The sequence below is a fragment of the Haliotis cracherodii genome, unplaced genomic scaffold, assembly GCF_022045235.1.
Source record: "Haliotis cracherodii isolate W230 unplaced genomic scaffold, xgHalCrac1.p SCAF_10, whole genome shotgun sequence".
NCBI classification, from domain to species: Eukaryota; Metazoa; Mollusca; class Gastropoda; order Lepetellida; family Haliotidae; genus Haliotis; species Haliotis cracherodii.
The window spans coordinates 52,072,551-52,144,639 of NW_027266265.1; the positions used below are offsets into that span (position 1 = coordinate 52,072,551).

The 72,089-nt window shown below is 40.2% G+C and overlaps 1 protein-coding gene across 2 annotated transcripts; it reads left to right on the forward strand.

Moving 5' to 3' along the window:
* Positions 1–4,843: 4,843 nt before the first annotated feature.
* On the forward strand, positions 4,844–38,560 carry LOC139452312 (T-box transcription factor TBX20-like). Of its 2 annotated transcripts, none has more exons than XM_071233746.1 (7): positions 4,844–5,234; positions 9,316–9,517; positions 28,988–29,267; positions 30,203–30,370; positions 30,903–30,979; positions 32,829–32,959; positions 37,401–38,560. In XM_071233746.1, exons 1-7 carry the CDS (start codon positions 4,844–4,846, stop codon positions 37,775–37,777), a joined length of 1,626 nt encoding a protein of 541 aa, XP_071089847.1. In that variant the 3' UTR covers positions 37,778–38,560. The 2 variants fall into 2 exon arrangements, with proteins under 2 accessions (XP_071089847.1, XP_071089855.1); XM_071233754.1 differs by having other exon boundaries at positions 4,958–5,234; positions 28,988–29,261.
* Positions 38,561–72,089: the final 33,529 nt, after the last annotated feature.

Below are 72,089 nucleotides of genomic sequence, written 5' to 3' on the forward strand. Positions count from 1 at the left end.
GGCACAGCACACACATACACTTGACATGTTGACCGTTCCTTGATACTTGGTATATGATAACTCTGTTGTGAACATGGCAATGAGCCGAGGAGGAAAATAAACTACACCCCTCTGTTGATTTTACCATGTGTTTGATTCTCAATGAAAATATTTAAAGTTGACCATATTATGTCCAAACACTGAAGAGTACTGTCAATTAGTCGGCACTCAAAGAATACTGTGTGTTTTTATTTTTCAAAATAGAATTGTATTTAAAACTTTTAAAAACTAAAACCATGTTCCGCATCAGTTGTTCCCTTATGCCTATATAATGCTTTGCATAAGCCTAAAAGACAACAGACCGCATCCATGGTCTAGTGGTAAAGCGTCCTCCCGGAGAGCGGAAGGCACGGGGTTCGATCTCCGGCCGCATCATACCAAAAGACGTTAAAAGATGGTACTTGTTGTTACCCTGTCTGGCGCTCGACATTAAGGGGCTAAAACAAGGACTGGTCGGCTCGGAGTCATGTACTGTGTCTGAGTGGGGTATTCATGTTAAACTGCAGCATGGTATCTCAGTGAGCTAGCACTAGAAATCGGCATCAGTCCGGACTAGTACAAGCAGACACACACACGTGCATGCACGTCGCTATATAAGTGCAATAATCTTGGACGCGACGTTAAACACAATTTCACCTCACCTAAATACACAACTCTGATGGGTAAAGTAGGCATTTTATCTTTGATAGGCAATAAATTTGAATTTTTAGGCTTAAAGTTTCTACATTGCAGACCCTGTAGGGGTGATGGGGTTGTTGATTCATCTCTTACCCCAGTCATAATTGAAACAGATGATTTTTACACTAAACTAACCAGCCACAGATGACGTTTTACCAACGCGAGTGATGATTAAACATACATAAACAAAGTTAACAACAGTTCTTTCAATTTTCAATTACACAAAAACTCGGTAAATTTTGTTTTGTCCATCAGTTTAGTAATGACATGTTAATAATTAGGATAATATTTTATACATTTATCATCATATATACACACGGCTTTATTGAATCAGCTGTGCAATTTTTGCTCCTAAATTACGTGCACGTTTGTTAGGAAAATAACATTGCTGGTTTAATGAACATAAACACAACCGATCAATTCTGACATTATAGGTGCAATAGTATTGCAGAATATATCTAATAATTCATACAGTAATTTACACTTCTCATTGTGAATATATCGACCGTGTAGAAATGCTTTATAACATGGCGGATGTATATTACATACATTCAGAGTATGCCTATAATTGCCTTGAATGTATGGCTAATACATTATATGATCATATTACGTCCTTTCCGGATAAGAAACAAAGCGCTACTGAGGGTTATGCTTTCAGCACTATTGCAGCAATATCAGGGCAGGGGACACAAGAAATGGGATTCACACATTGTAAGAATGTGGGGTATTGAACCCGGCTCTTCGGCGAACGCTTTAACCACAAGGCTACCCCACCGCCCCATTGGTAGAAACTGTTTGATTTGTAATTAGTATTAGACAATATTAAAAGGACATTATGACATGTTGGTTAGGCTTAGAGTGTACACTAATATAAATATCTGCCGCGTGTATGATCACACATACATATATTACTTCAAGGATAGATAATAACCAGTCTCGCTTATTCACCGAAACAAATTCCATTGGGCGTAAAAAGCAAACATAGCGGTAAAAAGTATATGAGATAAAAAATGCTAAATGTATCGTAGAAAGTTAAACATAAGCAGGATTATAGGATATAATATTAGAAAATGTTTAATTATTTACGACACGTATAACAATATATGGAAAATATAGCATATCAGAAAATATATATATATATTCATAATTGTATATGCCTGGACATCATAAACTCTTTATATCTGAAAACCCTGTGACTCAAAATCGGCGATTTATATGACTTACATGATAATTGTTAAAATTTGAATTGACGCAGCTGCCAAATTTAAAATGTTTCAGAACATATATCAGCTGACACAGAGTATGTCGAATTATTGCCACACTCAAACCACAAATTTAGCTCAAATTTGAAAGAAGAAACTTTTTGAAACCATATGAGAAATATTGATCATACAACTGTGACCTTGTATAATTGAGATAGTACAATATTTCACCATATATGGTAATGTACTATCAAATGTTGAAAGATACAAATTAGAAGAACGTCAGAATTATTTTTTTCAATTTGAAAATATGTTGGAACATTGTTTTTTATACACACTACGACGTACGTCTGAATATAGAGCTGCATAAAATCCTGCAAAATAATACATGCTGCTGTTTTTAGCATGAGCGGTCTCACGAGTAGTATAAATAGTTTTTAATTTTTTATATATAGTGTACTGTATTCATTAAATTGGCCTGTGTTTGATGTATCAGGATTAAGTCAGTGTGTCAGTGTGTTAGTGTCTACGTAATTGTCCGGCTAATAATTAAAGTTCACGTTTGATTACTACAATTACACAAGGGTTGTTTGTCACGCTGACACTAAGCTGTCATTACATAGGTATATTGGTACATGTAACGGCGTGTCGTTTAAATGTGCATGAGCGGAGATATTTTCAGATTCATGGATTTCAGACCTTATTATTAGATTTAACTTTATATATTCAAGATCCTGATAAATAAAGCACATGGCATATGCGATAATAAGGACCATTGTAAACTGGATGCTGATATATGAAGAGTGGACATGTGCCCCGTGTGTGACGATGGTTGGATGAATTTTGAAAGTTTTATGATAGACATAAGGACATTTCCAAATCCGACGCATCAGTGACAAAAATGATGTCCGTTTCGATTCCATGTTTAGACTTCTTTCCATATGTTCCCGTGTTTTTTCAGGTGACAACTGACTTGCCTTTGCATGTGTTTGTGACGGGTGCCATCGGTGAGGCAGGATACGCTCACCTTTTCGAGAACACTTATCATCACTTTTTGATAGTGATTCATAAACACATGCTCACACACTCGGAATCGAACAATCGGCTCTGCGTTTGGCAGAGATTTCTTGTGACTATATGGAGAGCGTTTTGTCGCTGTTATTGTACAATTGTACTTTTATTGAACAATTTTGTTGTCACCATTGTGAGGGTAACATTTTCATAATATTCTATATCCTAAGTTAGATCACATTAATATCCTGTTTGAAATATTTTCTCACTGAAACTATATGTGCGAGTTATTATTAAATGCATTTTTTATACATAAAAGTTAAACCACAGTTCTTCAGAACATTGTTGTATCGAATATTCAAGATAAAAACTTAGTTTTGTAATTATTAAATTGAGGCAACTCCGATCAATGGGCGCATCTGCTTTTTAATCAATAACCTGTGACAATGACGGAAACACGTTGTATGTATCATTGTATTTCAACATTTGTGATCGTGTAAATGGAGACTGAAATATATATAACCTTCTGTTCCTGCTTAGCAATTCGCTACATTCGCAAACATGTAGGGGTAAGCGTAGATGGAAATATATTTCCGCGTTGGTAATTACTCATGTCGAGGTTAGTCATTTAGCTACCGTCATGGACAGTTTTGTGGTGCAGGAGTGTGACAATGATATACTTCATCGTTAATCATTACCTTAGTACAAGATTAGATACCTCTGACAAATATTGATTTGACCTATGTATCAATTTTATCACCTTGATCAGTATCCGTATTTCGAGGCTATCAATAATGAAACAATATATCCGTACAGACATACGGGTAATTAAAAAATGGTTTCTGTTGTTTCATATTGCAAACTATTGTAACCGACGCAAATAAGATAATCTTTGTTAATAGCATTTACCTCTCTCTAATTACATCAAGATGCAATGCATCTTCATTGTGTATGGATCGGATCACGTTACACAAAGGTTGATTTTTATAATGGTATATACCTCAGGGAATGCGAATGGAAGTTGAAAAGGGGTATGGATAAATCTTTAATTGATTCTGAAATGTGTCTCCTCGTTGAAAAATGGCAGGTTTTAGACGCAGAAACTGTCCTGATTATTTGTATCGTCTCGGCAGTATGTCACGTGACGTATTTAACGCGGGGTAGATGTACTATTACAAGATTGCAAGCAACAGTGCATGATTGTGTTAATTAAGAAACAAAGGTTTAATCACAATGTGAATATGTAACAATGATATACTGGGGGTCGGGGAACCCTTACTGGACCGTTTACACTGGAAAAATAAATGGCTGTGATTTATACAGTATTAGCGATTCAATATGTGAAATTGACAGATAAAATGAATTTATAGCTAAAATAAAAATTGTATAAAGGACAATAACTAATGATTTTACATTGAAGAAAATTCCTGGAACAAAACTAACCGTTTTTAGAAAATTACATCGAGATGATTGTATTACAATAGCTTTTGTTTGATGATCAATTTGTCTTGATTTCGACGCTCAGCGCGGCCGGGGTTAAGGGAGGGTATTGAATTTTCGCGAACAGATGGAGGGTGGTTTCTGACTAGTGTTGGGAGATCTCACTGATCTGTTTCAAATCAAACAGCCAGTTTTAAAGACCACAAACCTCCCCCTTCTCCTCCCCGGGGTTGCCTGGGGTAGTTACTGCTACACTAAGTGTTGAAAATCTTGCTGTTCTCTCTGCCAATTAATAGCTACCCAATACAACTGTTTGCTTTCAGACCCTCCCTCAAGTGCTTTATGGTTGGCGAAGGGTTCGGCCGGACGGGCCAATCACAACAAGGCTTACTTCGGCTGTCGGTGCCATACTTGATAGGGATAACAGTAGGAGATATACATGGTTCGATTTTACAGTTCCGAGTGTATTCCGAATGCCATTGGGAGTGCAAATTTTGGCACCTTCATTACGACCGTTGGACGAATTGTCAGTGTCTTGTCTAAAAGACGATCCTCGCGACCGAACAGCTTGCCTCTTGCGTTGTCAGACACAAGTGTCGTCTGCTAGTCGAAACCCGACTCCTCATGCGACGCAGTCTGATTGTAAAAAGCACGCCTGTTTGAGAATGAGTGTCTCAGAAAATCCACGGACACCTGAAAGTATGGACAGACAGAAAGATGCACTGCCGCATTCTCCCCCAAGTGTTAAACCACAGCTTTCGTCTAAAGCCACGGCGTTTTCTATAGCTGCTCTCATCGGCTCCCAGGAAGCAGACGACACTGATAAAGTTATTCCTGAAAGCAAGGTTCAAATTTCACCATTAGGTACGTTTATTAATTTCACTTTCCGTTCTCTTAAATGATGCGTTACACTCCCTCACAATATTACTACTGTATGCATGCATTAAAACAAACACCAAGAAATGAATTTAACGTGTATATAAAAATAGCGAGTGCTCCGATCATCAGTGTGATGCGATCTAGATATATATACATTTGATCCGGCAATGTTTATACTTGCATGGGAGGCGTTAAAGAAGTCATGCATAAATGCAAGAAACTATAATTACAACCATAATATTTATAGCCATAATTCATATATATATAGCTTTGAGACTATATACCAAATAAATGATAGTTCGTGTTTCCTCATTTCGTCAAGAAAATTCATCCCCAAAATATATTCAAATAAAAGTATTGTTTGTTTTCTCAGATGTGGATGTTTTCTAGTATTCTGTTATATGAAGACAACGATCTTTTGTTTCCATTTCATGCAATTAATGCATATCTGTGTGCAGCCCTGTAGAATATTAAAAAATACAACACAAACAAAACAACCACTGTGCATACGATTCATTATATCGTCACAATATATATAATTCATGCCAACACTGAATACGCCAAGAATAAATATCAATACAAAATATTAAATATATATTATGTACAGTCCTTTTTTATCCGCTTCATTTTCCAACACAATCCCAACTATTAGTCTACATTTACACAAGGCAATGATTCTCCGAGCACTAGGAATTAGTGTAAAATGAAACGCATTTCCTTGAAGGAAAATATTATGATTGTCTCACTTGCAAAACTTGTCATACGTTGAGTCTGATGATACAGGAGACGGTTTGTTAACCCACCAAAACTGCCAAGCTCCTGTTTCAATTTTGCTGCGATTTTTTTGTCTGTTTTTTGCCTCCGTTTTTCTCTCCTTATCGTATCCTCTGTTATTTACCGAAGTGTATCGGTCGTAATGGTTGTTTGGCGAGTCGTTTGGTATGTTTTTAAAGAAAGCTATGTAATGATATTATCTTTTGAAAATAAAAAAAATAATAGAGCACGAAAAAGGAGATACTTTTAAGTTAAGTAATAATTGTAGAAAGAACAACCGGTAGGTCACGACATGCATACTTTTTTCGCCTGGTCTAATCCCTAATTTCGGTGATCCATCCATATAATTTTCACCGCTATTTTGCCTTTTACCCACAATGGAATTTGTTTCGGCAGATAATCGAGACTGGTTATCTTCTGGCGTTGACATTTTATATTTCATTTAATATGCTACATATTCGAAACATGTTTCTAGCAAAATAGAGAAAGAGGATGTATGTGTATAAATTGAAATATGTATGCTCGTGATAAAATGCATACCGAAGCAGTGTTAAGAAATGCATGCGTTATGCCTGACTGATAATGAATTGAGAGGCAATATCAGTGGTTCTGATTCTCTGTTTCATCTAATTCTTTCTAATTAAAAACATATGCATTATACACCATCAGCCTGTCTCCTGTTGTAATACACGCTGCTAGAATGACTACATACTCTTACTATATTCGGATAAGACATCCTAAAGAGAACATATCCGCTTATGAGACAATTATTTTCTAATTTCTGATTAAATGAAAATCTACAAATATTCTGGCCAATTGTGCTTCAGCATTTATATCAGTGTCTTCAGTAGATATAGATTATTATTGTAAAAACTTATCTCCTCCACTATGACATGTGTACATATAATGTGTGATAATAATACTTCATTGACAATGTTACAAACATTTAAAGCAATATGCTTAACTAGTATTTCCTCTAATACTAATGTGAATGCGGAAGGGTTGGGATTAAGCTTCCTTAAGTCCAGACTGATGTGAGATAAAGTATTTACTAATGGAACCTATTTTAATATTATGAGATCGGTTGTAAACGTGAATAATTTCAAATAATTCTTTTTTATGAAAGTTATAACATGATTTATTCAACTTACTAATCAGTTCTGTACAGTACACCATGCTGTTACCTTCTTGGGTGGTTATAATATTCCCACAAAAGCAATAACATGATCACAATAACATTTATTATAAATAATCTTTTTCAAATAATCCATTGAAACGTTCTTAAACATTCTTCACTAATGCAAATATTTTGTCACAATGTGAATATGTAATCATTTGTGTCAGCATCTTAAGATGTCTGCTTTGGATATTCCCTGTCTTCCCAGCCCTCCTCCACCCAAGTACTCCACATCAACTACAGGAATATAATGTTGAAACAATGTTCACTGTTTCAACTCCAGTGATGCATTGATTAATACCCACTGTTAACAAATTAACAAGAGATAAAATAGTCTAACACTGCACCATGACCGGAGTATATGTATCTTATGAAACCTAAGCCTGTCTAGATTACAAAGCAAGTCTCGCCTCATATGAAATCATCATCAGGAAATTTATTTTAGAGGAGAGAATTGTATTGTGTAATAAAAGGTTTCATGGACTTCATGATGGTCTGCAAGGAATCGTTCACCCCGGGATGGAGATGCTTGGCTAACATGTCTGTGACAAAGACACATATGATACTAGATGAGTCACTCACACATACGGATGAACTTTCAATTGTTCAGAGAGCCATGGATTGGTATTATTCAAAACGAGTTAAAAATGTCTTGATAGACTGTGTAGAATAAAGTGTAAAGTTATTTGCAAACAGTAACGTTTAAGCATACTTGTGTACATGAGTGTGTATGTGTGTATGCTTGTTTCTGTGTACATGTCTGTGTGTCTGTGTTTACAAATGTATGTGTCAACTGGATTATGCGTGTCTATATGTATGAACATTTGTGTGTTTGTGCATACGATTGTGCGTGTCTCTCCTTGTATACGATCGTGTGTATGTGTATATGATTGTATATGTCTCTCTGTGTCTATGTATATGATTGTGTGCATGTCTCTGATAAAGTCACTGTGTTGTCTGTATGTACGTGTGTGTGTGTGTGTGTGTTTGCATATGCATGTATTGTGTGTTTGTGTGTGTTTGTTTGTTTGTGTCTAAGTGTGTCTGTATATACATGTGTGTTTGTGTGTGTCTGTATGTGCGTGTGTGCGTTTGTGTGTCCGTTTGTCTCTATGCAAATGATTGTCTGTGTGTATCTGTGTTTACAGTATGTATCTGTGAACACACCCACATATATCTGCGTATATGCTTGTCTCTGTGTATGATTGTGAATGTGTCTTTGTGTAAATGACTGCGTATGTGTCTGTGTATGATTGAATGAGTACGATCGTGTGTATGTGTATATTATTGTATATGTCTCTCTCTCTCTATGTGTATGATTGTGTGCATGTCTCTGATAAAGTCACTGTGTTGTCTGTATGTACGTGTGTGTGTGTTTGCATGTGTATGTAGTGTGTGTTTGTGTGTGTACGTGTGTGTGTTTGTGTCTGTGTGTTTATATGTGTCTGTATATACGTGTGTGTTTGTGTGTGTGTCTGTATGTACGTGTGTGTTTGTGTGTGTATGGACGTGTGTGTGTTTGTGTGTCCGTTTGTCTCTATGTAAATGATTGTCTGTGTGTATCTGTGTATCGACATGTATCTGTGAACACATCCACACATATCTGCGTATATGCTTGTCTCTGTGTATGATTGTGAATGTGTCTTTGTGTATATGACTGCGTATGTGCCTCTGTATGATTGAGCAGTGAATATGCATGTGATTGTGTATATTTCTCTGTGCAGATGATTGTGTATGTTTCTCTGTGCAGATGATTGTGTATGTTTCTCTGTGTATGATTGTGAATATATCTCTGTCTATATGATCGAGTATGTGTCTATGTGTATAATTGTGAATGTGTGTGTATGTGTGACTGTGTATGTGTCTGCGCTTACATGATTGTGTATGTGTCTCTGTGTACGATTGTGTATGTGTCTCTGTATGATTGTGAATGTGTCTCTGTGATTGCATATGTGTTTATGCATATATGATTGTCTCTGTGTTTCAGTTTATATTATGTATATTTGCATCTGTGCATATATGATTGTGCATGGGTTTCTTTGTACGTGAGAGTGTATACGTCTCTGTATACATGGTATTCTCTATGTATATAACCACATATATCTCTGTGTCCAGAGCGTCTGGTCGAGTCCAGCGATGGTCCGGCATCTCCTCAGCCAGACATCAAGGTCATCAAAAAGGAGAAGGTTGAGAAGACTACAGTGACCTCTAGCGGTAGCAAGGAACTGGAGAACGTCAACTGTAGGCTCGAGACCAAGGAACTATGGGACAAGTTCCACGAACTCGGCACCGAGATGATAATAACAAAGAGTGGAAGGTAGGCACGAAATAAACATTTTGTCTCTGAATGGTCTGACAGACGAGAGGCACTAGACTAACATCTTGTCTCTGAATGGTATGACAGACGAGGTAGGCACTAGACTAACATCTTGTCTCTGAATGGTATGACAGACGAGGTAGGCACTAGACTAACATCTTGTCTCTGAATGGTATGACAGACGAGGTAGGCACTAAATAAACATTTTGTCTCTGAATGGTCTGACAGACGAGAGGCACTAGACTAACATCTTGTCTCTGAATGGTATGACAGACGAGGTAGGCACTAGACTAACATCTTGTCTCTGAATGGTATGACAGACGAGGTAGGCACTAGACTAACATCTTGTCTCTGAATGGTATGACAAACGAGGTAGGCACTAGACTAACATCTTGTCTCTGAATGGTATGACAGACGAGGTAGGCACTAGACTAACATCTTGTCTCTGAATGGTATGACAGACGAGGTAGGCACTAGACTCACATCTTGTCTCTGAATGGTATGACAGACGAGAGGCACTAGACTAACATCTTGTCTCTGAATGGTATGACAGACGAGATGCACTAGACTAACATCTTGTATCTGAATGGTATGACAGACGAGGTAGGCACTAGACTAACATCTTGTCTCTGAATGGTATGACAGACGAGGTAGGCACTAGACTCACATCTTGTCTCTGAATGGTATGACAGACGAGAGGCACTAGACTAACATCTTGTATCTGAATGGTATGACAGACGAGGTAGACACTAGACTCACATCTTGTCTCTGAATGGTATGACAGACGAGGTAGGCACTAGACTAACATTTTGTCTCTGAATGGTATGACAGACGAGGTAGACACTAGACTCACATTTTGTCTCTGAATGGTATGACAGACGAGGTAGGCACTAGACTAACATTTTGTCTCTGAATGGTATGACAGACGAGGTAGACACTAGACTCACATCTTGTCTCTGAATGGTATGACAGACGAGGTAGGCACTAGACTAACATCTTGTCTCTGAATGGTATGACAGACGAGGTAGGCACTAGACTAACATCTTGTCTCTGAATGGTATGACAGACGAGGTAGGCACTAGAATAACATCTTGTCTCTGAATGGTATGACAGACGAGAGGCACTAGACTCACATCTTGTCTCTGAATGGTATGACAGACGAGGTAGGCAGTAGACTAACATCTTGTCTCTGAATGGTATGACAGACGAGGTAGGCAGTAGACTAACATCTTGTCTCTGAATGGTATGACAGACGAGGTAGGCAGTAGACTAACATCTTGTCTCTGAATGGTATGACAGACGAGGTAGGCAGTAGACTAACATCTTGTCTCTGAATGGTATGACAGACGAGGTAGGCAGTAGACTAACATCTTGTCTCTGAATGGTATGACAGACGAGGTAGGCAGTAGACTAACATCTTGTCTCTGAATGGTATGACAGACGAGGTAGGCAGTAGACTAACATCTTGTCTCTGAATGGTATGACAGACGAGGTAGGCACTAGACTAACATCTTGTCTCTGAATGGTATGACAGACGAGGTAGGCAGTAGACTAACATCTTGTCTCTGAATGGTATGACAGACGAGGTAGGCAGTAGACTAACATCTTGTCTCTGAATGGTATGACAGACGAGGTAGGTACTAGACTCACATCTTGTCTCTGAATGGTATGACAGACGAGGTAGGCAGTAGACTAACATCTTGTCTCTGAATGGTATGACAGACGAGGTAGGCACTAGACTAACATCTTGTCTCTGAATGGTATGACAGACGAGGTAGGCAGTAGACTAACATCTTGTCTCTGAATGGTATGACAGACGAGGTAGGTACTAGACTCACATCTTGTCTCTGAATGGTATGACAGACGAGGTAGGCAGTAGACTAACATCTTGTCTCTGAATGGTATGACAGACGAGGTAGGTACTAGACTCACATCTTGTCTCTGAATGGTATGACAGACGAGGTAGGCAGTAGACTAACATCTTGTCTCTGAATGGTATGACAGACGAGGTAGGCACTAGACTCACATCTTGTCTCTGAATGGTATGACAGACGAGGTAGGCAGTAGACTAACATCTTGTCTCTGAATTGTATGACAGACGAGGTAGGCACTAGACTCACATCTTGTCTCTGAATGGTATGACAGACGAGGTAGGCAGTAGACTAACATCTTGTCTCTGAATGGTATGACAGACGAGGTAGGCACTAGACTAACATCTTGTCTCTGAATGGTATGACAGACGAGGTAGGCAGTAGACTAACATATTGTCTCTGAATGGTATGACAGACGAGGTAGGCACTAGACTCACATCTTGTCTCTGAATGGTATGACAGACGAGGTAGGCACTAGACTAACATCTTGTCTCTGAATGGTATGACAGACGAGGTAGGCACTAGACTAACATCTTGTCTCTGAATGGTATGACAGACGAGGTAGGCACTAGACTCACATCTTGTCTCTGAATGGTATGACAGACGAGGTAGGCACTAGACTAACATCTTGTCTCTGAATGGTATGACAGACGAGGTAGGCACTAGACTCACATCTTGTCTCTAAATGGTATGACAGACGAGGTAGGCACTAGAATAACATCTTGTCTCTGAATGGTATGACAGACGAGGTAGGCACTAGAATAACATCTTGTCTCTGAATGGTATGACAGACGAGGTAGGCACTAGACTAACATCTTGTCTCTGAATGGTATGACAGACGAGGTAGGCACGAAATAAACATTTTGTCTCTGAATGGTATGACAGACGAGGTAGGCACTAGACTAACATCTTGTCTCTGAATGGTATGACAGACGAGGTAGGCACTAGACTAACATCTTGTCTCTGAATGGTATGACAGACGAGGTAGGCACTAGACTCACATCTTGTCTCTGAATGGTATGACAGACGAGGTAGGCACTAGACTAACATCTTGTCTCTGAATGGTATGACAGACGAGGTAGGCACTAGACTCACATCTTGTCTCTAAATGGTATGACAGACGAGGTAGGCACTAGAATAACATCTTGTCTCTGAATGGTATGACAGACGAGGTAGGCACTAGAATAACATCTTGTCTCTGAATGGTATGACAGACGAGGTAGGCACTAGACTAACATCTTGTCTCTGAATGGTATGACAGACGAGGTAGGCACGAAATAAACATTTTGTCTCTGAATGGTATGACAGACGAGGTAGGCACGAAATAAACATTTTGTCTCTGAATGGTATGACAGACGAGGTAGGCACTAGACTAACATCTTGTCTCTGAATGGTATGACAGACGAGGTAGGCACTAGACTAACATCTTGTCTCTGAATGGTATGACAGACGAGGTAGGTACTAGACTAACATCTTGTCTCTGAATGGTATGACAGACGAGGTAGGCACTAGACTAACATCTTGTCTCTGAATGGTATGACAGACGAGGTAGGCACTAGACTAACATCTTGTCTCTGAATGGTATGACAGACGAGGTAGGCACTAGAATAACATCTTGTCTCTGAATGGTATGACAGACGAGAGGCACTAGACTCACATCTTGTCTCTGAATGGTATGACAGACGAGGTAGGCACTAGAATAACATCTTGTCTCTGAATGGTATGACAGACGAGGTAGGCACTAGACTAACATCTTGTCTCTGAATGGTATGACAGACTAGGTAGGCACTAGACTAACATCTTGTATCTGAATGGTATGACAGACGAGGTAGGCACTAGACTAACATCTTGTCTCTGAATGGTATGACAGACGAGGTAGGCACTAGACTAACATCTTGTCTCTGAATGGTATGACAGACGAGGTAGGCACTAGACTAACATCTTGTCTCTGAATGGTATGACAGACGAGGTAGGCACTAGACTAACATTTGGTCTCTGAATGGTATGACAGACGAGGTAGGCACTAGACTAACATCTTGTCTCTGAATGGTATGACAGACGAGGTAGGCACTAGACTAACATCTTGTCTCTGAATGGTATGACAGACGAGGTAGGCACTAGACTAACATTTGGTCTCTGAATGGTATGACAGACGAGGTAGGCACTAGACTAACATTTTGTCTTTGAATGGTATGACAGACGAGGTAGGCACTAGAATAACATCTTGTCTCTGAATGGTATGACAGACGAGGTAGGTACTAGACTAACATCTTGTCTCTGAATGGTATGACAGACGAGGTAGGCACTAGACTAACATCTTGTCTCTGAATGGTATGACAGACGAGGTAGGCACTAGACTAACATTTTGTCCCTGAATGGTATGACAGACGAGGTAGGCAGTAGACTAACATCTTGTCTCTGAATGGTATGACAGACGAGGTAGGCACTAGACTAACATCTTGTCTCTGAATGGTATGACAGACGGGGTAGGCACTAGACTAACATCTTGTCTTTGAATGGTATGACAGACGAGGTAGGCACTAGACTAACATTTTGTCTCTGAATGGTATGACAGACGAGGTAGGCACTAGACTAACATCTTGTCTCTGAATGGTATGACAGACGAGGTAGGCACTAGACTCACATCTTGTCTTTGAATGGTATGACAGACGAGGTAGGCACTAGACTAACATCTTGTCTCTGAATGGTATGACAGACGGGGTAGGCACTAGACTAACATCTTGTCTCTGAATGGTATGACAGACGAGGTAGGCACTAAACTACCATCTTGTCTCTGAAATGGTATGACAGACTAAGGTGGCACGTGCGCAAACTGCAGTCGCTAATCATGAGTAGTCAACTACACATGCATACAAACACGAGCAGATACTTTATAGTCATAATGAGACTGCTGTTTGCTTAAACCATTTTTAAAGAAAGAGTGAGTGAGTGAGTTGGGGTTCATATTGCATCCATACCACGGTGGACACAAAGACGCATCAGCAGAAAGAAACCAATTTAAAGATATTTTGAAAATCGATATTCAGTGTTGCATATATTCAGGAGTATGAAACGTAAATATATTACGACTATGAGTTCACAAAATAGACAATTCAAAGAAATATATTTATGGAGATACAATTTCGGATAAAAGCGACAAAACTCTGTATATATCCAAGAAAATGCATTTCATATTGTTTTTCAAACAATGAGAATGAAAGAAAATCCTTTGTCGTAGACAATATCTAACATTAACGTTCAAAGGATAATATTTTTTTCATTTTACTTCAATACGTACTCTACCGATAGTAAAAGTCACCTGTATTCCGAGCACTGGTTCATTGTTGACTATGGGGGACACCTCAATCCTCATGCCTCGCAGAAGGCCTCACAGTGTCAGTGAGTGAATGGCATATAAATCTCCTTCGAACAAGATCACAGTTGCAAACGGAGAAAATATGATCATTAAATGAGATATTTAGTTAACAAGACACCGACTGTCACACGTCAAGATGCCTCCTTACTGTTAAGTGACGTAAAACTCACACATAACCTCTCAATGACTTTGTGTCAGTTATATCTTCGCTGGATAATACCCAACAACACGAACAATATGTAAACCATGTCTATCCCGACTGTAAACCCAAGCATCAACGACACCGTGAAAGCGGTAATCCCACGAGACAATAGCGAAGGCGTTGTCACGGTATTGTTTCCTCCAAGTGTGGGTTAACAGAACGTTTAGCCCTCTCTGAATGTATCCTGTGTTTGAATCCTCACATTAAACTCTCGGATGACCAATAAATTATGGCGGTGCTTGAGGTGATCTGGTGCATTTATACAGACAAGATATTTCCTCTGAATCCTGATAAAGGGATGAGATTTTGGAGAATTTGGCATCGCCAATTTGCGCCATTCTAAGTTTCACAGAGCTTGGGTTAACTGGCGGTGGGACATTTACACTGGTGTCTGACTTTAAGGGTGAAACATCATAGTTTAATTGACCATTTTATTGTGAAGTGTTTACTGAAGAACAGTCGAGTATCCTTGAACAGGGCACATCATCGCCTTTTGTGTTAAACAGAAATCCGAACTTTTTCACCCTCGTAATCTCTCTACGACATCTTTTATTTAATGCTGACAGATTATGGGATAGTTAAATTGGGAAATACAATATGGCGTGTTTATCTTAGGAAGTGTACTTGTTACCGATGAATGGTCACCGAGACGTATGTGATGGCCTGTTTGAGGCGCTGGTCATTTAATGCCCTGGCAGTAAATCAGCTGACCACCGCTCTTCAAGAAGTAGCCATCTTTATTTGGGTGATTTTGGATTAATCCCTTATGGCCCTCCCAGAGAGTCTTCAGTCAGCAGTATATGCGAGTGTCGATATGTTAGCCTTTTTAGAGGGTTTACAGAGAAAGGGAATGGTAAACAATAAGTAGGGTGGTCTTGAGGAGTGAGGGAAGGAAATACTTGGGGTGGATATGGAGGGAAAGAAGGAGAAATAATTCAGGCGAGAAACGAAGTTGGGAAAAAAGGTAGAACACGGTTAAAGGGTGCGGGGTGGAGAGTAGATGAAATGAAGAGGCAGACGTATGGAGAGAGAGAGAGAGAGAGAGAGAGAGAGAGAGAGAGAGAGAGAGAGAGAGAGAGAGAGAGAGAGAGAGAGAGTGTGTGTATGTGTGTGTGTGTGTCTGTTTGGGAAGATAGTTGAATTGAAACTGGCTTTGTCGTTTTCAAATGAATTATGTAGAATACATGACATGTATAGCAGAATATATAAATATATACTTACTGAGTGAGTAATTATTGCTTGACGCTGCATCAGCAAGAAAGATGCACGGGTCTGTGAGATGTTTAAGATTAAATTAATATTACAAATATATATAGTTGGTCACTTATGGGTATTTGCAATAATGAGATAGTGTATTGACTTATACACAGCATATTGAAAAGCGACGAGAGAAACAAAATCTCTCTCGGGAGATGAAAATCAGCATATTTATATCAGCTGTAGGAAACAGCAGCCCATTATGTTCCACTCCGTCTCAACTAACCAGTTGTGTGCCAATAAAAAAGTTTATTTTCCCTGACTTATATATAAACTCTCGTCTCGACACAGTAACAAAGACACAATGGTGCAGTAAACAGAAACGTTATGTACAGTCATATCAGCCAGGGAATATTTGACACGACGAGTACAGTGGATCCCTGTACAACCCTTCCACTTACAAGCAAAAACTTGCCTCTAGACAAATTGATGTCCTAATCTATATCGGCTTGATAATATTACGAGAAAGGCTGGCGACTTGTACGTCATTATGGACACCCTAACACGTCTTTCATGCCATGTTAGAATTTCCCCGCAATGTGGGTGCTATCAAATAGTGTGATATTACCGAAGCTAAATAAACACAGAATCTATGGAATTTTGATGACGAAATAATGCGGAATATTAACAGTTTAATTACGTTTGTAAACAAATTACCACGCGCAGCGTTTGTATATTTATTCGCACACCGCGTTATCGAATCGACCATCAAGTGGCTGGCCCACTGAGCATCTAACCAGGAAATGATAGCCCATGCACAATGCGAAGCAGGGTACCCTAGGGACAACACTTACTGACTTTCGATCTAATGACTGAATTAGCTCTTGAGCTGAACAAATTGAAACAATCGTCCACTTGACGAAGTCTGTTCAGCCGATGCCAGGCAAGGACTGTGCATGAAGACAATAAATGCCCCAAGCTGCTGGGGTCGGACATATTTAACCGGACTTTCCCTCCCGGCGATCTGGAGGGAGGGGAGCGTTTTGGGGTCGGGATTTTGTCCCCTGGGGTCATTGACAATAGGTTAAGGGGTGTCTGTCTAACTAGCCCCTGTTAACGACTATTTTCTCACTCTAACCCTTCTTTGTCCAGGATGACAGGTAATTTTCCTGATGGTCTGACTTGGTGGTGGGAGAGTGACACACATTGACGTGTGTTGGGTGCCACTGATGACGTGTGTTGGTCTAAGCTCCCAGCAGGGACGTCATTTGGATGTAAGCTTTCAAAACAAACACCAATTTTCACCCCGGTTACACGACAGAGCAAGCGACGGACGGTTTCACAGCGCGTTAGTATCTGAAACGTGTGAAGAGAAAACAAACTGAAAATGAAACCATTGAACAAATAGATAGCGTGTGCGACCCCATGCGTCGTCCAACGTCCCGAACCCTTTGTGGCAACGTCATCAACGGTAACAAATGAACGGAGTTAAAAAGGTAATTAACCCAAGCAATGGTCGGGGATTAGACAGTTGGCGAAAGACTGTTTAGGCTTGAACGAGGGTCGGAATCATGGGGTGTTGTATAATAGCAGTGGTGGTAACGCCAGCATCATCGTACTTGTGATAAATGCGCTTGCGAGATATCGGGCGTCTTAAGGACTTTTAACACGTGAAACATAAACAAATCTCTTAAGTTAATTCCAAGATGGTACATGTTGCCTAAAGCAAGACCGAGGCGAGGCCCATTAGTTTAGAAGTGTGATCGAGAAGGTATTGCAATAGACGTGTAATTTTCTTGAGATCTGGCGCGAAGAAGGCGCGGATTTGATAGCACTAACTATAGCTTTCACCAGCGCTGATTTAAAAATTGCGAGTTTCTGTTCATTTTAATCCATTAGTCGTCACGAGAATTGCGTTAAATGATATGTAAATTTCAGTGAATAACAGCCCTCGATAGTCATTAGGTTGTCGTGCAGGGGCAACGTCTGACTACAACAGGAACTCTGCCTTTCTCACATGTCCTTAAGTCTTTGACCATAATAATATTAATAACTGATGATAATACACCGCTTTTAATTAGAAATGAAACAATGGCTCGGTTAAAGCGTGGTCGGAAAATAGCCACTCGTGGAAGAGGTTAGTGAAGTGTGATATGGCATTACGTGCACTGAAAACAAGACGAACTACAATTAAAATTCATTTGAAAAAATAACACCCAATTTTGTCCTTTTCGATTTGAACAAAAAGTTTCAAGTTGATTACTCATTTCATCGATTGGAGAGGTTGATTTCAGCTTCGTTTTGCTCAATTACACCGTGTCTTTCCATTTTTTCCATTGTTTGAATTTTCTTAACGGACTTCGAGTTCGCACGTTTAATGCCTGTTAAAATGTTTAAAACCACAGTTAAACGACATGAGAAGTTTAAAGGGAGCATCTGGAGAGCAAGATTGTTTCCGGTAACTCAAAACTCTTTGTTAAATTCTTCACTGCATTTTATTTCCGCCCTCAAATAGTTATTAGGTTAAAATCATCTGAGAATTACGTGTAAAATACAATGAAACCCCGCTGTTCCGGATTCTGTTAATTCCGAAACTCCACTTTCTGTTTGGATTGTCTAAATATGTACAAAACACATTATTCAGTACCCGTAATTCGTTAAATAGAAAATTTGCAATGGGGATAGTTTCACGACGCTGTAGAGATTAACGGGTTTCATTGTCTGGATTAACGGATTTCATTGTCCGGATTAACGAGGTGTCACTGTGTAGGAAATAATCGGGATGAAAGTTACTAAAGTGTATGTATTTGTTAAACAACTACTTAAATATTAGAAAGTAAAGTTATTAATGTGAACTCACTCAACAATTGTCACCATGTTCTGTCGAACATCGTGCTTGACCGCTTCAGACCACTAACATATTCGTATTTATTAACAAATATATTAATTAACTAATATAGTCTATTAACTCTTTTGTTACACAATACGTTTTCTCCTCTAATTTGTTTCCCGATGCTGATGGAATAGAGCTGAATCCACTTGGTCTTTTTTATAATCTAGATCTGGTTTTGTTTTCATACAGTACATATATATTCCACAGTCATGGCGCAGGACATTTTGCAACGATGCTATGTAATCCACACGTTTTAATTTGTTCTTTTACCGGATCCTTTCACTCTGTTGTTTGATCGGAACATTATTGAAAAAGGAATAGTCATATTAAATCTTCAAAGGGTTAGTTAAGTTTTATATCTTGTTTGAAAGGCAATTATTTGCATCCTGAAATAAGAAGAAACTTTAACGAATGTCCGCATGTTAGCCTTTGTGCAAGTTCGTGATAGTAGGGTAGGCTATCCCGGCTTGGATGACAATTACCCTGTTTATCAAAAAGGATGCGGGGTAAAAGGAGCCAGGACAATCTTAATGTGAAGAGTCACACAACATTATCTCCAGCCCACGAGGAGACAACAGGGACATTATCATGTTTTCCTGAAGACTCGCTTCATTAGGTGACGAATCTATGTTTTCCCATAGACAATCAGTCGTAGGTTATCACTATCTGTATTTCTTTCAAACCCACGTCCGAGAGTAGTTAACAGCCTTCGTTAAATTCCCGTGAAGTCGTAAAGAGGCGTCATCCAGGAGAGCAGACGACAACTAGTCGCCATTTTGTCACCTAAGTGGAAGCACGCGCGTTTGAGCATGCGTGGCAAGGAATTAGCATGTGTAAACCAAACAGGCCTCGAAGATGACCTGCCCTGTCATTAATTAACAACCAAATCTTGGGTCGTTAACGAAGAAGAAGGGGTAGATCCTCGGCCATAATGCCTCAAGATGGCGCCATGGTTTGGACTTCAGAAGGGGTCATGAAGCCATAACTCACCCTCTGGGCAATGTGTTTGGGATGTGGGCTGGAGGTTCCCTAGGGGAGAAGAGGCAGGGAAAGGCCACCACCGGGTCCATTTAGCCCACCATTACAGCAAGACGTCTTTAATCTGAGGAGGATAGCAAGGAGTAATTGTTTGACGCCATTTAATTAAAAGGTATCAGAATTCAGAGAGTTGTGGGAAGAATCTTGGTATAGACTAGGGTATCTTAGGAGGAAAGGTTAAAACTGGGATGAGGGTTGAGTAGAGACTGGGGGCCATCCCAGATATACTTAATCTGCTGGAGGGACAATCTAACATAACGTATGTCTGTAGGTTCAGCTTACGTTCCTGTTCTACATAGATTGAGACAGTGCGACAATGGAGTTGGTTAAGAGTCGTTTGCAATATATGGTCTATATTAATCGACAAAAACACTTTGTGCCCTGATATATACACATTAACATACCCGTGTGACATGAACGCCTTTCTCCCTATTAAATCTGACACATTAACTGGTTCATCTGCGACAATATATTTTAACATTAATTATCTATCACTAAAAAAGGAACTAAACTTAGTCCATTTTTATAAAAATTAATTCAAAACCCACATTGACTTAAACTCAAATTATATTATGCATACTACTCAAAAGAAGTTCAAGAGCACGCGATTCTTTCATATTACTATAATTAATCTATCATGGCATCAGAGGTGAGGTGAAATGGGGTTTAACGTCGCGTCAAAGATTATTGCACTTATATAGCGACGTGCATGCACTTGTGTGTGTTTGTGTGGCTGCTTGTACTAGTCCGGACTGATGCCGATTTATAGTGCTAGCTCACTGAGATGTTTAACATGAATACCCCACTCAGACACAGTATACTGACTCCGAGCCGACCAGTCCTTGTTTTAGCCCCTTAATGCCGAGCGCCAGACAGGGTAACAACAAGTACCATCTTTTAACCGGAGATCGAACCCCGGACGCTCTACCACTAGACCACGGAGGCGGCCCGTGGCATCAGAGATAAACTATCGTAATATGAACGAATTTGTTGTTGTTTAACTTCTTTTGAGGATGTGAGATTAACTATAGTGATATGAACGAATTGGGTGTTCTTTAACTTCTTTTTAGTAGTATATATCAATCGGAGAGTTGATGATGACCCTTGCTACGGAGTCACTCAGTACAATATCAAGACCCATAGAGGATTTTTTCAACGGACGGACGTGAAATCTCTCAGTGACTCTAAGTAAAGATTCCTTTTTGTGTAGTGCTGTTGAAATACACATATCCAGTACAGTCATTAACTTTAGACTGTTGTGAAGTTTCCCTGGAGAGAGAGAAAGAGAGAGAGAGAGAGAGGGAGCGAGAGAGAGAGAGAGAGAGAGAGAGAGAGAGAGAGAGAGAGAGAGAGAGAGAGAGAGAGATACGGGCCGAGGCTAGGACCTTGCCGTACCCCTGATGGCGGGAGAGAGGTCCGACGCTATCTTATCTTCCAGGCTATACACTTTCACCACATGGTAACCCTAACGACATATCCTATGATTGTATACACAAGTGAAATGTTCCATGTCAGATCATCGTATTAAAGTGTCGACTGTGCAGCCTAACCCCACCCCAAGTCCCCCTCCCCTCTGTCTGACATCGACATGCATTAACCGCCTCGTTGCTATACTAATTTGATTGTCGTAGACACTAAACAGCACCTTGTCGAGTAAATATAGTTTCCATTTTCCTCGGTGAACGAGTGTAGGGAATATGGAGGCATGTTCATATTCATGGCTCTGAATGCTGTAGAACGATTGAAATTGAAACTGTTTATCGAAACTGGAACGGTTAAAAGGGAACAGATTAAATATCTGGAACCACGTGTATTGTTTTTTCGCCTCTATTAGAGGGATTACATTTTCCGGTAGTGTGCATCGTTGTATTTTGAACACTTTTCTGGGCTCAGTCTGAGGTAGTGCTTTGAACGGAATTCAGCTGCAGCACAACGTGTCAGCTTGGTGTGAGAGGAAAGCCCAAAGTTATGCATGTCTCTGACGTTTTCCACTTGGATTCGAACACACGATCGTACAATAACCCAAGGGACGTAACTGTGCACAGCGAATTGTTTCGCCTTAGACGACTGGGCAGCCCCTGTCACGGGAGACACACATCTTTGGGTTATGTGAAACTTTCTAGACAATACGATGATTTACGAATCCACCACTTGATTGCCCCCTCTAACACCACCACTTGATTCCACCCTCTAACACCACCACTTGATTCCACCCTCTAACACCACCACGTGATTCCACCCTCTAACACCACCACGTGATTCCACCCTCTAACACCACCACGTGATTCCATCCTCTAACACCACAACGTGATTCCACCCTCTAACACCACCACTTGATTCCACCCTCTAACACCACCACTTGATTCTACCCTCTAACACCACCACTTGATTCTACCCTATAACACCACCACATGATTCCACCCTCTAACACCACCACTTGATTCTACCCTATAACACCACCACATGATTCCACCCTCTAACACCACCACGTGATTCCACCCTCTAACACCACCACGTGATTCCACCCTCTAACACCACTACTTGATTCTACCCTCTAACACCACCACTTGATTCTACCCTCTAACACCACTACTTGATTCTACCCTCTAACACCACCACTTGATTCTACCCTCTAACACCACCACTTGATTCTACCCTCTAACACCACCACTTGATTCTACCCTCTAACACCACCACTTGATTCTACCCTATAACACCACCACGTGATTCCACCATCATGGTCGAACCTCACAACCACATTCGAACCTCCCCCCTCCAAACAACCGCACAGTGCCTTTCCCCAAACCTCCATAAAGGTCGGACCACACCCTCCTACAGCCTCACGATGCCCCCCACCCCACCCCACCCCCACCCCCTCCCCCCTCCCCCAACCTCCATCAAGGACGAACCTCACACAACGTCATCCGATCAACCTCATCCCAGTCCTGTGTGAACAAATCCCATGTCCAAACTGTCGCTCTAACCATCACCCATTCCTTTTCAGTTTACACATCGAGCACTTCTCCCCCACCCCTGGTTTCATCTCCTATCACGACTCATGTTTAGTGAGAGTGATATGCCGTGTATGTAATGACAGCATCGACTGAGTGTAGACAGGATGTTTGGCTGTCAGGCAGTTTGAGGTTATCTGTTTATGAAGAGCTCAATGTACCGATAAGGTTAACATCATTTAGACAGCTTTTTAACGATAGATATAAACATAAACAGACAACATTTAAGACGTACGATGACAACTTCTTGATTTCACAAGCGAAGAATGATTAGTCCAGAAAATGAGGGAATATGTCATGAATTTATTAGATTCTTTTTCAAATATACGACCACTAGTATGTTTATGCATACGTTAATATCTACATACCAAATCATGATCTTTTAACAGGCAGCCCGCTTGTACATTCTCGCATACTATTCAGCCAACGCGATAGCTGTGGTCGTTTTGTCTTCAACACACTGAATATTCGCATATGTAATTTGATAATCCAGGCGATGTTATCAAATTTTAATCTTCGACCTGCCAAACCATATACACATCCAAGATAACATTATTCCACGACGAGAGGGTGATAATAGTAGTGTAGCGTGTTTTCAATGAGCTGATACATAGTTTCAATTTCTAATTTAATTTTAAAGATACAGTATAAATTCACCAAGAGGAAAGATTTAGCGGGTGGGGTCCCAAGGGTCAGCGCCATGTTAGATGGATGATGTCGTTCTCGGGGTCTGGGGCGGGGGAAGGCGTTTATCAGAGACCTTATACCCCCCAGAACAGACAGCAGCCTGCCCAGGGACAGGTGAGGGGGAATTCGATCTACCCCCGGGCTTATGTGAACCATACCTCAGCGCTGGGGCCCGGTTTACCTGAGATTATCCAATGTGCGAACCCTGATCCTATGTCAAATCTTTTCCCTTATATTAACGGGTAGAGTCAAAGACGGCACTCGATGCTTGCAAACTGGCTGGCTTTGCGCGGTGTGTTATTATCAAATACGTGTTATTTAAGTGATATTAGACTCGAGCACAAGGTGAAATAAGCATACGCACCTCTTCTACCTGGTAAACTTGCATTTAACCCTGGCTGATAACATCGGTGACAATTAAGCACCAACCGTGGCTCTTGCACCTGTGAAGACCGGCCGGAAAATTGCTCAGTTTTGAAGTTGGTTGAAGGCTTAGATTGGGCAAATAATGATATGTTTCAACATCTACACCTTGAAATTCGACCTCCGACTAATTTTTACCCGTCGAAGCGGTGCAAAAAATACGAGCGTCATTAGACAGTGGTAGACCGTAAATCTTCAGGCTTGAAAGCCAGCCTACACGCAAGGCCAGTATACGATCCTTGTGAACGGACAGGGTTTCAAAAGCCACCCTTGCCTAACCCTACTTTCCACGGATGGGGCTGCGCGGAGTCGAGGCTATTAATCTTAGTTTATTACGCTTCTCGTTGACGACTTGCGACGAGCCAGCAGCGTGGTTGGGAGCGAGCCGAGCCAATGATTCCGCAATTAAAGTTTAATTTTCAGATGATTACAGTAAATAATTGGAAGACGCATATCTGCGGGTATTAGACGTATAGTATTACATCAGTGATTCCTGTAAAAATCGCGATAGTTCTACCGTTTCTTTTTATGTTTCCTGCTCAATTTTGTTTTCAATACGGGTAGGCTGCTGCACCGAAACAACCTCTGGTAATTTTCTATTGATCCTGGCCGAGTAAGTAGATCGACGGCTTTATTTTCTTCATGGTGAACATTAGCGAACTCTGAACGACGTGATTCCGCGAACTGTATAAAACAGGGGTCAAGTCTCGTCAATTTCAAATCGGGGAGTCGTAGTTATCACGTGACCGGGTACTTGATTGTAATAGGAGAGTGTCTATTAAAGCATCATCATTGATGTCAAGAAGAGGACTGATACAGGGTGACCAGATCTGCGTGCTGCTATTGTGAGACACGCACGTGAATAGTTGTAGAAGTCGTTATAGCAGAACAGGTTACATCACGGCTTACGATGTCGCATCTCAGTACTTGAATACGGGGACGAGTTTCCGCCAAGCTGATTCATGTGCGGTTAACATGCTTAAAGGGAATAAATCTACCATCGGCTTGTTCACCAGCTGCGTAGACAAAAAGGAAAAGAACTAATTTCAGACTATAACATTATATCATCTTTGGAATAATTGCAATAAACTGCGGGTAAAAGAAAATATAAACCCATGTTTAATGGTGGGTTAAAAAGGTTTTAAACAAGAAATGGATGTTCGATGGTGATGTATTTGACACGGGTGTCATTGTCATGTTTGAAGAGTTTCAGCGACTCTTGTCAGCCTAAAAACGTTTTGATAACATTTGATTGTTTTTGTCAAATCAAATTTTCAAGTGTATACTTTCATTTGCGATGCAGTTTATATATTTCATATTTAGAGAAATGCCGCTTTTGGTAATATTCCAGCTACAGTGTATATCACGGATGGGCACACGAACAATGGCCACATATTTACCTATGTGGGTAATTCAAACAGGTTTACAGGTGACTCGCCGCTAATATCCCCCCCCCCCCCCACCCCAAAACCCCTACTCCATCCCCTCTCTCCCACCCCCCATCCCCTCTCCCAGCCCCTTCAACGTGGCGACGAATATTCTTTGAGCATTTTTTCTATATAAATGTCCTTTTTACAATAAAGTACTCTGGAGAAATATTTTATGTTTAGTTTTTAGAAATATAATTTGGTTGTATAGAATCTTTAAAACGTTAATCTAAACAACAAAAAACCGACAGTTGATTAAAACGTGAAATAAGCAGATCTAACTAACGGAGTTTCCACTTTCTCACTGAGGCACAAGAGATAGTATAGTTTGCGATTATTGGGTTTTCCGGCACAGGAAGCTGATGGTATAAATCTCTCTGTCAGTTTTCGTCGAAATAGCATCGTACCTCATAGGCCGCATAGTCATAGGGTCGCATTTGGAAGTCGCTGGCAAACAAACCGATAATGGATGTATTATCCGGAGAATATAGAATTTTATCAGCAATCTTATATCAATTTGAGGGTCGCGTCTTTGTCGAGTGTAAAAATCAATATCAAAGTGTAAATTGCTGTGCCTACTTGTGCCATCGTCCCTCCCGGACCGTCCAACACGGCTGCCCTGATGGGGCCACGTCTCCATGACGACTTCGCCGACCGTTCTCCTTTGGAAGGCTGTTGATGTTGGTGTGTAATCGTACTTTTATCACTCTCATTCGTTATCCTTTTATTATGATATGACAAAGACCATTATGATTTCACCGGTCCGGCATGGCTGTAACGCGCGCTGCTGCCCTTTCCATTGCCATAAATTGACTACAACTGAATTAAAATCAGAACTTGCCGCCCATGGCTCGCTTATCACCACATCGCTGACGAGGATCAATCTAAAATGCGGAATTTGTTCCGTCAACACGGAAACGAACAAGGATGCTTCAAACGCCAAAGATGTAATGACCGAAAGATGTGCAGATTACAGGCAGAATAGATCGATTTCAAACCTCATTTGCCGTCAGTTGTCGGCGAACTTCCCAGTGTGTTTCTGCATGAACTTCCCTAACTTCACGTACCGAGATAGAGTGGTATAGTTCAGAAGGAGATACTCCTCTCTCGACGTAGACTTCACGACGTGTCGGAACAACCGATATTCAATATTACTTCCACTTCTCAACCACTCTTAGTAAAGTTATTACATGTAGACATAAGATATAAATAAAGACATTTTTTAATAAAAACAAACAAGCATAAGCCGTTTTATAACTATTAAAAAAATATGGAATTCATATTTTCTTTTATAAACATCAAATGGTTGGTTGTTGTAAAGAAAAATTAACTGTCATCTTCATAAAGCACATATTGCATAAGAGGATAATATGTTAAAATATATTTGAAAATATAATAAATTTCGTTTAAAATCTATGTTCTTAGTCGACATAGTTTGACCTGCCTTCCTCCCTTCCCATAGTCACAATCTGTCAATGAAATATAAACTAGGCAACGAAAGAAAGAAACTATATAACAAACATATTTAGACATTAGAGAATTATATAATAAAAATTTCGCCGTATTTTGAACACAATCGATATACACATATAGGAGATCATTTCGACTTTTTTTTTAGTTCGGGTTTTACTCAACCGTCCAAAAGCGGCCATAATCCAAAGAGCGTTTCCTCCTATAGCCACGGGGCACGTCGTTTCGGTAGGATAAATCTACTGAGAGTTGTATATTGTTTTAATTCGCTTGATGGTTTTGAAATACATTTCTCAATGCAGCGACAGGCGGTAAATAAAGCTATGATATAATGTATCTCTAAAACATCACATTTCACAGCGGGTAGTGATATCTGTTATGTATCGCCTTATGGACTTTTAGCCACACTTTGTCTGCGAGCTGATCTTTGATTACTTGATTTAGATCTGCTAAGTGCATTGAGAAATATGTATCATCCATTCTGGGAAGTTTTGCCCTGCGGGGCGGTAGATCTCGGCGTCAACGTGCTAGATGATTTAGTCTATCAAACACATTGTTTATCTGGGAAGAGGGTGGAACGAAATCTATGAAGGGAGGAGAGGGCTTGGGGAGTTCTGTCTTAACCCCTTCCACTATTTACGGGTTCGCCTTGTGGCAAGATACTCGGAATTATTTATTGGGTTTTTGATATCGTAATATGAACTTGATTTTCCATCTCTGCGTGATTATTTCAGGATTTCTTTTCGCAGTAAACGCTGAGTGCAACATTTTGATTGATAGAAGATTGCGGATATATGCTGTTAAGATTTTTCTGACGTTTTCAAGGATTTTTTGTTGCAAACTGATTTATCTGTATGACAAGGAAAGGATATTTAAGTATGATTCAGAGAATAATTTGACAAAACGAACTTGGTAAAGGTGAAAAATGCTAGAAAATCACAGTGGTATTATCTCCTTGAAAGACGTTTCGAGAATCGATGGTACATTATTATTGAAACTACTACCGTATATTTAACACTAGATATAAACCAGAAATGAAAAATGGAATGTACAAATACCATGCAATTATAGAAAGCATTTTATGAAATTTCTGGAATAAATACATTTCAAAGATAATTTGTAGCTTTCAGGGTTTTGGTCTCAGACAAAACTAACTCAATTCAGAGAAATCAATCAATGGATGCCGTGTCATCGTTATTATTGGAATAATCAGTGAGCAAGTGTTCATGATTGATAAAGAATCGAAAATGTGTGTATAAGTATATATCTACCGACACAACTATTATATACAAGGAATATTACATTTTCTGAAACTATCAAAGGAACGAATAGAACTTCACTAAGTATTTGAATAGTCTTATCATATACTAGTATATTAAACCATTTACCAAAATGCGTTTCTGTATCAACGCGTCTAGTGCACAGCAAGTGTTACCCACTCAACGTGGATTGCGTCACGTGGTCATTATTTTGTGTATTATATTTATTATCATTATTGCAATTATAAAGTACTATTTTGTTTTATTTTGTGCATGATGCCTCCACCGTGTGAACCCAGCCCTCAGTGGGTGTATATGAATAATATTATTATCCCCCGCCACGAAGTGGAAGGGGGATATAGGAATGGTTGATGTCCGCACGTCCGCCCGTCACGTTTCGTTTAAGGAGCAGAACTTAAAAACCATGAGATATATCTTAACCAAACTTGGCACATAGGTAGGACTAGGAGTGAACTGGTGCCTTTTGATAGTTTGGGATTATTGAAAAATTCATTTTCAATGGCAACGACCTTGAGTTAGACTGAAAATGGCTGTAGGCGAAGGATATGAGTATTTCATGCTTGTCTTATTGTAAATGGTTCTTTTTCCGTTCCAGACGTATGTTTCCGACGTTGAGGGTGTCGTTCACGGGGCTGGAGCCGGACACCAAGTACATCGTGTTGATGGACATCATCCCTGTGGACAACAAGCGCTACCGATACGCCTATCACCGGTCATCGTGGCTGGTGGCGGGGAAAGCTGACCCCCCTCTTCCCACCAGATTCCACGTGCATCCCGACTCCCCCTTTACAGGAGACCAGCTTCAGAAGCAGACAGTCTCGTTTGAAAAGCTGAAACTGACCAATAACATGTTGGACAAAAATGGACATGTAGGTGTAAGCGTGTTTTAAACTAATCTATTTGTGGTTTGTGATTTAATGTTTAACATACTATTGTATTTTTTAGTTTTTTATATGAACAAACTAATGATAATGAATTTCTTAATTATTTCATTTAAAAATGTAGCGATGATGTATATTTTTCAGATTTACGTAGCATTGACAACAGGAACATGTATTATTTTATTGAGTTTGGTTCAGATCTCCCTGAGATGAAAACAATATACAAGTAAAATAATGCTGCATTCTTTTGAAGTTTGCTTATTTCAAATTCTCATACTTTTGTTTTCGCTCAAGGTATGTTACAGTTAAGGTTTTAGGTTGTATATTCTGCCCCAAGACATATGGATAGCCTTAAGTGAAAAGTGGATAGCCTTAAGTGAAAAGTGGATAGCCTTAAATGAAAAATGGATAGCCTTAAGTGAAAAGTGGATAGACTTAAGTGAAAAGTGCATAGCCTTAAGTGAAAAGTGGATAACCTTAAGTGAAAAGTATATAGCCTTAAATGAAAAGTAGATAGCCTTAAGTGAAAAGTGCATAGCCTTAAATGAAAAGCGGATAGCCATAAGAAAAATACGGATAGCCATAAGTGAAAAGTGCATAGCCTTTAATGAAAAGTGGATAGCCTTAAGTGAATGGTGGATAGCTAAAAATGAAAAGTTGATAGCATTAGAAACGTGGATGGTATTAACTGAAAAATGCCTATTTGTGGTTTCGTCCTCACCTCATTTTCTATAAATAATACATATGCTTATTATATAGATTTTGTTAACATGGGGACTATTATAATGTATTAATTATTTTCATAATTTATACATCTATCATTTGTCTAATTTTAAAACATAAACATTATAAACAATGACCATCGGGACATAATGCAGTGATTCGTCAAAGCATAAATATAATTAAGCAATTTCAAAATTGAATTGCAGATCATCTTAAACTCGATGCACAAATACCAGCCTCGCATCCACATAGTGAAGAAGCGGGATGCCACGCCCAATCAGCCATCCTTGACAAGTCTCGACGCCGAGGAGTTCAGGACCTTCGTGTTCCCCGAGTGTGTCTTCATCGCCGTTACGGCGTACCAGAACCAGCTGGTGAGTTGTCTATGTCCTACACATCGCCTTGTAACGTTTCGATTAATGATTATGTCAAAGTTCAAAATAGAATATTTTTTAATCATTGGTTTACCCATTACTTACAGTAATTTATAAATATTAATAATTGATAACTTGCACGAACCTTTATTAAAATACAACGAAACCTCCTTAATCCAGACAGTACCATTCCGGGGAAAATTGTCCGGATAAACAGATAGTAAGTGTACAGAGTAATGATTATTTGTACTACAGAGACGTCCGCATCAATATTCGTCCGAAAGGCTGGGTTTCCGGAATAACGGTTTCATTATATACCGTATATCTTGAAAATAATGCGAGTGAAATTAATGCGAGTGGTCTTCGCTCACATTAATTAAACTACGGATCATTAGTTTGTAACTGATTCTCAAGGCTAATTATTATTTCAAGTTGGAATGAATCATACCTGAATGTTATATGTGTAACTAACTTACCAGTGTCGGTATATAAACATGTAAAACATTACGTTAATATTTTTTTAACATTTCAGATAACAAAACTGAAGATCGACAGTAACCCATTTGCCAAAGGATTCCGTGACTCGACTCGGCTGACGGAATTTGAAAGGTATTAAACTGAACTGGTTATGCATACTACACAAATCTCACATTTATATAAAACACTTCCTAACATGGCTAGACGCTTGCTATCATTTAGTATCCTCCTTGACATATTATAATTATTTTACGCATGCAAGTGTAAATACATAACTCTCTCTCTCGTCTCCTGCTCTACACTCGTGGAATAACATCGTACCTATACTATGTACAGTAATTGATTTACTAGCATTGTCCAACAATTACTACTGTCTCGAGACATCACGATTTCTGTCTATAACTCCTATTCATGTGAAATAACATACCAGACACATTTGCACATTTTGACAGGAGGGGTGTTTAGTTAAAACCGATCCTATATTTTTTGTCGTAAAATGTTATTATGCAAAATATTGGCGAAATGCTGAAATTGTGATAAACACACGAAGCCAGCGTTGCCTGGCAATTGTGTCGGATGTGATTTGACATTGACGGGAGGTGATAATCTACAGACAGCTTGTCTGCTTTTAAACAAGACATGATAAATGACGGTAATAGGAGTCATCTGGTCTTTATCTATATACTTACTATTAGGAATTACAGCATGCAGCCGTTCTATAACTAACGTCAAGATATAGGATGAGCGATATGAGAGGGAATAAGGGCGGGCGCCACATTGGAAATGCAAATAGGACGATGAAGACCGTGTTTGAAAGTGAATGTGAAAGTGGGGGATTTGCGATCCTTCTTCCAAATTGTTATTTTCTTGTCAAGATTATGTTCACTGGCGACGTGCTTGTAATTTATTTCTCTTCACAAATACACACTGTGGACAACCGGGAATAATTTATATGTAAAAAAATATATAAAAATTCTTTGAAATGGACGTCGTGGTGTTTGGAGTGGGAAAACTGCTTCGGGTAAACGGAACTGCTTGATGTTTATATGGCTTAAACTTTTGAGGTATGATTTATAAAACCAAATTTGACAAAAGATTTACCGAATCATATTGAAGAAAAGTCTTAGGAGAATACGTTTCTATTGAAGTGAGAAGATATCTTTGTAACAGCTTCATTACAACACGCAAGCTGTCTGCTTGTTGAGCGGTGTAGAGACGTGTCTTTACCATACGTGTACCAGACTCGATACTAAAAGATGAATAAAAGCTTCATCTTGAAATAGAAGTAGTTGTATCTTGTTTGTACTTTGACAATTAGGAATGCAATCTATGTTTGATATAGGTGACATCGCCCTAATGCAGCCTAAGACCACGTCATTCAGTGGGTGTAATAAAGTACGCAAATCTGCCTTTTTGGTGAATTAGTGGGTTAAAATTTAACGTTTAAATTTTACTTCAGCCATTTTGTGACTACCTTCTAACTTTCCATATTTTATGATAACTTTAAATGTCCAAATGAATAAAAAAAAGTATTATTCTTTCGACATAAGCTATCTTGCGGAAAACCTGTTGTGATCCTTCCCAGAACGTTAGCAAGTTCACCATCTGTCGTTTACAAATACGACATAAGGAAGTTAATAGTTTTAAATGAAATGTAAAATCTATACAGGAAAGGATAAAAAATATAATAGAGGACTGTTTGATCTGGGAGTGATTATAATTGGACTATCCGATTTCGTAGTGGTATTAACAGACAGGAGTGTCTGAACGGTTAACAGGGTATAATTTGTGTAAGTGAGTGGGTTGGGCGCAAAGCCGTTTTTAGCAATGTTCCATCAGGACTTCAGAAATTACACATTGAATATCAATATTCGGAATCGGACCGGGACGTCCGTGACAACACGGCTACCTACCGCCTCTATTAATTTATAAAGAAGCAGTTTGTCAGCAACATTTTGTATATATGGGCTCGTTCTTCCAGCCCAATATTCCGAGAGAGCATGGAAAGCCTCCTCCACAACCACACCTACGCCCGCTCCCCCATCCGCTCCTACACCGACGCCGAGCTCGAAGAGGTGATGCTCAAACAGCGGGAATACCTCCTGGCCAAGGGTAAGTCATTGTCCTGTACCATGGCTTTGGAATATTTGTATTTTATGAAAACAAAACTAAGGAAGAGAATTTATGGATGCCAACTTCTTTATTATAAAGACGTTGACATCCATAAATTCTCTTCCTTATGTGTATCACTTCTAAATGCCTTTCAAGACTTAAAACCATTTATATAAAAGCAAGTCTAGCCAGCTTTGCCATGGCTTTGGAATATATGTATTTTATGAAAACAAAACCAATCTGGATTTATATAAAAGCAAGTCTAGCCAGCTGTGTTCCACAGCATCGGGAAAAATATTTGTATTAATTTTAGAGGAGAAATGTATTTTGTAATAAAAGATTTCATAGACTATATTTTAGTCTTGGTGAGTCCATCATTATATGTTTGCAGTTATAACGTCATTGCATATGTACTCCTGGAACAACGCTAAGGACCACTCGTTATTCGTTGTCACATAGCCAAAGTGCCATGGTGTATTTGGCTACATTTACATTGATCTCATTATATCAATGTGTACGATATGATGAGAAACACGGTATGGCATGCTAGGTGGACACACGTACTGTTTCACATCATATGATCTGAGTAAACAGAGGAAACAATTAAAATGGTGCTCAAATAACGGTTGCAACAGTCACAAAACGTGTTATTCGATAATCGATATATCAATTCTGTACTTCAATATAATATGTTACATCGTGAACAGAAAAAAAGCTTTCGTTACAAAATCATTTTTAAAAATATTATTTAATACAGATATATACTGAACAGGAAAGCTATCCTGAGGGATCATAAATAGTTTGGGGATATGTTTTGGAGTGAAGACAAACAATTTCATAAAAAATATCCCCATAAATATTCATGATCCCTTACCGTTTTTGTTGAGTATGTAAAGTAAACGGCGTTGAACTCTTTTCCACGTCAAATTATGTCAACATAATGTTAATTTAAGAAATAATTTTGGTAAGTTAATTTTTGTGTGCTATAGATGTGTTGGTACATTCAAACAGACGGACAGTTTTTTTCAGTAACTAAGGCCATATGGCCCATAGTTCAGTTCAGTTTTAACAGATACATGAAAATCAACGTGATCTTGAACATAGCATAATACATATTCACAGTCTAAATACATGTTTTAGATACATTGCTACAGATTGGATAACATCTTGGTACATTCACTTACCATGGAGATGGTAGTGAGAAAGTGGTAAACAATAATTCATGATAATGGCCCTGATACTCTCTCTGGGATTTGGAGATGTCGAGTTCGACATTTCGATATTCTTTAACCGCGATATTTTACGACACTCTAATTGTTGAAGCGTATATAGATTTGGCATATACGCAACAGATTATTACCTTGTCGAATATCAGGGGAAAAACGGATAGCAAAATATATATCCATTAAATCATATACACAAAAATACATTTATATATCCCTGTTGTTACATAACGCCATAAGTTATCACAGACAGTTGAAAGCTTACTGAGATTAGTATATGTATATTAAACACATATATATGATATTTTTAAATCCTATTAATGTGGGTGATTCATATAATTCATATGTTCAACTATGAAGGAAGAACACACGACATCATATATCAACGCCTTACATAGATGGAAGGTAAATGACGTAGTGATTTTATAGGATCTTCGCGTACTATTGTCCGATATAAGAACGATGGCGGGCAGTTTGCCCTGTACTTTACGTGCAGTTCACACACTGTGTTAAGGCTAATATGAACATAATTGCCAAGTATAACACTCAAACATTATCGTTGGCAATGCTCATTTGAACAATACGATCTTAGTATAGCGTTGATGATACTGACAATAAGCTGTCAAATACCCTGTGAAGGCTTGGCTCCTAGGCCAACACTCCCATGTCGTTAATTCAAATATTGCATGTATTTTGTCATTCATGGTAGCTGTCCGAATAAGCAGAGGTTACCAGTTCCCCACCTACCACCAAGTCTTAATAGCCTCCCCTGACCCTTATAAACACGATTTTCTTGATAGTTCGGGGCTAGGCTTTGTATACGGTTGATATTTCACATTGAGGTATTCTTCTAATAGCTTCAAGTAAACGATCCTCGCTGATTATTTGCCTCCCCAAACCTTATGAAACAGCTATTGTTCTTTTGAGTAAGGTCTAAATTTACACCATTGCATATTTCTAATGACATTATTACCGCGTGTAACCTTTCGTTGAATGATAATATGTGATCAAACATTCGTGGTATTGTTCTAAGCTTCGCTATCAACTTTGGCTTTGTGATGATCACCAAATTGTTTCTGTGAGCCTTTTAAACGGCGTGGTGTGCGAGTGCGCACCCGGCCACATGAATTCTAACATAGCCTGATAAGAAATGAAATACAAAATGAGAGGGGGCAAAGAAACGATCCTTGACCCATACCTTACGAACTATTAGAATCAGTTCTGTCAGTAGTTTTGATGGCAGGGGGAGATAAAGCAACACCTGTACGTATGTCCTCCTGGTGGTCTCGCGAGAGGTCACGTGGATTGACCCTTGTCGTAAAGGGGACTGGTTGTCGTTAAGTAGGTCTCATCCGTTTGTCATCTTGGTCAAAAGCAACACACTGGCGGTTATATTAAATGTATTTCTTGCGTGATAGCGACGCCCTTGGTTGTAATCGTAAACGAAGAGCAAGATATTTGAATGCTTGTCTAAGAAATACCCAGGTTATTTTACAAAAGACGCGTTAAGACTAAGGGAATAGCCTGTGTGCTACACGCGATATACTCTCCGATAGCACAGCTCGATGACAAGGCTATATCTGCCATCATTTGGCTCATTTGCCAGCTCCATTATCACTAATTCATAGTCTACTATTGAGTTTCTCCACAAGTCCCTCATCACAGTTTAACAAAGGGTTATAAATGACTTGTGACAAACGCAGCTGAACTAATACACTTTATCCAAGCATTTATGTGTCACAAAGAGAAGCGGTGTATCAATTTTGTTTTTATATACCAGCCTATGATTTGTCTTTGTTTTCCGAATCGTCCACATACCTACCTTGCATGACCATTGACGAACAGAATGTTCTCTCACAGTGTCCCCTGCCCAGCTAAGAGACCGACCCCACTCTAATTCACTGTATTGGAATTCAACGCCTATTAAAGACACCACCTAATAAAGACACCATTGTTCTATCCTGCGCGAGACAATGGCATTTTATGTAGCCCAGTTGAGCTGGGGATCCAACTGGTTGTGTAGCCTACCCGGCCAGGTGTAGTCAGGTGTTAGCTCAACTTCTTCATTCCAAGCGTCACGCAATACCGAAGCAGTCAGTGTTCTGCATAGTCTTTGAAGTTTAATGTTGTCTAGATCATATTTACGTATCAAGGAGATAACGATCAAACACATTTATCAAAACAGCCATTCCGTAAATATGCTACAGTCTGTGGTTTCCTTTTTTGGAGCATCTTAACAGAATGATTTGTTCTTCGTGTTTTCAATTGTCAGAATTACACAGGAAAAAATATTATCCAATGAAAGGATTAAGAAATCTAAAACATTATTTGCTTCGATTGTGATACTTAGTTTGCTCCGTGTTGATAAACATGTACGTCCGACTTTGGACGTGCCTCACATAGTGACGAGTTAAAAACTATTCATGTTTAGTCTTTGATAGGCATTTAGAAGTTAGAAGAACGTCAAGACTTCTGCTATTTTTTAGCGGGGGCAAAAACTAGCCTGAAACATCATTTCTAAGAATAAGGAAGTTGTTATGAAGGGACATGATGTAACCCTGAAACGTCGTTACAAAGAATACAGAAGTTTCATGTCTTAAGTGTCTTGTTCCTCACGACTTTTTTCAAAACATATTTGGAAAGAAAAAGGGATTTTTTTCTTCAATTTTCTTTCTTTAGAATGTTCTATGAAAATTAAAAACTCTTCCTAATTAACACTTGACAGACACTTCGTAATCCGGCGCAAGAACGACATTGAACGATATTTCTTTACAGTGCTTAAAAATAATAATATTTATGAGCGGGTGGGTAAACGGGAAATTAAATTTACCAAGTCTTAAGTTCATACGCTGTGATATAACTGAAATATTGTTCAAAGCGTTGTTAAACTTCACTAATATTATAGAACCTCATCTGCGAACAGTGAAAGGCGACACTTTGTTCAACTAATCACTCGGGCAAGATAAGGTATACACTGCAAACCTATGGTCCAGAACACTATGATATCCGTATCAAACACATCACCACCAAATAAGTATTTCTTAGTTGTTTCATTTTTAGCCACCATCAAGCATGTGTATACTTTCTTTTGCCCGGCAGTGTAAGATACACATTAGAAAGTTGTAAATCTTGATCAATGTGAAATAAATATAATTTTTGTGAAAGTAACCATGCTGGTTGTATGTTTATTTACCAATAACGGAATCTTGTTTATTCAGATGACCCGTCGTCTATGGATAAGAACGGAGTGTTCCCGTCCCCTACCTGGTCAATATGGCGTCCGATCTGCTCCACAATGATGAACTCGTCCTACTACACAGCCAGTCGGCCGTTTTACACATTCTATGGAGGCTTTCTTGGACTTGCAAATTCGAGCGCACCTTTTCCGTCTGTAGCGTTTCATCCGGGTCTTTCAGGTGTGAACGGGTACCCGCCAATGAGGGAGATGACCCAACCCACTGCATCTGTCGCCCCCTCGGAACACTCACCAAGCCCTCATCACCACCTAGGCATGTACAACCGATACCATCCATATATGTCGCCTGATAAACTAAAAAGCCCAGACTCAACTGTGGTTGATGGTTGTCACCCCTGATAACCTTCACATTGTGACTTGAAAGCTCCACACACCGATATGTTACACTTCCGGTCGTTATTGAAATGAGTCGGCGACGGCATCAGTTGGGAACATGTCTTTCATCTATAATGGCTGTTATGTGCAGAATTTGACCACAGATTATTTCGGGGAAGATTTTATGAGTATTTGTGTTAATTTTTTATGAGTAATATAAGAAGTCAGAACTGCATGAACATTTAATCAGCTCACGAGACAACGCGAGAACTGATATCTTAGTTTATTATTGTCGTCAATGACTATTTGTTGATTATTGAAATATTTATTATCCTCGAAATGACAAGCTACTTGATTATTATTATTATGATTATCCTTATTGTATCTGTAAATTATCCGGCTATTGAGTTATGAGAACATAAATATTAACGATTAGTTAACTGTGAGGGCGGTGGCATAGTATAGTGGTCTAAGCGTTCGCTCGTCACGCTGACGACCCGGGTTCCATTGCCCTTATAGGTACAATGGGTCAAGGAAATTTCACGCCGTGATATTGCTAGAGCATTGCTAATAGCGGTGACAAACTAAACTCACTAACTAGTTAACTGTGAACACGTGATGGATGCACAAAGTGACCACACCATAGGCATGCTGTGATTCCATTCCAAATCAACCAGAAAACAGACACAGCGACAGGAAAATACAAATTTGTATGATGCATAGTCATATATCACTTGTAAATATTTCATCAAGTTTGTAAATGTCTTCCATATTCGCGTGTAAAGCGAGTTTCTGTACCACTTTTCTCGCTGCAAAAAGGAAGTTCATATCAAGAACATTTGTTTGTAATTTATGTGATATGTTTCTGAATCAGTTGTTCTTTAAATAAAGAAAATGAACATGACTAAAGTGTGTTTTTATTGTATCGTTCGTGTGTTGTGTATGTGCAGGTATGAGTGAGTGAGTCGGTCGGGTTTAATTCCTATTCAATTTATATCACATTTACCACATTGCTAAAGCACACTGCCATTTGCAGCGACTGATGGATGATTACACATGGCTCATTTGTTTGTTACATGAAACACGAGCGACTGGACAAACTGTTTCATTTTGTTCGTTTGTACTTTAACGCCGAAGCATTCCAGTCTGTAAGTTATCAAGTCTGCACCAGACAACCCAGTGATTGATATTATGAACAACGATCCGCGCAGTCTGTTTAAGATGACACGCAATCAACCAAGTTACCGAGTCTGACCATTAGTTTTAGTCGCCTCTTACGACCAGCATCGGTTGCTCGAGAGCTATTCAAAACTGGAATTCCATGGGCGAGGTGAGGTGAAACGCGTTTAACGTCGCGTCCAAGATTAGTGCACTTATATATCGACGTGCATGCAAGTGTGTATGTGTGGTTGCTTGTACTAGTTGGAACTAGGGGGCACGGGTGGCCCAGTCGTCTGGGGCGCCACGATTCGCTGTGCAGAGTTGCGTCCCTTGGGCACGCCAGAAACCTATGATTGTGGGTTCGAATCCCGGTTCGCCCCGATTTTGTTTCTAGGTTTGTCAGCACCATACCCGTGCTCATGGGTTTCACCGAAGTGGTAAACGTCTTAGATCTGCATCACTTCGGGCTTGCCTCCCACATTAAGCTGACACGCCGTGATATAACTGGAATACTGTTAAAAGCGGCGTTAAACCCAACTCACTCACTCACTCACTCACTAGTCCGAACTGATGCCACTTTTATAGTGCTAGTCCACTGAGATACCATACCCCACTCAGATACAGTGTCCTGACTCCGAGCCGACCAGCCCCTTAATGCCGAGCGCCAGGCAGAGTAACAACAAGTACCTTTTTTAAACGTATTTTGGTATGAAGCGACCGGGAATCGAACCCCGGAGTTTCCGCTTTCCGGGCGGACGCTATACCACTAGATCACGGAGGCGGTCGAATTCCATGGGAACTTCAGGGGTATATGTGACACAGAGACATGAGGACAATTACCAATGGGGAATCAATATAGGTTCAGATGCTTCAAATATGTTCCCAAAATGGAAGGACAACTAAGGATAAATAAATGTAACCCGTTTTGAATGATGTATTTCTAAACTGGTTATGCGTGTAAAGTATTATTTATTGTTTTTAACACTGACACAAGAACAGAAGTTGTTGAGACTGTGTGGTTGGTTGGTTTGGTTGGTTTGTTGTTTAACGCCGCACTCAGCAAAATTCCAGCTATATGACGGCGGTCTGTAAATAATCGATTCTGGACCAGACAATCAAGTGATTAATATCACGAGCATCGATCCACGCAATTGGGATCGATGACATGCATCAACCAAGTCAGTGAGCCTGACCACCCGATCCCGTTAGTCGCCTTTTACGACAAGCATGGTCGTCTCTTAAGACAAGCATGGGTTGCTGAAGACCTATTCTACCCCGGAATCTTCACGGGTCTGAGACTGTGTGGAGACTGATAATGTACCAGACTTGGCACAGACAGACGGATAATTTACCTGGTAATTTACTTACACTGCTGGGGCACATGAAGACTGAATACATAGTTTACTTAGACTAGGCACGTGCACATGAGAACTGATCATTTACTTAGACTAGGCACATGAGAACTGATCATTTACTTAGACTAGGCACATGAGAACTGATCATTTACTTAGACTAGGCACATGAGAACTGATCATTTACTTAGACTAGGCACATGAGAACTGATCATTTACTTAGACTAGGCACATGAGAACTGATCATTTACTTGAACTAGGCACATGAGAACTGATCAATTACTTGAACTAGGCACATGAGAACTGATCATTTACTTAGACTAGGCACATGAGAACTGATCATTTACTTGAACTAGGCACATGGAACCGTAATTCTTTACTCAAACTAGGAACATGGAAAGTGATAATTTACTTCAATTGGGCACGTGGAAACTGATAAGTTACTTAAACTAGGTACATGGAAACTGATAATTTTACTTAAACGAGGCACATGGATATTGATAATTTACTAAAACGAGGCACATGGATATTGATAATTTACTAAAACTAGGCACATGGATATTGATAATTTACTAAAACGAGGCACATGGATATTGATAATTTACTTTAACTCAGTACATGGGATAGATAATTTACTTAACCTAAGTACATCGAAAATGATAATTTAATTAAATTAAGTAAACAGAGACTGGTAATGTACTTGGAAAAGCACGTGGAAACTGATAATTTACTTAAACAAGGCACATGGAAACTGATAACGTACTTAAACGAGGCACATGCTAAGTGATAAAGAACATAGAGACCGGTAATTTACTTAAATTTGAAACCAAGCACAGGGTGAATGCGCTCTTCAATAAAACAATGTACCCCGTACGTAGATCTGAGACAGTTCCCTGTGTCATTGTCATTACACACACATAGGTTTCACCACACACGGCTACAGCAGACAAACCTTCTGTCGGAATCAGAAAGGGGAATGACGGTCAATTAGACTACTGAGTGGGGTTCCCTCATAGTCCCAGTGTGGTGCCTTCTGAGCTTTTAGCTCACCAAGGCCTAAGATCTCATGAACATGCTGAAGTGATATCGACTAGCATGAAATATTAAAAGGGTGGCTAGCACCATAAGATTTGGTTGATTTGTTGTTTATGCCGCACTCAGCAATATTCCAGCTATATGACGGCGGTCTGTAAATAATCGAGTCCGGACCAGACAATCCAGTGATTGAAATCACGAGCATCGATCCACGCAATTGGGATCGATGACATGCATCAACCAAGTCAGCGAGCCTGACCACCCGATCCCGTTAGTCGCCTTTTACGGCAAGCATGGGTTGCTGAAGACCTATTCTACCCCGGAATCTTCACGGGTCAGCACCATAAGAAGGCGCAGGTTATGTCTTAATGTGATTTAACAAAAAATAGTCTTTATTCTTTAAAAATTGTTACAAATCTTTAATCCTCAAAGACAGTGAAATGATGACAGTGGTATGTATTGTGAAACATGGTAGGAATAAAATTTATATTCTAAACACCATTTCTGGAAACCTAGGGAGCCCAAACGTCATGAGGATGTGAAGGACCAAGACGCGGATTGGAATTGTTTAGTTGTTTGTGGAACTTTCCTCCAAACAAGCTGACATGCCTGATGGAACTGAAATTCTGTTCGAAGGGACGCTAACCCAAACCACTCTTGTGTGCGATATGCAGATATGACCACTATCACATGCACCGATCCACGAGTACAATGACACAGGACAGACCTATTCAGGCTTGACCCGATGTATGTTGTTTAATGACATATTCAGCTAGGTCCAGCTAATGGCGACTGTAATATTCGTGTATGGGCCAGACAAACCAGTTCTTGATATTTTTGGTACGTTTTTTTCTAACACGGATAGCAATGGGGTTGTGTGCATTGGAATTTAGAATTGTTTGGGGTTTACGAATTTAAAAAAAATATTCTTCACTTGTGGAAAGTGTGCAAACATAATTAACTCTACGGAAGTGGCCCAGTCGTCCTAGGCGCCGCGATTCGCTGTGCAGAGTTGCGTCCCTTGGGCACGCCAGAAACCTATGAATGTGGGTTCGAATCCCGGTTCGACCCAATTATGTTTCTAGGTTTGTCAGCACCATACCCGTGCTCGTGGGTTTCACCGAAGTCGTAAACGTCTGAGACCTGCAATACTTCGGGCTTTCCTCCCACATTAAGCTGTCACGCCGTGATATAACTGGAATACTGTTAAAAGCAGCGTAACCCACTCACTCATTCAATCTACGTGGGTATACGTAGAACCACACTTGGCTCAGATTTAATCATGGCATTTAGGAACTGAACTCATTTATTAGTTGAAAAGAACAAATATTTACGAATATCATCATGATCTGTCTGAAATTTATATAGATTATAATGGTTTTAAATTACTGTCAGGCATCGCCGTATGCGCCCAGCTGTGGCCATTGTTAAGGGAGCTGAAAATAGTATGATATCATACTGTCTTCTCACATACTACAACACACTCATTTAAAGTTTAAAGAATATTATATTGATATTTTAAGGTCTTCTTACATAATTCAACACATATTGCATTTAAAGAACATCAAATATTTACGAATATCATAGTGATCTAATTGAAATTTTGAGTAGATTATAATAGTGTTAAATTACTGTTAGACATCGCCATATGCGCTCAACTGTGGCCATTGTTAACGGAGCTGAAAATATAAATGTATATGTCATGACTGCTTTAACAATGCAATGACACTTTCAAAGAATCTTAGTTAACATATAGATTTTATTTAAAGTTTAAAGAATATCACATTGATAGTATAAGGTACATGCTACAACACACATGCCACTTAAAGTTAAAAGAATATCACATTGATATTTTACCGTCCTCTCTCAGACTACATCACGCACACCCACTTGAGTGAGTATGGTTTTACGCCGCTTTTAGCAATATTCCAGCAATATCACGGCGGGGGACACCAGAAATGGGCTTTAACTACTTGGCTGCCCGACCGCCCCCACCCACTTGAGATTTCACCACATAAAATATTCAGCTCAGTTAGCAGAATGAATGAATGAATGAATGAATGTCAATTAACAGCCACCCTTTCCTTACTTGATGGTCCCAGGTTTGACTACCTACACCATTCACCTCACTTTGCCCACATCCGGTTAACAGTTCTTTTGTGCCTGTTATTATAATGTTATTATACATACAATATAATGCTAATGTAGTACTAATATTGCGCACTTATGAATCAGGTATCCTCTTCTTTCATAAATCCCGTCAGTGCATTCAATATTTTCTGTAGTTCATTGGAACGCCTGCATATCCATCTTGGAACTCTGCATTCGATATCCTAAAAAACTGCATAGCTGATCCGAAATAATTTTGATTTCAGAATGCAATATGTGAATATTTGAGCAACTTCCACTTGACCAAGCTTCGCGGCGCTGTACTTAAGCGTATCATCATATCTTATCACGTGTTGAGATCAGCAGAAATCATACACTACACCACTGACAATCGATACACTCCTGATTAGAATTCGGTGCAAATTACCCTGGTTCGCCATACGAATATAGATCTCTCACACGGGAACGAATCACCACGCAACGTCGAGACCATCAATTACGTTTACGACGTACAAACATCGACATGTACTTGAAGAGCCAGCAGGTTTAACGAGCTTACATCTGACGATATGCTTCACTTTGCACAAATCGGGAAAATGACTACCGAGTTATGGGACGGAAGCTATGTTTAATTCGTAGCTGGACCCGTTAGTCGGACCCGTTAGCCACCCTCAGTTTTCTCAGCCTATTGGCAACATCATCGATATAATAAAATAACAATTTTAAACTAGTCAGCTGTGTAATCGAGTTGTCGCTCGAACAGACGCAGTGATTTATAGCGGGCAGTGGAAGGAAACCACTGCTAAGGGAGCATGGCGAGGAGGCGAACACCATAGAGAGGACAGCGGTCGCCCGAATAGTTCCACGCCTGCTGTAATCACGGTGATGAATGACAACGAGTCGCGGTTACTTCTTGACCAGGCTGTGAAGTCAGCTCGCGACATGAAATTGTCTGTTTGTGCATTAAACCGATGTCACAGCGCGTTGATCCGCCATATTGGCTTTGTGGTTTCGGGAGTTCCCGTCATCCATCAAATTGTCTGGACTTCCGCTTGTGTGATTCGCACTGTGTAGAGTCTGTCCTTCCCTATTCAAAGCTTCGATGCACTTAACCTTTTTTGTCGTCAATATGATCGGTCATAACTCTAACATTATTTGGGAACTTGTGAAGTTTTTATCGCGATAAAATTGTGTTGTGGGATCGGTGGAACGATAAACCAACTTGGCCTCGAAATTTCGGGGGTCATATTTTTCTTCGCCAGGAAACAACCCAATTTTCTGTCACACTAATTCTGTTTTCCTTGCATGGATACTCTTAGTTTAGTGTTAGAACGATGGAAACCAATATTACATGAAATTTGAACGATCTAGGATAACTACACCAGCCATTTTGACAATGAGATTTGACATTAATTTCACATTGTGTCAAATCATATGATAATGAAGTACAGTCAAAATTTCACTGAAATTGTATTATATGAGCATTTACCACAGCGTGCCAGCGTTATCTCATATAACACAACGACGACTGTGATGGCTAGTTAATTTAATGCACTCCCCCACAACATGTTCAGCCGATCAGTAATAAATCATATTTTGTAAAAAAAAACACAAAAATGGTAAACTATCACATATCCTTATTTTGTTTTGAATCATTTGTGACAATTTCATCTTATTGTTAAAACAAGTTGAAAATACGTATTACAAGAACGGGATAGATTTTTTTTGTATTATTTTTTCTATTGTTTGCTTTGTGATTCAATGCAATAAAATGCGCATTTTATCGAATTCAAATGTAACTAAAAGAATTGGTATCATTTTCAAAGTTCATCAACAATTACAGAGGTTTCAATACGATCTCCACGAAACATCGTTAGAAAGTTTAACGTTTGCCATTTTCCTAACGTAAAATTGGATTAAACTGTCTCGCATTAGCCACAGTCGCATTATGGGGTAAATGCAAGCGAATATAATATGTGCCTAATTTCCAAGGGCAGGCTTTATATCAAATACAACTGAAATCGTGATGATATAAAGATGGTATTCTAATACTCCCACAGGGCCAAAGTCCATTTTAATTATAACCATAGATATCCCGTTGTCTCACGTGTGTGCGCTATTAGAGATATTGATGACCATAGAAGGATATAAAGCGTCTGCAAGCGTTTGCACTTGGTGCCTATGGGAAATTCATATAAAATGGTTTCAAAACCATATCTCAGGAACGTGTGGACATACCAACACATTTGATAACTTCATTAGATTTTGGATAACTGATTATGTTTTTGGTAGATGGCGTCCTGGGAATATGTATTAACAACCAGACGCCCAGTCGTCATTGTAGGTGTTAGCTTTGTTCTTATAGCACTATAGATAGCTTGGCATTGTGGACATTTAGTTTAATTACACGAAAATGCTTTCCACTAACGTGATGCAAATTCAGGTTTTTGTAAATACCCCTGTGGGGTTGGTTATAGTGTGTATACACTGTGTATACATTTAACACCTTCTGCCGCCAGGAGGTGTTACAGTGTCCAATTGCACTGATCGCTCGGACACCTGCTAACGTTAAGTAAAGTCTAGACGAACTTACAACACTTCAACGTCTCCGACTGCACGTAATTCGCCCCAAACGCAGAACATGTAGTTGAGGAGTGTTTATCCGTGTGGTCATTTGGGAGCGTGGAGGTTATTTTTTGCTGTCATTTGGTACACAGTAAGGAGGCTCCCATTTCACTACTGGCATATATTAATATGTGAGTGAGTTCAATTTTACGCCGCTTTAGCATTCTTCCAACATCTCAGCGGGGGACACCAGAAATGGGCTTCACACATGGTACCCATGTGGGGAATTGAACCCGGGTCTTAGGTCTTAGGTGGACGCTTTAACCACGAGGCTTTCCCGCCTCCCCACATTATGTATATGTGGAGAATGAGCGCAACTGTATGCTGTTTGTTTGTGTCGTTGTTGTTTAACGCCACACTCAGCAATATTCCAGCTATTTGACGGCGGACTGTAAATAATCGAGTCTGTACCAGACAATTCAGTGATAGACATCATGAGCATCTATCCACGCAATTGGGATCGATGACATGTATCAACCAAGTCAGCGAGCCTGACCACCCGATCCCGTTAGCCGCCTTTTACGATTGTATGCGGAAAATGGACACATATGTATAGAAATATGTTGTGTATCGACACGTGTATTTAGCAATATTCCAGCTATATGACGGCGGTCCGTAAATAATCGAGTCTGGACCAGACAATCCAGTGATTGACATCATGAGCATCGATCCACGCAATTGGGATCGATGACATGCATCAACCAAGTCAGCGAGCCTGACCATCCGATCCCGTTAGTCGCCTCGTACGACTTTATGCGGAAAATGGACACATATGTATAGAAATATGTTGTGAATCGACACGTGTATATAGCAATATTCCTGCTATATGACGGGTCTGGACCAGACAATCCAGTGATTGACATCATGAGCATCTATCTACGCAATACGGGCACGATGACATGCACCAACTACGTCACCCGATAACGTTAGTCGCTTCCTGCTGAAGACCTATTCTAACGCGGATCGTCATGAGTCAAATAATCTGATACACTGAAGAAGACGACTGGACACACCTTATTCCGCATGGGCTGCTGAAGAAGTTGATGTTGATTTTTAACGCCAGACTCAGCAATATTCCAGCTGTATGACGGCGGTCTGTAAATAATCGAATCCGGACCAGAAATCCATTGATTGACATCATGAGGATCGATCTACGCAATGGGGATACGATGACATGCATCAACCAAATCAGTGAGTCTGACCATCCGATCCCGTTAGTTGTCTGTAACGACAAGAAATACGCATATCATGGTCACAGGTTGGTGCCTATCATAGGTTTGCCTGAAAAAAGATGGAATCCTTGGTTCGCCTTGACCATGTGTCTGAGTTTGACAACACTATACCCATGCTCGCGGGTTTCGTCAAAGTGGTTACCGTTCTAAGAATCGCGTCATTTCGGGCTTTGCTCCCACATTAAGCTGACATAACGGAACTACTGATCAAGGTCCTCTAACCCACTCACTCATACTACCCGTAAATATCCGGGTTAAAGTTGATCTTCAGCAACCAATGCTCGTAAAAGGATCGCGTGGCCAGGCTCTCGGACAATCCAGTGATTGACATCATGAACATCGATCCACGCCATTGGGATACGATGACATGCATCAACCAAGTCAGAGAGCCTGATCGCCCGATCCCGTCCGTCTTTTATGGCAAGCATGGGTTGCTAAAGAAATATTCTTACCGGGATATTCAAGGGCCCAGGTAAACAAGTGATTGAAAGCATGACCAACTATCCGGGGCATCGGGGTTAGATGACACGCAATCATCCATGTCCCAGGTCATAACCATCCGATCCCCATGTTAGGCGCTGACAAACAAAATGAAGTACTGGGGACAAGGTTGCGAAATCCCGACATCGATCACGTAATGAGAGTGAGTGAGTGAGTGAGTTAATGCTTTACGTCACATCGGCAATATTTCAGCCATATCGTGACGAGAAATTATACATTTTTAATACATATATTTTTGCTAAATAAAAACCTGTCATCGATGCACAGTAAAATTACTAGAATATCACAGATTAATATGTAAAACTAGCATACAACTATAAAAAGATATCACTATAAATAACGGTACAATATAAAAAAGGGCTATAGATCTAGATGCTAGGGTCCATGGGGACTTACAGTACTTTTGCCACCTGCATGGACCCCAGCCGGATTTACATCATCCCTTCAGGTGCTGACGATTATTAACACCTTTAGCCATATTAAAATAACACATATTCTACGATTAAAGACTGGTAAGAAAAAATCTACTTTGAATGACGTGGTCTTACATTCACGTAATGAGAACATAGAATGGTAATCACCGTGTCGCTGAACCAATGAAAGTGAGATAAATTCATTTATTTCTATATTTCTATCCCAATAATATGAAAATAAAAGCGACAAAACCATTTCCATAATCATACGAAATCGACGCTGAATGATTCCGACTATATCACACGCATGAGTTTATGAATCACCATTAAATAGTGATGATACCAAGTGTTCGAGAATAGGTGAGCACATCCTACCTCACCGGTGGTATCCGTCACAAACACATGCAAAGGCATTTCAATTGTTATCTTGAAAAATAATTACGTCACTGTTTCGTCAAGTTTGGAAATGTCATAGAAACGTCAAAATGTTCTAAGTGGGGATGTCGAAATTTATCTTCCCCCAACGTTTACGGATCGGAGTATGTACGTGAACCTGTTTAAAGTTAAACATTTCAAGAACTAACATTAAGCTGTCAGTCTGTGAAAGGCATTTCAGCTTCTGTTAACAAGCCATGGACAGAAGTATTACACTATCGGGTGACCATTCCCACTTGAAATATCACACGTTGTCTTCTCGATGGCCGCACGTGCTTCCCACAGCTTGAAATACTTCAATAAATATTTCTCCCTATCTGTGACAACACAAGCAGCAAGTGCCATATGTGCCGCTTACCAATTCCTTGACATTTCCGGCTTCTAAACACACATTCCTTTGTTTACTTGCTTATTCACAAGTTGCGCCCGGTACCACCATTCCGACTAGGAAGGAAGAAAGTGTGGTGTGAAGAGTTTAGATGGTTATATAAACTACACTGTTGCTGGCTCCTTACAGTGTAATCCTCTATATAACTGCTATGACTGTATTATAATATGTGTTTATGTCTCTCGCTGGGCCAGGGATCCTGACAGTCAGTAGGCGCTGGACGTTTTAATTCGCGGATGCCCTTATAGACAAACGCACATTAGGCAAATTGAGAGGCCCCGAAAATGTCAATACAATCACCCCAAGACGGTGAAATCGTGTTGAATGCTGATATATAGAATAAATATTTCCTTAACTTGTGAAATAATAATGGCGCGGATTCACCCGTGAGTTAAAAGCTGTCCAATTTAAAACATTTTCCAATTATATTTAATTGAATCAGACGACTATGGTGGTCTGTCTTAAGAACAGATTGTACTTTTCGTTATGCTATCGTCGATACTCTTAAGAGTGTTTCATATAAAATAAAACTCCTGTGATGTAAAAATTCTAACATTTCGACAATGTGCAGTGTTCTATGCAAATGGGTAGTGGAACATCTCTTAGCTTTCCCGATTCGACGTTAAATTTTAAATTTAACCCACTCACTTCGAATGAGAGCTTAATCTATTAAATTTCTTTATGTTGGGAGATATATGAACACTTTCACTTTTTACCAAACTCTCTACATTTACAGTTACAAGTCTTAATTGACATGTGTTCTTGAAGAATTCTGAATGATCACTTAATGCTTAAACCAAATGACATTCTTAAAACCTTGAGATAAATTAGTCTCTAACCCTACCCCCAAACCTATTGACCTTCAACCTCTGTAACTGCCGCCCTGCCCTTCTGGCCACTCTAATTACTGACCAAATGCAGAGAGTTAATGTTGAAGAGTTACAAGAGTTCATTCTATGAATCCCAACTTTGAGGTCTTGACCAATGGTCAGACCTATTGTGTGAGACACCACCTCCAAATCCACCATTGGCACCTTTCATTGAAAACAATACATCATGCTCGTTACTTTCCAAATTTCGCAGCCATGCCCAAGATGTTATGTTCTAGACTCAATCTAGCAGACTAGTTGTTTGATTGATCGGCGATACTGTGGTACTGGCCACTTCACATTGGACCGCATGGCCATTGTATTCTCACGGCTTCCCGAGCATTACCCTCGATTGTAAAGCGCCAACTGTGATATGAAACAGTTGCATTGAAGGGTCCTCGCGTAGGCTTTTGGTAAAAGGCAGCTTGGGTCCCCTTGGGGGTCGCACCAACGCCACAGAACTGCTTGTTTGGGTATAAGCGACCATTCCTCCCGCCCCATTTCATCAATTGTTATGGGATATCAGAGCGAGGATCAAGCGCGGCGCTTACCGTTCCTCGGCAAATGGATTAGAAGCGACGTGGTTCCTCTAACGGATTCCCTATCTCTAAGTGTCATCAATATCCATCAAATCTAAAACAGGGCTCTCCAAACTCCATTTTATTAAAGGGGATGTAAACGTTACGCTCGCACCGATCGTGCCCTTAGGAAGACCCACGGTTGGGCACGGGGCTTGGAAAGTCGGCAGAAAAACGCCTCGCAACCGCGCGGCTCTGACGTTCCTCGATGCGAAGTCATAGGATTATCGACAGGCAGGCATGGGCGAAAGTCCGAGCGTGTGAGATAAGAGTCATGTCCCTAGAGCCACGCATGTAGATTTGCCCTAATTGACTGTCTTCCCCGACAGTGGTGTGGCCCCTACTACAGGAGCTTGCGACACTCACGTCTTTGGTTCTCCTGTTCGTAATCCAAGAGGCTCAAATAGACTTGTTATCCTACTCGCCTTGCAGTCAAAGGCCTCAGCTGAGGATACCCTGGTTGATTACCTTGATTAATTACCCAGTCTCTTTAGGCCTTGGATCAGAACGCTGATCAAATCTCAGCACTGAAAGCATCTCCGTGCTCGCTCAACATTTTGCAAGGCAACACTTCGTCCTTTTTATTTGTCGTTTAAACTGAAACCAATTAAGCGAGAGGAATGTCCCGACAAGATGATATGGGCTAGGTTCAAAGGATTACTCGACGTTGGTTCAACCAGAGGGAGAGGAGTTAGAAAATATTGAAATTATCTTGAATTTCATATTTCGGTCAATACTTGCTGTTTGCAGATCCTATAGGAACAGATTACACACTGCTACATGTTCAGAGAGTTTGGGCTGGGTAGTTTTTCTACGAGGTAGTCCTTTGGCATCTTCAACATTTATGAAACATGTAGGTTTATAACTTTATGATACCCCACAGCACAGGCATTGTGCTGACTATTATGAAAACACATTTTCGGCGAACCGGGATTCGAACCCACGATCATAGGTTTCTGGCGTGCCCAAGGGACGCATCTCTGCAGAGCGAATTGCGGCGCCTTAGACGATTGGGCCACCCGAGACCCCCTTTCACTATATTTGCACGAAATGGGAATTGGGTGGATATGATGTGTGATCTGATTGTTCGCTTCGCATCTCGAGTTAACTATTTCTATACCACAATTGAAAAACATATTGCTGACTGAAGATGGAGATTATATACACTCACTCACTCATGACATATTAGACACCAGCTTGCTGGACCTGCCTAAGCATTAAAACTTCGTTCGGCACATTGAAAATTAACATTTACAAGACCTGATTGTCTCCGACACAAACGATTTTTTTCGTCCTTTTTTCGACACATGCAATTATATTTTCTGACCACAAGTGACACAATTTGTTGTCGCTTTCAAACTACATTAAAAATCCCCACTTTCATCTGGCAATTCATTTAACTCATCCGAAAGTTAAATAAAAAAGTGTTGTTTTTTTTTTTACGAAGCTCAGTTTGCGGTGAATCACAAAGTATTTAATGGAATAACGAAGGAAATTAGCCCAGAATTTTCAGTCACGCGTTTTAGCAATATTCCAGCAACATAACGGCGGGGGACACCAGAAATGGGCTCCACACATCGAATCGAACGTGACGAGCGGACGCTTTAATCACTAGGCTACCCGGCCGCCCTGTCACCGTAGGAAAATGCTGTAGTATGTCTATAGTAACCCATACTTAGAGAGTGACGTAATCGGGTGGACAAAATGGCTGAGCGTGTGAGTGAATATTGGTGAAAGCCGCAGCCACACAGCGAGCTTTAAAAACAATCGAGTCTGGGACCAGACAAATTGACCAAACCCTCGAGCAACGATCTACTTTATCGGCAACCATAACATGGTAGATCACGTAAGTAACAGAACCTGACCATCCCGTGCCTGTTTGAAACGGCATTCTTGACACAGGGGACGTATTCCTTTGTGTCCGGGTTGAATGGGTGAGTGAGTTGGGTTTAACGCCGCTTTTAACAGTATTCCAGTTATATCGCGGCGTGTCAGCTTAATGTGGGAGGAAAGCCCGAAGTGATGCAGGTCTCAGACGTTTACCACTTCGGTGAAACCCACGAGCACGGGTATAGTGCTGACAAACCTAGAAACATAATCGGGGCGAATCGGGATTCGAACCCACAATCATAGGTTTCTGGCGTGCCCAAGAGACGCAACTCTGCACAGCGAATCGCGGCGCCTTAGACGACTGGGCCACCCATGCCCCCGTGTCCGGGTTGGTGTGGGTCCCGAACAACCGGCTTGTCGTTCCAGGGACTGACTGGATCGGGTGGTCAGGCGAGTGACGTGGTTGATTGCATGTTGGTATACCCCAACGACGTGGGATGTTGCTATTTATATCAATCACTGGTTCAGAGTACTTGATGGAATATTGCTGTGTGTGATGTTAAACAATAAATCCACCATACCAAGCCTTGGCGGTTCTGTCTTGAATGATTGTACTTACGGAACGACGCTTACAATATTGGTCACTCTCCATATGTCTGATGTATTTATACCAGAGTGACTTAAATGTAACGCCGCTCTATGATTTGTTTGTTTGTTTGTTGTTTAACGCCGCAATATTCCAGCTATATGATGGCGGTCTGTAAATAATGGATTATGGACCAGACAATCCAGTGATTGATATCATGAGCATCGATCCACGCAATTGGGATACAATGACATGCATCAACCAAGTCAGCGAGACTGAGCACCCGATCCCGTTAGTCGCCTGTTCCGACAAGCATGGGTTGCTAAATACCTATCTCTAACAAACAACAGTCTGGTCATAAGCATCATATTTGAACATGATACGAATATATACAGAACAGGAGAGGAGAGAGGCTATGGGAAGAAGCACAAGTGCAGCTGCAGAGGCTCACTAGCCTTGCTCCAAGGCTGTACTAAAAGATAAGTCCATGGATGTGTCGTAATTCTGTCCGCCTAAGAGGCAAGTCTAGATATGTCATCACAAGGACCCAAGACTCTTATAGGGACGACTGGTTCTTATTATTTACATAATCTAGAAATCATGATTTAAACTAAAAATTATTGCCTTAGAGACTTGTGCAAGTCTGAGGCTGCGTGTGCGAAACGAACAGACTCCTGCGAGTATTAAAGTATAAGTATGGCCGGAGGCATAGTGTGGAGAACAAAATAAAACATGTTCACAAAATATAAAACATTTATGTTTCCTGAAAGCAAATCTTGGGGTCGACATCCGTAAGTATCGTTAATGTGAAAAGTGAGAAGTTGATGAGGAAAAGCTGTTATCCATGTCTTTGAGAGTGGAATCCCGTCCCCCCTCCTGACAGCCTGACACCTCCATCCACCCCCGAGCGGGGTATTCCTCTTCATCTTACTCAGGTGCCGCAAGCTGGGGGAATGTGTTAGCCGGGACTTCAAAGCCAACTCAAGGAGAAACTTTTGTCAGCTGAAGACAAAGGCCTCATTGACATGAAACTGCAACCCTTCCTGGTGCGCGAGATCCGGGTCTTGGGCAATGATAGCACGGACTGCACGTGTGTCACGTGACATTTGGTACCCCGTTGAGCGGGATGAGAATCGCAGTAAGGAAATCTGTGACCTTTTCAACGGCATTCTTCCCTCTTCCTCGTCATGGGCCCAATTCTGCATCCCTACTTTTGCCCATGGTGCCACGAGGGATGTGTTTGGCTGGTTTGACATAACTTTGACGTTTTCAAGATTTATCGGAAGTAGAGATTGATACAATACCTTTTAAGGTGGAGAAGTCATCCTAGATTAATAAATCTGTATTGTATCGCCGAGAGTGGTTCGTTTGGTTTGCTTGTTTTGTTTGTTTGTTGTTTAACGCCGCACTCAGCAATATCACAGCTATTGGTTATTTTGGTAAATAGGTACTGTTTGTTTGCTTCTGCTATAGCCCCACGTTTCTTCAGCAACCCAGGCGACTAACGGGATCGGATGGTCATGCTCGCAAACTTGATTGATGCATATCATCGCATCCCAACTGCGCAGGTTGATGCTCATGATGTCAATCACTGGATTGCCCGGTCCAGACTCGATTATGCTGAGTGTGGCGTTAGACAACAAACAAACAAACAAATACATTTTTTCTGTCCATCCGCAAGACAGTTTATGTTTTTTGCAATGTTCCTTTCCTAGATTAAAGATAATATCTCTGAATTTCGAAACTGTTCTGACATAGGTGAACCTTTCCTTCTAGCATTCAAACCAGAATATTTTCCAAAATAACAGAATAATTTCAAAGTGTGAGACCAAGATCTCTTTGGACTTTCCTCACTCACTCAACTGTCACTAAAATACATTCGAAGAGGCGTCAAAACTTCACTCACTCACTCACTCACTCATCCTCGGAGTCAGCGTCATTGCTACTGTTTTACTAATAACGGTGTAAGTTCCTCACGCACTCGCCCTAAAAGTCTGATACCTCCATCCGTATGGTAAAAATATCGACATTAACAATGTAAAGAACTGACACGAAAACCCGATATGAGAGTATATTTATTAAAACCGCTTGTGGCAATATTCCAGCAATATCACGGCGGGTGTACGCAATATATGGGCTCCGCTCGCAGCAATATTCGCGCAAAACACGTCAGAGGACACCAGATATTTGGGGCTTCACACAGTGTACCCAATGGGGAATCGAACTCAGCCCTTCGGCGTGACGAGTGAACGCTTTAACCACGGGGCTGTCCCACCTCCTAGACTAACATTTAGTCTCTGAAATCTTATATTACACAATATCCTTCTTGACTCTGAAAAGAAAAGAAAATCCCCTATGCTGATTTGTGGAATAGAGCTAGCTTGTGTTGGCTAGACTTGCTTTTGTATACATTTCTAGAAAAAGAAATTCATAAAATAAATATATTCCACAGTCATGGTGCAGGACTACCCCACCTTCCTAATAGCAAGAGTAGAGATCGTGAATAGGGCCCTGGTTCAGTGATATTGTTTCCCAAGGTTTACGGAACCTAATGATACAGCGCCGTCAGCGTTATTCTACTTCTCACGTGTATATCTAACTATCCTATGGGAAATTGGGAGTCTAAGTTCTTTGATAACAGATCGTGTATACAGTTCAGAAGAAGTTGATACCAAACTTGAGAGAGAGACGATTCCAGTTGGCTTGAAGTGTATGGAGCGTACACCGTATCCTGCTTAATACACAGACAGGTGTCTGTTCCAAACAGGTAGAGCGACAGGTATTGACAGGTCGGCTGTTTTAACGCGGACAACCGTCGTCTCGTGGGTATTCAAATGTGTTTTGGTAGATTCTGAGCCAATAGTTTTCACGCAACTATAAAAAAGCATTAATTATAATTCGGTAGATGTTAATCATTTAATTATATACTTAGTACATGTTATACTCACCAGACCTTCTATATTTGATTCCGTCACAACATTGTGGGGTAAAACACTACGACTACTGAGACAAACAGCTATATGACGGCGGCCTAAACTAATCGAGTCGTTGACAGTTAAACCAGTGGTTGATAGTAAGAGCAATGTCCCACGCAGATACGAGGTCACACAATCAGCATGACAGAGACTGACCAACCGATCCCCATTTAGTGGGTTAAATAATAGATAACTTGTATCCCATCAATAACTAAACGTCGTAAATAATATGGAAACTGTGCGGAGACTTCTTAGGGAGGAGGGGGCACGGGTGGCCCAGTCGTCTAAGGCGCCGCGATTCGCTGTGCAGAGTTGCGTCCCTTGGGCACGCCAGAAACCTATGATTGTGGATTCGAATCCCGGTTCGCCCCAATTATGTTTCTAGGTTTGTCAGCACCATACCCGTGCTCGTGGGTTTCACCGAAGTGGTAAACGTCTGAGACCTGCATCACTTCGGGCTTTCCTCCCACTTTAAGCTGACGCGCCGCGATATAACTGGAATACTGTTAAAAGCGGCGTTAAACCCAACTCACTCACACTCTTAGGGAGGAAAAGTTGATTAAAAACGTATTTCTACAAACCTCTGAGCCAGCATGAACGAGTAAGCGTGTAAGTGAGTATGGCTTTACGCCGCTTTTAGCAATATTCCAGCAATATCACGACGGGGGCCACCAGCAATGGGCTTCACACATTCTACCCATGTCGGAATCGAGCCCGGGTCTTCAGCGTGACGAACGAACGTCCCGACCGCCCCCATCATGAAAGAACAAACTTAATTTAGAGCATGTTGACAAAGAGATTATTTTCGTTAAGCGAATCCTACTTCGCTGTGATCTATTTAGCTAGTAGTGCGGCAGAGCTCTCAAGCATATACTCAACTTTTTCATTCAACTGTTTTTTTATACCTTCAATGTTCGACGGAGATTTTCACTTTTAAAGTAAGACTGTGACGATTAGAACTGATATTTATTTACTTGTAATTATAAATCCTTTGAAAAAAAATTTGTCGGATGAAAATTCATGATAGAATGTTGTATAATTCTCGTAGAAAATCGCCAAGACTAACAATTTAATCTTTTTTTAAAAATCCTGACATCTAAGTGACGTTGATGCGCGAAGGTCTGGTCTTTGTCTAGACGTCTGATTGGTGCCCTCTGTGATAGGGTAACTTAGAATTAGGGCATTCTGTTATTGCCAGACTTACCTATATTATCAGATGAGATAACCTTTATTTATCTAACGAAAGTCAAATGCATGTATCTAGTCCTAATTGTTAACGCGCCAACCCAAAAATTTGGATCTATGTTGACAAGTTGCGTCAAGTTCACAACTGTGAAATATGCTCATTATCTATAACAACAAATGATATTACACGTATCTCGCCTCGCTCAAGCCGCGGAAATTGTGTGTGACTTTATCTGTAGAATCACAACCACCTCCTCAAGGCAATATGATGTAATACTCTTCAAGACCACACGCACCGGGTGCTTACTTTTCACGAGGAGCTGTCTTCAGTGCACGTGCAGTGCGTGCAACGTGTCACACGGCAAATACTATGTGGTTCTCCTTCACGTGCTGCACGCGCTTGTGTTTTCTGTTGGCGGTTTCTCTGAAAAAGTGTCTTGAACTGGTTAGATGAAACACCGCTCATCGATACTTGCGACTTTGCTTGCCTTCGTAAGCCCCCACACATATAAAATATTTGTTTGAAAATGTGTACCTTCTCAAGAGATTTTAAGAATAGACCTTTGCAAATGATTAACATTATTTATGAAAAGTTAGCACAACAGAAGTTGCCGAGAAATATCAACATGCCATCATTTTGTTTGTCTTAAAACCGTGGTCCAGTGGACAGAGAATCTGTTCGGAGAGCGGAAGGTCGGTGGTTCGGTCCCCGGCTACGTCATACCAAAAGATGTTAAAAGATGGTTCTTGCCTGGCGCTCGGCATTCAGGGGATAAAACTAGGACTATTTGGCTCGGAGTATAATGTTGAACTGCGGCATGGTATCTCAGTGGGCTAGCACTATAAAACTGGCATGAGTCCAGACAAGTAAAAGCAGTCACACACGCACGCACGCACACGCGCGCGCGTCATAAAATCATCATCTTGAACGCGACGTTGAATCCCAATCACTATTTCACCTCTTCTCCCTTACTCAAAGAATAAAATTCATATTACGAGTTAATATTCGCTAAAAATTGATATGTTGTGTTGATTTTGTCTAAATGAAAACTTTCTGATCTGCCCTCCTCCCCCACCCCACTATAAATCGGCATCAGTCCGGACTAGTACAAGCAGCCACACACACCCATGTGAATGCACGTCGCTCTATAAGTGCAATAATCTTGGACGCGACGTTAAACCCAATTTCACCTCACCTACTTGTAATGATGATATTCACAAGCAAGCGTTAATCACATTTTGGCATATATCCTGTTTTTAGTTACAGAAGGCGGATCACATGGACGGTTTCAATTAAAGTTTTTCTTGTTTTCAAAAAATCCTCTGTTATTCTGTAAAAGTCGCAAGGTTAGACTTTTTAATGTATTCATTAACCATATTAAACCGATAGGAGCTGTTATCCCGCTAAGCTGGATGTTGATTGAAGACTACGCCAACAAAATAGCCCCGATACACGTCAAAGCACTCGAAATTTCAGCAAACACCGGATCTCTTCCGTAATGAAGAGGATTTGCCCCTTGTCACGCCGTAAGTGCCGGTGTATTTACACGAGGTCAAATGACAGCACCTTGGGCGACATAATACGCCTTAGATGAGCTGTTGGTTTTGTCCATTTGGTGGCTCGGCTTGTAAGATCGATGAGAGGACAGTCAAATTAAGTGCCCTACAATCGCCGTATATGTTGTCGCGATGACAGTGAATCGTCTCTCCCGACAGCTGGGTAGAAAGAACGGACGATCATCGCTGGTGATAGACCGTCTAGTCCATTGACAGCGGACGAACCAGCAACAAACCCACGTCAATATTTCAGGCAAAATTTAATTCCAATTTTCCGCACCTTTGGGTAGCAATTCTACACATGACAATTCTGTAATGAATCTGTCAAGGAAATGAGACGAACTGGCTGATAGCAAGTTAAGGACAGACTTAGGTTATGGAAAGGCCTGTTTCCGTGCGGTTATCACTGTTGGGGGAAGATGGGGTTGCGGGCACCGGTTGGTTCTTGCTGAAGCAAGGACAGCAAGTCGATGATGTCACTCGCGGGCCAAATTGTTGAATGATATGCATCATGAACGTGGAGAATTACACAGCGTCAGTCTGTGGTGATAACAATGTTGTTGTCTTCACAAACTGATGGACGATCCTTTGAAATAAGGCGTGTACTCTTTGTCGGCATCAGAAGCTGGCTGTGCATTACCGAGAATGCGCGGAACGGTTTTCATAATTGGTATTAATTTGTAAATGATATTATCAAGTGACACAAGTTATTGGGAGTTGGTGTTAAATGAGCTCTACGGCATTGTCTATATTTCTGCAGCAATATTTTCGTGTGAATGAGTTCGTTTTTAAATACACAGCGGTTCAAACAAACTGAATGCACGCCCCTCCGATCTTCGAATCGAAACAATTCATCACATGTATTTTTAAGAGATAAAAACGATACTACTACTACTACTAATAATAATAATAATAAAAAAGAATAATGATGCAAATAATAATAATGTAAATAATATTGTAAAAAGAATGATATATTGATGATGATGATGATGATGATGATGATGATGATGATGATGTGACGATTTCATCCACAGATTCAGATACATAAACAAAAACGAAAACTTGAATTTGCCAAATTCTTTAGAGTGAGTATTGCCTTATCAACAGCCTGAACAACGAGAGCGTATAGTAAGATTTCCATAGCAACAACTAATGTGAAAAATGGGTTTTACCGTTTTTATGGATCGGTATCCAGGGGCAACAATTACGTTTCATGTGATAGTGAATTTCCTTGGCTAAATATATTACTTAATCTCCCGTTATAACCCATATCCGGATTATGATTTGTCTTCAGCAACCCATAGTTGCCGTAAGAGGCGAGTAACGGGATCAGATGGTCAGTCTCGCTGACTTCGTTGATGCATGTCACGTATCACTGGATTGTCTGGTCCAGATTCGATTATTTACAGACCACCGTCATATAGCTGGAATATCGCTGAGTGCGGCGAAAAACAACAAACAAACTTCGTCTCCTATAGCGTATGTACGAAAGAAGGATGACACATATTTATTACCGACATCACCTCATGTGTGTCCGTCCGGTTTCTTGTTTCCTTCCCTGTGGAGACGCGGGGTCCGGATATGTCCCCAACACTTGGTTGAATGAGTGTCATTGAACCGGATGGTGTTGGATGTCGCTCATGATATCAACCATTGGTTTGGCAAGCCCTGACTCCAGTATTTAAAGGACGTCATGATATAGCTCAAATATTGCTGATTGTGGCGTTAAACAACAAATGACAAACAGAACTTATTTATCATAGACTGTAACAAAATCTACCACATCACGTATATGAATACCTGTGCTCGTAGGTTTCTCAAGCCGTGCATCACTTCGGATTTTGCCTGTTTCGGGTAGAATAAGAAGCTTTACTTTTAAAAAAGAAGTTCAGTTCATTGATTGGAAGACTAGTCGCAGACATTGGTACTTGATTGAACTTGAACTTCGTTTCCTTCATGTGCCAGGGGGCACGGGTGGCCCAGTCGTCACGATTCGCTGTGCAGAGTTGCGTCCCTTGGATACGCCAGAAACCTATGATTGTGGGTTCCAATCCTGGTTCGCCCCGATTATGTTTCTAGGTTTGTCAGCACCATACCCGTGCTCGTGGGTTTCACCGAAGTGAACGTCTTAGACCTGCATCACTTCGGGCTTTCCTCCCACATTAAGCTGACACGTCGTGATTTAAATACTGGAATACTGTTAAAAGCGGCGTTAAACTAAACTCACTCACTCACTCTTCATGTCCTATATGTTGACACGGTGTACGAACTACATTCTCACCTATTCCACCAAGATAAATGTTAATTCATTTCCGTCATAGTCTGTTATGTTTCATACATCCTAGTTAGTCGTGTTTAATACACTGGATAATCGAGGGTCTTTTGCATACTTTGCATATCCTTGTTACCGTATTTGGTATAATTGGTTAGTAATGCGATCTCTCACGTCTTGTTAAGGGCAGATTGACTTAATGCTACGCTATCACCATGTTATTGAATCCACATGATTGTCTATAAGTTTATTTGTAGCAGTCATTCCCAAATGAGCCAGCATTCATGTGAAAACAATTTGATCTGGAAAATCCTGTTACAGACACTTTATCTTAAAATAAACCAATACGACCCGCCTAATCACAATCCTGGAGAGAAATGGACGTTTGATTGACGCCTAGGGGCGAAGGTTAGTTTAAGATGCATATTTCATTGCTAAGTCATATTTCTTTATCGCAACTAAATCATCAAAATTACAGCCTTCAGCAATCAAGATCAATGTCACAGTAGACAACCACCAATACAAAAAATTTCGCATTTACTGGTAACACAACTGACTTGACACCATCACTTCCAAGTATCGGAACATGAAACTAGCAATCTTGAACCTCTTCCACCAACTTGATTGTTAATCAAAGGGCGAAAAGTGGCCAACTGACCAGCTGGAATTTCGAGCCCTTTGGTCAATCAAGCCACCAGCAATGTTCTTGTGATAATGGCCACAATTAAGATGATAGTGCTTAATCATCAACCGCTCAGCTAACGTAGAACTATAGGAGACAATAGCAAGATGGCGGCAGGCACGCGCCACTGATAGGGGTTATGTGTGTTTGCCCATTGTCCAGCTCGCACGGACGGCTCTCGGTGATTGGAAGCAGTGGGCACGAGACAGGCGCACGTGCATTGTCGACATTCTTCAAATAGATTGTTATTTGTAGCTTTGTTGTCGTGTGCCGGTGATATGGCGAATGTACGAGTCTGTGTGGTCTGGAAGGAGTGGTTCTTCAAAGTTGAGCACTTAGTTGAAAGATAGACGTATCTACGTGGAGATAGGACGGTCTGTGATGTTTTTAGCTTATTGTTTGGGCGAAAGAAGATTGATTCTCAAATTTACATAGAACTGTGAATTGCTAACGGGTGAGGGATCAACTATCTGATTTGGTTACTCCCTAACTTATTGCTGACTCAGGATAGATTCGGCATGATGTTGCTTCAGATTGACCAGTCCTACCTAAATTACACATGGAATTATGTTTGTTTGTTTGTTATTTAACGCCGAACTCAGCAATATTCCAGACGGCGTTCTGTAAATAATCGAGTCTGGATCAGACAATTCAGTGATTGACATCACGAGCATCGATCTACGCAATTGGGATACGATGACATTCATCAGCCAAGTCAGCGAGTCTGACCAACCGATCCCGCTCGTCGCCTCTACGACAAGCAAGGGTTGCTGAAGATCTATTCTAACCCGCATCTTCATGGGTCCATTGAATTACGTTATATACTTATATAATAGTCTACACTAAGTCATTCACTTTGCCTATTAGACAGGTGGATGGTTGACATAGTAAAATACGAATATAGCCCTTGAACGTTGGTTAATCAGCCCTAAACCAAAAGTACGCGTCAGATTGAGCCACGGCTGTATTCAAATTGTCCTGAGATAGTGACACAAAATGAAAGCTGACCCCTGGAAGAAACAATTAATGGGATTAACAATGACTTGTGTGACCTATACACTGCGTCCTGCCGGATAAAACACACACTGACTCTCACAGTCTCGTGTCAGCAACCCATGCTTGCCGTAAAAGGCGACTATGCTTGTCGTAAGAAGCGACTAGCGGGATCGGGTGGTCAGGCTCGCTGACGTGATTGATGCATGTCATCGTATCCCAATTGCGTGGATCGATGCTCATGATGATAATCACTAGATTGTATGGTCCAGACTCGATTATTTACAGACCACCGTCATATAGCTGGAATATTGCTGAGTGCGGCGTTAAACAACAAACAAACAAACAAATCAATCGGAATAATATTATGATTGAGACCAACAATATAAACAACGGACAGGAAAACCCGAGTGAGTATTTTATTTGACGCCGCTTAAGAAATAGGCTTCATACATTGTACCCATGTCACGAGCAAACGCTTTCACACAAGTCACAGCCAATACCAGCAGACGAGGCATAAACGTCGTAACATGCATATCCCAGCTGTATGACGGTGGTCTGTAAATAATCGAGTCGGGACAAGACAATCCGGTGATTAACATGAGTATCGATCCACCCAATTGGGATACAATGATATGCATCAACCAAGTCAGCGAGACTGGCCAATCGATCGCGTTAGTCGCCTCTTACGACAAGCTGAAGACTTATTTTACCCCGGACCTTCACGGGGTCAATACAAACTTATTTTCACAATAACTGCCAATGTTAATCAAACAAGCAAGCAGAACAAGTCTGATGTCATTCATTGTAGAAATTCATTCTAATGTAAAAGTTACTAAATAATTTGTAAATGAAATATGCCTTCACTTGTCTATGCGCCTTGTTATGCGTAATGAAACATAATGCATTGGTATCCAAGCACTCTCCTCTGTTTATTGTGCTTCATCCTGGCAATGTGGCAATTACGAGTGCTTCATTCTGCCATAATGGCAATTACGAGTGATTCATCCCGGCAATGTGGCAATTACAAGTGATTCATCCTGGCAATGTGGCAATTACAAGTACTTCATGCTGGTAATTAGGCAATTACAAGTGATTCATCCTTGCAATGTGGCAATTATGAGGGCTTCATCCTGGCAATGTGGCAGTTACAAGTGGTTCATCCTGGCAATGAGGCAATTACAAATGATTCATCCTGGCAATGTGGCAATGACAAGTGCTTCATCCTTGCAATGTGGCAATTACAAGTGATTCATCCTGGCAATGTGGCAATTACAAGTGATTCATCCTGGCAATGTGGCAATTACAAGTGATTCACCCTAGCAATGTGACGATTAGAAGTGCTTCATCTCAGCAATGTACAAATATCAGTCCTTCATCCTAACAATGTACAATTACAAGTGCTGCATAACAACAATGTGGCAATTACAAGTTTCGTAACAACAATGTGGCAATTCGAAGTACTTCATTCTAGAAACGTGGCAATAACAAGTGCTTCGGGGTATGCGGCAAACCCGATAGGTGACATTATTTTGAGACATTGTTCAAAAATTAACATTGTTATAAACCTGCTGCCACTTTTGCCTATACTTTTGTGGGTATATTGCTATCTCATAGTACACTTGTGAGAGGAACTACTTTCAAGTGAGACTTGCTCATAGGTTTTACATTAGGCCAAGGTTTTACAGTGGAATTGTTTAAACATCCTTTTGATATGTATCTAATGTTTTGGGTTTTTTAACATTTGAAAATCGTGAATAGAACCTGCAACCACGCATGTTTAATAATATAACCCACTGTTTTCCCATTAAGCCATAGGAGCAGGTGATGAATGGTGTTCAATCTTACATGTCATCGAATTCGTTTTATACTGCGACTACTGTATTGATTCACTATAAGGTATCCCGTTTTCTTGACAATTGTAATGCCCTCTTATCATGATTCAAAGTGAGATTGACCAATCAGAGAGCAGAACTACTAACCTCATATGAGTCCGTCAGAAATAATCCAAGATGGTTGTTACCGACCTTATATGAGACTGTATACCGTCAGTAACAGCCATTTTGGATTTTCCAAACCTCACATATTTCGTATGAAAATTGTGGTACAGATATTCGTTATTCGACACTGTTTTGTGTTTTAATATCAAAACTATATTTTTAAAGAAGCGATGTTTGTGACGTCATAGAACATAATATAGGATGACGGAACAATCAAGAAACGTGACGCCAATGACGTCACATAGCAATAGTAAAGATAGCAGCCCGTCGTTAGAGAAAAGGCCTCCGGATTTCTGATAACATCCGGGCAATTTTGTGATAGTTCTATCCATTCTAGCTATAATACTTGTTTAAACGTTCACATTTAGTGCATTAAATATTCTATTGTCAACGTTTGTGTTTACATTAGAGCGTTGTATCGGAAACATATGTACTGCTCCTGTCAATTATACCGATTCTTAGTGTCAAGTTTTCATTTAAGAATTGAACGTCTGTTTGGATGGGTTCATTGAAGTGTGAACGACTTTAAAGCGCTGGTAAAACTGTGTGAACCTCCGAGCTTGCGATAAATGCAGGTATTAAAAAGAAAATGGAAAAACGAGTTGATCGTAAACACCGATCGAGAATTCGGGGAAACCACGGAAAGAAGTTCCGGCAAAAGTTCACACGCTCAATTTCACACAAAAAATTGTTCACATCGTGTAACCTTTTTGTCCGTTCACAGGTGTGTGAACTCGAAATATCAGATCACGTGACTACCCATTCAGCCAATCAGCATGAAAGAAACAATGTAAACTTCAAAGTATGAATTATTTTGACATGACGTGCGATATAGATACCAAATAGTGTAAACTTTGAGGCGTAAGAAATTCGTTATGGCTCACGCCTCGCTCAATATTTTTCTGCTTACCTAATATCACACCGTATACGGCAACTAAAGACACCGTAACGAATAATTTTACCTCTCTTTCTGAGGAACTATTTATTCCGCGATACATCTGCTTGTTGTGTGGCTGTCAGTGTAAACATTATGATACAAAAAGTTATACAAAATGATACACACTTCTCGGTATAAAATACTGATCCACAAAATAATAAGAATTGACATTCATTTTTTGTTAGTTCACTGGACTGTGAACCTTCCTAGGGTGAGGACCAAACTTTGTTTGAGTGAGTGAGTGAGTTGGGTTTAACGCCGCTTTAAATGTTAAGTATTCCAGTTATATCACATGATATGAACATCGTGGCAATCGAAGAAGGTTCACACTAAACTCACACAAAGTCAAAGTCAACTAAAATTATGTAAGCATGGACATATTTTGAAAAGGCAGTAAATAAAAGCGACAAAACCTTTCCATAGTCAAAAGAAATCTCTGCCAAAAATAAATCGATTATACGATTCCTACTATATCCTGAGCATGTATTGATGAATCACTCTCAAATAGTGATGACACCAGGTGTTCGCGAAAAGGTTGAATACACGTTATTCCATTACATATCCTTCATCTTTACCTTTGATCAGTTTAATTGGTCTGTTATAATGTACAAGGCTTTGGGGGCGGATTATTATGTTGCTAAACACGAACGTCGTATGACCTCGTGTACGTGGTTCTTTCAATTTGAGAAGTTTTACCTGAGGACTCAACCCCTTATCATCATGTTCAATTCAACAACATATTCAGCTGTTTTAAATGTTCATTGAACATGACCATTGCGAGCACCAGTTATGACATAGAAGCATGTAACGCCAATACATCATGGATTAACTGTCAGCAGTTTTATTTATATTAGTCGTGAAGATCCGGGTTAGAAAAGGTCTTCAGCATCCCATTCGTGCCGAAAGAGGCGACTAACGGGATCGGGTGGTCAGGCTCGCCGACTTGGTTGATGCATGTCATCGTATCCCAATTGCGTGGTTCTATGTTCATGATGGCAATCACTGGATTGTCTGGACCAGACTTGATTATTTACAGACCGCCATCATATAGCAGGAAAATTGCTGAGTGCGGCGTTAAACAACCAACAAAAGACAAAGAAACACAACACAACGTGATCGTGATGTTTCTCTATCTATTAATTTTCTACAATTTCCATACTACAGTTGTTTAATAAAGTATCTTCTCAAAGAATGTTGACAGTTTGACCTAGACGACGTACACATACCAACCATACTTAGTAATTTTGCCTGAAATCGGTCACATTGTAACATACATTTGACGAAAGAAAAAACATTGTTAATAAATATGTCTATTAAGTCCGTTTTAATCCTATGTTTAAAGTGTGGGAGGGAGTGGGATGGCCTTGTGGTTAAAGCGCTAGCTCATCATGCCCCTGGCCAGGGTTCGATTCCCGACATGGGTACAATGATGTGTGAAGCCCATTTCTGGTGTCCCCCGCCGTGATATTGATGGAATATTGCTAAAAGCGGCGTAAAATCAAACTCACTCACTCACTCATGATGAACTGTGTGTGAGGCCAGCTGTTGGTATATCCCGCCGTGTCTTAGTTTAAATATTGCTAGAAGCCGCATTAAACTCAACTCACACCATCAGTAACCACCTACAAACGTGCAGTTTCTTTATTTCATCTTTTCTGCCACAGATGTCGGATCCAAGTTTAGCCTCTTTGAAGTGATGGGATGACAAGATGAAGTTTTAATATATTATTGACAAATTGTCTCACTCCTGTTCAGAATCTGAGGGTTACGTCACCCGATGGTTACGTCACGTCATAGCTTAACCATATTGTTTTTATCACGAAGACCGCCTCTGTGGTCTACTGGTAGGGCATCCGCTGGTAGAGGTCCGGGGTTCGATTCCCGGCCGCGTCATACCAAAAGACGTTAATAGATGGTACTTGTTGTTACCCTGTCTGGCGCTCGGCATTAAGGGGCTAAAACAAGGGGTGGTCAGCTCTGAGTCAGTATACTGTATCTGAGTGGGGTATTCATGTTAAACTGCGGCATGGTATCTCAGTGAGCTGGCACTATAAATCGGCATCAGTCCGGTCTAGTACAAGCAGCCACATACACACGTGCATGCACGTCGCTATATAAGTGCAATAATCTTGGACGCGACGTTAAACCCAATTTCACCTCACCTTTTATCACGATATAACAGACGTTTTCAAGTATATTGAACTTTTGGATTGAGCTAAATTCGTGTAAGACAGCATGTAATTAATAGGTATGTTGTATACTCCCCATGGAGTTGAAAATGAAGTTGACCGTTGTAATAGAGTACTCCCATGTAAGGATACATTCTGGAGTCTTGTCTTTTATAAGTGGTCTATTATTAGTAAGTTAATCATATTTAATTGACGCTCACTTGCACCGAACTTAGTTCGAGGTCACTTCAATTGGCAACGTCTCTAAAACCGGTTTTGTTGCCACTTGACGCTGTGCGCAGTCTATGAGGCGTAAAGCAGAACTAAGCATTCAGAACACCAATCAATGCCATTGCACCCTCGCACATGTCTCTTCGACGAATGTACCTTCATAACTCTTCCTTTCAGACGTGAGTTATCTCCCTTCCCTACGTTGCACTTCCCGATGGTGTACATGGAGACTGCGAGGTCTCGGGGAGACTAGGCTGTATCACATATCGACAAGTCATGCCCCAAAAAATGCTACTTGAAGTCTGATTATTTGCTGAGATTTCGCATCTAGACGATGTTTGCAGGGGCTAATTCTGTCGGAGACGTGGCGTCGCGTTGGCGTGGATTGCGCAGTGCCGTCATGGGTTGAGGACGTTTCTCGATTACCGACATTATAAAGGCGAGACGCCAATTACGTGAGGCACGTTAGGCGAAGCCGGACAACATTTGTGTTTTATGTGCGTGATGTTATTTTCTCGATCTGTGTTCAGCACATTGTTCTTGTAATAGCATCGTTGTTTTAGGATATGTACCTACACGTCAAGTACAACGCTGCATGTCCACTTTACCAGCCATCTGTGTCAAAAGCAGCACCTATTATTTGGTTTAAACTTGCAAATCAAAACATATATTCTCTATCCGTAACATAAAAAACGAATCTGATAAATATGTCAATTTGTGAAATTCCTTGTACTAAAATAAAACATAAACTTGTTGTGATAAAGCATATTGTCATACGTGAATGAAGAATCATAAACTTTTCTAAAGTACTTTAAGTAGATGTTTTTTAACACGAACATAAGAATAAATTATTTCTACAATTTATTTCTAAACACCGCCGTGTCTATGTACTTCACAAAGTCATACTAATTAACAAAAATTGATCATAGACTTTTATTATTCCAAAATTGGCTACAATAATTTCTATGACCGAATGAGAACTTTGTTCCAAGTTTCAGCATTTCAGTTTTATCAATTCACACTTGAAGTTTACAATTTGTATGTGAATGCGGCACAATAAGTTGTTTTAAAAGTTTGAATGTAATACGTTTCTTATTTACTTGTATTTTGTTTGAATACTTCCCTGAAACAAATAATTACACGAGACAGGTGATTTTATTAAGTTTACTAATATTGGCAGTATCAAAGTAGTACCCATCCGGTATTAACTAAGTGTAAAACGTCCTCTTTGCGGTTATCTAGGTCTCAATTACACTTACATAATCCCACGGCGGATAAAACAAACTTCCTAGCCTAATCTGATCGACAAATTAATACTCAATTCAAAACAGATTTACGTCTTAAGTTAATAGAACTTTCAAAGGCATTTAAAAATAAAATATGAGCATGTGTGCATTATCTGCTTCTGAAATACTCGAATGTCTGTGGCTGGTGTCGTTAAATCTGTCAGTCTATCAAAGGGTATTATACGAAAACTGATAACATGTTGTTTTCATTTGAAACTTTGATAACGGGATGCCGCCTTGGCTCCAAGAGTAAAATAACTACATATTTGAAAAATGGATATTATACTAGAATATATAAACAAGATATTTTAATTGTTTTCAATTTTATTTTTCACTTTTTATGAAAAGAAAACGCATGTTTTATTTCGACATTCTGTTTTAAACTGCAGGGCGAAGGGGCATCCTTGTAGGTTTGTGTTGGGGTGAGCTCGTTAAAACCCCGTAGATCACGTAAGCACATTCCCGATATCCTTCGCCGTTAATATGCTTGAGTATTGTTAAAAACTGTGTTTGTGTTCGATTTCAAAACCCTGGCCGATCCATGTTTTGAATATATATAAACACTCCATCAAGAGATAAGACTAGAATGTGTCCAAAATACTGATTTTAGAGATTTTAAAGAAGCGTTTTTTCTCCTATTTGAACATGTGCAAGTTTTTTACCCAAGATGAATGTTTCAGGAAATGTAGATAAAGACGGTACAAACATATGGCATATACATAACATTGAGTCACTGACATGCTCATGTTTAAATTTTCCGAAATCAGTCTGTGAACCTGATCGTGTCAAAGATCCAAAACTTCCACGTTTATGAAATAGAAAATGCCCTTTTTATACACGTTTTAACATGTGTAATAACTTTCATACAAATAGTTCAAAGTTTCCGGAACTTTAAAATTTAAAATTTCCAGTTGGACACATAGAAGCCTTATCCCCCCTCCCCCTTATGTATAATGAGGGATACATGAGTGGGGGGAGTTGGGTTTAACGCCGCTTTTAACAGTATTCCAGTTAAATCGCGGCGTGTCAGCTTAATGTGGGAGGAAAGCCCGAAGTGATGCAGGTCTCAGACGTTTTACCACTTTTGTGAGTGAGTGAGTTGGGTTTAACGCCGCTTTTAACAGTATTACAGTTATATCGCGGCGTGTCAGCTTAATGTGGGAGGAAAGCCCGAAGTGATGCAGGTCTCAGACGTTTACCACTTCGGTGAAACCCACGAGCACGGGTATGGTGCTGACAAACCTAGAAACATAATCGGGGCGATGATACATGAATAGTTTGTTCCGAAATATGTCTAAAGTAAATAGTTTGCTGGCAGTGGCGAAAAAAAAATGATTGTTTTTTTAGTCATTTTTGTGTTTTAGTAGTGAAAATAAATAGATTTGCCTTTCACACCCAATGGAATCTGTTTCGTCGGATATTTGAGACTGGTTATTCACTGGCGTTGATGTTACATAATAAACGATTGAAATTCTTTTGAAACGCAATCTTCTGTTTCTATTAACTACGTGTATTTTCCACAAAATGTTTAATTTTGGGTACAACATATGATTTAACTGTGTTTAAAGAGTGATGTGTTTGTCCAGAGATTGTTATGCGGTTATAGATATAAGATTGAGCTTGGAACCCAGTTGTTATTATTTCTGTGTTCATCAATGTGTACGTCACAATACAGGTAACAGTGTTCCTATATAGTCCTTTCAACAAGGCATGTGACAGAACTACGACTCACATGAGTGAGTGTTTAACGCAGCTTTTAACAGTATTACAGTTATATCGCGGCGTGTCAGCTTAATGTGGGAGGAAAGCCCGAAGTGATGCAGGTCTCAGACGTTTACCACTTCGGTGAAACCCACGAGCACGGGTATGGTGCTGACAAACCTAGAAACATAATCGGGGCGATGATACATGAATAGTTTGTTCCGAAATATGTCTAAAGTAAATAGTTTGCTGGCAGTGGCGAAAAAAAATGATTGTTTTTTTAGTCATTTTTGTGTTTTAGTAGTGAAAATAAATAGATTGTGCCCTGTAAATGATACGGTTTGTTAGGTACAGCTAGGTGAAAAAATAGATTAGATCCAACCCCCAAAAGCTGTTTATAAACTCCCAAAAGCTGTATATAAAAGAGGGAATTTCTAATACAATACGACAAATACAATGTTATTTTTCCTTTCGAGTACTTAAACCTGTATAAGCTAATATATGTACACAAAAGAACATACTTCTTGTCATCCTATTTTAATCTGAACATGTTTTCAATGAACGTTCTGCTCAAGGAACGTATGCTTGGCGAGGTTGTAGAACTGATAAATGAAGTCTGTTCTTGGTTTGGGCCTGCTCTCATATTACCAGATAAATAGGTTATTAAAAAGGTTAATATAAATTAATCTTAAATCTCAAGCCCATTGTTCTTATTTATCGCATGCTAAATATATTTTTGGTCGGGTACAATTGAAAATTTAAGGCTTGACGGAATAATGGATACCTTTCTATAAATCTTAATATCTGATGAGGCGTTCAGGAATATTCATTTATTTCATTCGTAATATGTCCTTAATATTCAAACATTTGTAACACGTCAAATTGGGATAACCTAAGGGTATTGATTATATCGATATTTGCCTGTAAGATAGTGCTGGTAAGGCTAGACGTGGGCATGTTGATCGAACACACATAGAACAAGGCGGGGGTTGTTTCTTTTTTACACAACACATGTCCCCCTAAATTGTGTATGCCATGATTAAAATTTGTTGAATAAAACAGCTTGATAATTGTAGCAATTTACATTATGTTAAAGAATATCGCTTTCTAACCCGCGGACGCAATCCTGCGGGGTTTTAATCTCAAAAGTCAATTAAACTCTAATCATAGTCGCTGCACCAGAGTTACGACGGTAGGGGCTATTTGCATAACAATATAAAGACTGATACAAAATA

Coding starts and splice junctions, on each gene's coding strand:
- LOC139452312 (XM_071233746.1), top strand. CDS start 4,844: ATGCCATTGGGAGTGCAAATTTTGGCACCTTCATTACGACCGTTGGAC. Junction 30,371..30,902: donor CGGCGTACCAGAACCAGCTG/GTGAGTTGTCTA, acceptor TTAACATTTCAG/ATAACAAAACTGAAGATCGA. Junction 32,960..37,400: donor GGAATACCTCCTGGCCAAGG/GTAAGTCATTGT, acceptor TTGTTTATTCAG/ATGACCCGTCGTCTATGGAT.